Source organism: Phyllobates terribilis, unplaced genomic scaffold, assembly GCF_046119375.1.
Source record: "Phyllobates terribilis strain yellow unplaced genomic scaffold, ASM4611937v1 Scaffold_162__1_contigs__length_4246735, whole genome shotgun sequence".
Taxonomy (NCBI): Eukaryota; Metazoa; Chordata; class Amphibia; order Anura; family Dendrobatidae; genus Phyllobates; species Phyllobates terribilis.
The window spans coordinates 2,872,722-2,944,810 of NW_027362922.1; positions in this window are offsets into that span (position 1 = coordinate 2,872,722).

Below are 72,089 nucleotides of genomic sequence, written 5' to 3' on the forward strand. Positions count from 1 at the left end.
CGGGCCCGTCTTCCCACCGGACAACAGGTCATCGGATCGGGACCCATCTGCCCACCGGACAACAGGTCATCGGATCGGGGCCCGTCTGCCCACCGGACAATAGCCCATCGGATCCAGTCCCGTTTTCCCATCGGAAAACAGGTCATCGGATTGGGTCCCATCTGTCCACGGGACAACAGGTCATCGGATCCGGGCTCGTTTGCCCACCTGAAAATAGGTCATCGGATCGGGGCGCATATGCCCACTGGACAACAGGAACAGGTCATCGGATCCAGTCCCGTTTTCCCACCGGAAAACAGGTCATCGGATAGGGGACCATCTGTCCACCGGACAACAGGTCATCGGATCTGGGCCCATCTGCCCACTGGACAACAGGTCATCGGGTCGGGACCCATCGGCCCACCAGACAACAGGTCATTGGATCAGGGCCCATCTGCTCACCGGACAACAGGTCATCGGATCGGGGCCCGTCTGCCCACCGGACAATAGGTCATCGGATCCAGTCCCGTTTTCCCATCTGAAAACAGGTCATCGGATCGGGGCCCATCTGTCCACCGGACAACAGGTCATCGGATCTGGGCCCATCTGCCCACTGGACAACAGGTCATCGGGTCGGGACCCATCGGCCCACTGGACAATAGGTCATCGGATCGGGGCCCGTCTGCCCACCGGACAATAGGCCATCAGATCCAGTCCCGTTTTCCCATCGGAAAACAGGTCATCGGATCGGGGCCCATATGTCCACCGGACAACAGGTCATCGGATTTGGGCCCGTTTGCCCACCTGACAATAGGTCATCGGATCGGGGCTCATATGCCCACCGGACAACAGATCATCGGATCGGGGGCCCGTCTGCCCGCCAGACAATGGGCCATCGGATCCAGTCCCGTTTTCTCATCAGAAAACAGGTCATCGGATCGGGACCCATCTGCCCACTGGACAACATGTCATCGGATCGGGGCCCGTCTGCCCGCCAGACAATGGGCCATCGGATCCAGTCCCGTTTTCCCATCAGAAAACAGGTCATCGGATCGGGGTCCATCTGTCCACGGGCCAACAGGTCATCGGATCCGGGCCCGTTTACCCACCTGACAATAGGTCATCGGATCCAGTCCCGTTTTCCAACCGGACAACAGGTCATCGGATCGGGGCCCATCTGTCCACCGGACAACAGGATATCGGATCCGGGCCCGTCTGCCCACCGGACAACAGGTCATTGGATCAGGGCCCATCTGCTCACCTGACAATAGGTCATCGGATCGGGGCCAATCTGCCCACCGGACAACAGGTCATCGGATCGGGGCCCGTCTGCCCATCGGACAACAGGTCATCGGATCGGGGCCCATCTGCCCACCGGACAACAGGTCATCGGACCGGGGCCCTTCTGCCCACCGGACAATAGGCCATCGGATCCAGTCCCGTTTTCCCATAGGAAAACAGGTCATCGGATCGGGGCCCTTCTGTCCACGGGACAACAGGTCATCGGATCCGGGCCCGTTTGCCCACATGACAATAGGTCATCGGATCGGGGCGCATATGCCCACTGGACAACAGGTCATCGGATCCAGTCCCTTTTTCCCACCGGAAAACAGGTCATCGGATCGGGGCCCATCTGTCCACCGGACAACAGGTTGTCGGAGTGAAGCCGATCTGCCCACCGGACAATAGGTCATCGGATCCAGTCCCGTTTTCCAACCGGACAACAGGTCATCGGATCGGGGCCCATCTGTCCACCGGACAACAGGTTATCGGATCCGGGCCCGTCTGCACACCGGACAACAGGTCATTGGATCGGGGCCCATCTGCTCACCGGACAACAGGTCATCGGATCGGGGCCCGTCTGCACACCGGACAATAGGTCATCGGATCCAGTCCCGTTTTCCCACCTGAAAACAGGTCATCGGATCGGGGCCCATCTGTCAACTGGACAACAGGTCATCAGATCCGGGCCCGTCTGCCCACTGGACAACAGGTCATCGGATCAGGGCCCATCTGCCCACCGGACAACAGGTCATCGGATCGGGGCCCGTCTGTCCACCGGACAATAGGCCATCAAATCCAGTCCCGTTTTCCCACCGGAAAACAGTTCATCGGATCGGGGCCCATCTGTCCACCGGACATCAGGTCATCGGATCCAGGCCCGTTTGCCCACCTGAAAATAGGTCATCAGATCGGGGTGCATATGCCCACTGGACAACAGGTCATCGGATCCAGTCCCGTTTTCCCACTGGAAAACCGGTCATCAGATCGGGGCCCATCTGTCCACCGGACAATAGGTCATCGGATCCGGGCCCGTCTGCCCACCGGACAACAGGTCATCGGACCGGGGCCCGTCTGCTCACCGGACAATAGGCCATCGGATCCAGTCCCGTTTTCCCATAGGAAAACAGGTCATCGGATCGGGGTTCATCTGTCCACGGGACAACAGGTCATCGGATCCGGGCCCATTTGCCCACCTGACAATAGGTCATCGGATCGGGGCGCATATGCCCACTGGACAACAGGTCATCGGATCCAGTCCCGTTTTCCCAGCGGAAAACAGGTTATCGGATCGGAGCCCATCTGTCTACCGGACAACAGGTTGTCGGATTGAAGCCCATCCGCCCACCGGACAATAGGTCATCGGATCCAGTCCCGTTTTCCAACCGGACAACAGGTCATCAGATCGGGGCCCATCTGTCCACCAGACAACAGGTTATCGGATCCGGGCACGTCTGCCCACCGGACAACAGGTCATCGGATCAGGGCCCGTCTGCTCACCGGACAACGGGTCATCGGATCGGGGCCCGTCTGCCCACCGGAAAATAGGTCATCGGATCAAGTCCCGTTTTCCCACCTGAAAACAGGTCATCGGATCGGGGCCCATCTGTCCACCGGACAACAGGTCATCGGATCCAGTCCCGTCTGCCCACTGGACAACAGGGCATCGGATCGGGGCCCGTCTGCCCACCGGACAATATGCCATCGGATCCAGTCCCGTTTTCCCACCGGAAAACAGTTCATCGGATCGGGGCCCATCTGTCCACCGGACAACAGGTCATCGGATCCGGGCCCGTTTGCCCACCGGACAATAGGTCATCGCATCGGGGTGCATATGCCCACTGGACAACAGGTCATCGGATCCAGTCCCTTTCTCCCACCGGAAAACAGGTCATCGGATCGGGGCCCATCTGTCCACCGGACAACAGGTTGTCGGATCGGGGCCCATCTGCCCACCGGACAACAGGTCATCGGATCGGTGCCCGTCTGTCCACCAGACAACAGGTTGTCGGATCGGGACCCATCTGCCCACCGGACAACAGGTCATCGGATCGGGGCCTATCTGTCCACTGGACAACAGGTTGTCGGATTGGGACCCATCTGCCCACCGGAAAACAGGTCATCGGATTGGGGCCCATCTGCCCACCGGACAACAGGTCATCGGATCCGGGCCCTTCTGCCCACCGGACAACAGGTCATCGGATCGGGACCCATCTGCCCACGGACAACAGGTCATCGGATCGGGGCCCGTCTGCCCACCGGACAATAGGCAATCGGATCCAGTCCCGTTTTCCCATGGGAAAACAGGTCATCGAATTGGAACCCATCTGTCCACGGGACAACAGGTCATCGGATCCGGGCCCGTTTGCCCACCTGACAATAGGTTATCGGATCGGGGCGCATATGCCCACTGGACCACAGGTCATCGGATCCAGTCCCGTTTTCCAACCGGACAACAGGTCATCGGATCGGGGCCCATCTGTCCACCGGATTACAGGTTATCGGATCCGGGCCCCTCTGCCCACCGGACAACAGGTCATTGGATCAGGGCCCATCTGCTCACCGGACAACAGGTCATCGGATATGGGCCCGTCTGCCCACCGGACAATAGGTCATCGGATCCAGTCACGTTTTCCCATCTGAAAACAGGTCATCGGATCGGGGCCGATCTGTCCACCGGACAACAGGTCGTCAGATCCGGGCCCGTCTGCCCACTGGACAACAGGTCATCGGATCGGGACCCATCTACACACTGGACAACAGGTCATCGGATCGGGGCCCGTCTGCCCACCGGACAATAGGCCATCGGATCCAGTCCCGTTTTCCCACCGGAAAACAGGTCATCGGATCGGGGCCCATATGTCCACCGGACAACAGGTCATCGGAACCGGGCCCGTCTGCCCACCGAACAACAGGTCATCGGATCCAGTCCCGTTTTCCCACCGGAAAACAGGTCATCTGATCCGGGCCCAACTGTCCACCGGACAACAGGTTGTCGGATTGAAGCCCATCTGCCCACCAGACAATAGGTCATCGGATCCAGTCCCGTATTCCAACCGGACAACAAGCCATCGGATCGGGGCCCATATGTCCACCGGACAACAGGTCATCGAATCCAGGCCCGTTAGCCCAACTAACAATAGGTCATCGGATCGGGGCTCATACGCCCACTGGACAACAGGTCATCTGATCCAGTCCCGTTTTCCCACCTGAAAACAGCTCATCGGATCGGGGCCCATCTGTCCACCGGACAACAGGTCATCGAAACCGGGCCCGTCTGCCCACCGGACAACAGGTCATCGGATCGGGGCCCATCTGCCCATCGGACAACAGGTCATCGGATCGGGGCCCTTCTGCCCACCGGACAATAGGCCATCGGATCCAGTCCCGTTTTCCCACCTGAAAATAGGTCATCGGATCAGGGCCTATCTCTCCATCGGACAACAGGTCATCGGATTCAGTCCTGTTTTCCCACCGGACAACAGGTCATCGGATCGGGAACCATCTGCCCACCGGACAACAGGTCATCAGATCGGGGCCCGTCTGCCCGCAAGACAATAGGCCATCGGATCCAGTCCCTTTTTCCCATCGGAAAACAGGTAATCGGATTGGGGCCCATCTGTCCCCGGGACAACAGGTCATCGGATCCTGGCCCGTTTGCTCACTTGACATTAGGTCATCGGATCGGGGCGCATATGCCCACTGGACAACAGTTCATCGGATCCAGTCCCGTTTTCCCAATGGAAAACAGGTCATCGGATCGGGGCCCATCTGTCCACCGGACAACAGGTTATCGGATCAGGACCCGTCTGCCCACCGGACAACAGGTCATTGGATCAGGGCCCATCTGCTCACCGGACAACAGGTCATCGGATCGGGGCCCGTCTGCCCACCGAACAAAATAGGTCATCGGATCCAGTCCCGTTTTCCCATCTGAAAACAGGTCATCGGATCGGGGCTCATCTGTCCACCGGACAACAGGTCATCGGATCCGGGCCCGTTTGCCCACCTGACAATAGGTTATCGGATGGCGGCTCATATGCCCCCTGGACAACAGGTCTTCGGATCCAGTCCCGTTTTCCTATCTGAAAACAGGTCATCGGATCAGGGCCCATCTGTCCACCGGACAACAGGTCATCGGAACCGGGCCCTTCTGACCACCGGACAACAGGTCATTGGATTGGGGCCCATCTGCCCACCGGACAACAGGTTATCGGATCGGGGCCCGTCTGCCCGCCGGACAATAGGCCATCGGATCCAGTCCCGTTTACTCACCGGAAAACAGGTCATTGGATCGAGGCCCATTTGTCCACGTGACAACAGGTCATCGGATCCGGGCCCGTTTGCCCACCTGACAATAGGTCATCGGATCGGGGAGCATATGCCCACTGTACAACAGGTCATCGGATCCAGTCCCGTTTTCCCACCGGACAACAGGTCATCGAATCGGGACCCATCTGCCCACCGGACAACAGGTCATCGGATCGGGGCCCGTCTACCCGCCAGACAATAGGCCATCGGATCCAGACCCGTTTTCCCATCGGAAAACAGGTCATCGGATCGGGGCCCATCTGTCCATGGGACAATAGGTCATCGGATCCGGGCCCGTTTGCCCACCTGACAATAGGTCACTGGATCGGGGTGCATATGAACACTGGACAACAGGTCATCGGATCCAGTCCCGTTTTCCCACCTAAAAACAGGTAATCGGATCGGGGCCCATCTCTCCACCGGACAACAGGTCATCGGATCCGGGCCCGTCTGCCCACCGGACAACAGGTCTTCAGATCGGGACCCATCTGCCCACCGGACAACAGGTCATTGGATTCAGTCCCGTTTTCCCACCGGAAAACAGGTCATCAGATCGGGGCCCATCTGTCCACCGGACAGCAGGTCATCGGATCCGGGCCCGTCTGCCCACCGGACAACAGGTCATCGGATCGGGGCCCATCTACCCACCGGACAACAGGTCATCGGACCGGGGCCCGTCTGCCCACCGGACAATAGGCCATCGGATCCAGTCCCGTTTTCCCATAGGAAAACAGGTCATCGAATCGGGGCCCATCTGTCCACGGGACAACAGGTCATCGGATCCAGTCCCGTTTTCCCACAGGAAAACAGGTCATCGGATCGGGGCCCATCTGTCCACGGGATAACTGGTTGTCGGATTGAAGCCCATCTGCCCACCGGACAATAGGTCATCGGATCCAGTCCCGTTTTCCAACCGGACAACAGGTCATCGGATCGGGGCCCATCTGTCCACCAGACAACAGGTTATCTGATCCGGGCCCGTCTGCCCAACGGACAACAGGTCATCGGATCAGGGCCCATCTGCTCAGCGGACAACAGGTCATCGAATCGGGGCCCATCTGTCCACGGGACAACAGGTCATCGGATCCAGTCCCGTTTTCCCACCGGAAAACAGGTCATCGGATCGGGGCCCATCTGTCCACCGGACAACTGGTTGTCGGATTGAAGCCCATCTGCCCACCGGACAATAGGTCATCGGATCCAGTCCCGTTTTCCAACCGGACAACAGGTCATCGGATCGGGGCCCATCTGTCCACCAGACAACAGGTTATCGGATCCGGGCCCGTCTGCCCTCCGGACAACAGGTCATCGGATCGGGGCCCATCTGTCCACCAGACAACAGGTTATCGGATCCGGTCCCGTCTACCCACTGGAGAACAGGTCATCGGATCCGGGCCCGTCTGCCCACCGGACAAAAGGCCATCGGATCCAGTCCCGTTTTACCACCGGAAAACAGTTCATCGGATCGGGGCCCATCTGCCCACCGGACAACCGGTCATCGGAACCGGGCCCGTCTGCCCACCGGACAGCAGGTCATCGGATCCAGTCCCGTTTTCCATCCGAAAAACAGGTCATCAGATCGGGCCCATCTGTCCACCAGACAACAGGTCATCGGATCCGATGACCTATCTGCCCACCGGACAGCAGGTCATCGGATCCAGTCCCGTTTTCCCACCGAAAAACAGGTCATCAGATCGGGCCCATCTGCCAACCGGACAACAGGTCATCGGACCGGGGCCCGTCTGCCCATTGGACAATAGGCCATCGGATCCAGTCCCGTGTTCCCATAGGAAAACAGGTCATCGGATCGGGGCCCATCTGTCCACGGGACAACAGGTCATCGGATCCAGTCCCGTTTTCCCACCGGAAAACAGGTCATCGTCCCGTTTTCCCACCGGAAAACAGGTCATCAGATCGGGCCCATCTGTCCACCGGACAACAGGTCATCGGACCGGGGCCCATCTGTCCACCGGACAACAGGTCATCGGATCCAGTCCCGTTTTCCCACCGGAAAACAGGTCATCGGATCGGGGCCCATCTGTCCACCGGACAACAGGTTGTCGGATTGAAGCCCATCTGCCCACTGGACAATAGGTAATCGGATCCAGTCCCGTTTTCCAACCGGACAACAAGTCATCGGATCGGGGCCCATCTGTCCACCAGACAACAGGTTATCGGATCCGGGCCCGTCTGCCCACCGGACAACAGGTCATTGGATCAGGGCCCATGTGCTCACCGGACAACAGGTCATCGGATCGGGGCCCGTCTGCCCACCGGACAATAGGTCATCGGATCCAGTCCCGTTTTCCCACCGGAAAACAGGTCATCGGATCGGGGCCCATCTGTCCACCGGACAACAGGTCATCGGATCCGGTCCCGTCTACCCACTGGACAACAGGTCAACGGATCCGGTCCCGTCTGCCCACTGGACAACAGGGCATCGGATCGGGGCCAGTCTGTCCACCGGACAACAGGTCATCGGATCCAGTCCCGTTTTCCCACCGGAAAACAGGTCATCGGATCGGGGCCCATCTGTCCACCGGACAACAGGTTGTCGGATTGAAGCCCATCTGCCCACTGGACAATAGGTAATCGGATCCAGTCCCGTTTTCCAACCGGACAACAAGTCATCGGATCGGGGCCCATCTGTCCACCAGACAACAGGTTATCGGATCCGGGCCCGTCTGCCCACCGGACAACAGGTCATTGGATCAGGGCCCATGTGCTCACCGGACAACAGGTCATCGGATCGGGGCCCGTCTGCCCACCGGACAATAGGTCATCGGATCCAGTCCCGTTTTCCCACCGGAAAACAGGTCATCGGATCGGGGCCCATCTGTCCACCGGACAACAGGTCATCGGATCCGGTCCCGTCTACCCACTGGACAACAGGTCATCGGATCCGGTCCCGTCTGCCCACTGGACAACAGGGCATCGGATCGGGGCCAGTCTGCCCACCGGATAATAGGCCATCGGATCCAGTCCCGTTTTCCCACCGGAAAACAGTTCATCGGATCGGGGCCCATCTGTCCACCGGACAACAGGTCATCGGATCCGGGCCCGTTTGCCCACCTGACAATAGGTCATCGGATCATGGTGCATATGCCCACTGGACAACAGGTCTTCGGATCCAGTCCCGTTTTCCCACCAGAAAACAGGTCATCGGATCGGGGCCCATCTGTCCACCAGACAACAGGTCATCAGAACCGGGCCTGTCTGTCCACCGGACAACAGGTCATCGGATCGGGGCCCATCTGCCCACCGGACAATAGGCCATCGGATCCAGTCCCGTTTACCCACTGGAAAACAGGTCATCGGATCGGGGCCCATCTGTCCACGGTCCAACAGGTCATCGGATCTGGGCGCGTTTGTCCGCCTGACAATAGGTCATCAGATCGGGGCACATATGCCTACTGAACAACAGGTCATCGGATCCAGTCCCGCTTTTCCACCGGACAACAGGTCATCGGATTGGGGCCCATCTGCCCACCGGACAACAGGTCATCGGATCGGGGCCCGTCTGCCCACCGGACAATAGGCCATCGGATCCAGTCCCGTTTTCCCACCGGACAACAGGTCATCGGATCGGGACCCATCTGCCCACCGGACAACAGGTCATCGGATCGGGGCCCGTCTGCCCGCGAGACAATAGGCCATCGGTTCCAGTTCCGCTTTCCCATCGGAAAACAGGTAATCGGATTGGGGCCCATCTGTCCACGGGATAACAGGTCATCGGATCCGGGCCCGTTTGCCCACCTGACAATAGGTCATCGGATCGGGGTGCATATGCCCACTGGACAACAGTTCATCGGATCCAGTAACGTTTTCCCACCGGAAAATAGCTCATCGGATCTGGGCCCATCTGCCCACCGGACAATAGGTCATCGGATCCAGTCCCGTTTTACAACCGGGCAACAGGTCATCGGATCGGGGCACATCTGTTCACTGGACAACAGGTTAGCGGATCAGGGCCCGTCTGCCCACCGGACAACAGGTCATTGGATATTTGATCAGGGCCCATCTGTTCACCGGACAACAGGTCATTGGATCGGGGCCCGTCTGCCCACCGGACAATAGGTCATCGGATCCAGTCCCGTTTTCCCATCTGAAAACAGGTCATCGGATCGGGGCCCATATGTCCACCAGACAACAGGTCATCGGATCCGGGCCCGTCTGCCCACTGGACAACAGGCCATCGAGTCGGGACCCATCTGCCCACTGGACAACAGGTCATCGGATCGGGGCCCGTCTGCCCACCGGACAATAGGCCATCAGATCCAGTCCCGTTTTCCCATCGGAAAACAGGTCATCGGATCGGGGCCCATATGTCCACTGGACAACAGGTTGTCGGACTGAAGCCCATCTGCCCACCGGACAAGAGGTCATCGGATCCAGTCCCGTTTTCCAACCGGACAACAGGTCATCGGATAGGGGCCCATCTGTCCACCGGACAACAGGTTATCGGATCAGGGCCCGTCTGCCCACCGGACAACAGGTCATTGGATCAGGGCCCATCTGCTCACCGGACAACAGGTCATCGGATCGGGGCCCGTCTGCCCACCGGACAATAGGTCATCGGATCCAGTCCCGTTTTCCCATCTGAAAACAGGTCATCGGATCGGGGCCCATCTGTCCACTGGACAACAGGTCATCGGGTCGGGACCCAGCGGCCCACTGGACAACAGGTCATCGGGTCGGGACCCAGCGGCCCACTGGACAACAGGTCATCGGATCGGGGCCCGTCTGCCCACCGGACAATAGGCCATCAGATCCAGTCCCGTTTTCCCATCGGAAAACAGGTCATCGGATCGGGACCCATCTGCCCACTGGACAACATGTCATCGGATCGGGGCCCGTCTGCCCGCCAGACAATGGGCCATCGGATCCAGTCCCGTTTTCCCATCAGAAAACAGGTCATCGGATCGGGGTCCATCTGTCCACGGGCCAACAGGTCATCGGATCCGGGCCCGTTTGCCCACCTGACAATAGGTCATCGGATTGGGGCGCATATGCCCACTGGACAACAGGTCATCGGATCCAGTCCCGTTTTCCCACCTGAAAACAGGTCATCGGATCGGAGCCCATCTCTCCACCGGACAACAGGTCATCGGATCCGGGCCCGTCTTCCCACCGGACAACAGGTCATCGGATCGGGACCCATCTGCCCACCGGACAACAGGTCATCGGATCGGGGCCCGTCTGCCCACCGGACAATAGCCCATCGGATCCAGTCCCGTTTTCCCATCGGAAAACAGGTCATCGGATTGGGTCCCATCTGTCCACGGGACAACAGGTCATCGGATCCGGGCTCGTTTGCCCACCTGAAAATAGGTCATCGGATCGGGGCGCATATGCCCACTGGACAACAGGAACAGGTCATCGGATCCAGTCCCGTTTTCCCACCGGAAAACAGGTCATCGGATCGGGGACCATCTGTCCACCGGACAACAGGTCATCGGATCTGGGCCCATCTGCCCACTGGACAACAGGTCATCGGGTCGGGAACAATCGGCCCACTGGACAACAGGTCATCGGATCGGGGCCCGTCTGCCCACCAGACAACAGGTCATTGGATCAGGGCCCATCTGCTCACCGGACAACAGGTCATTGGATCGGGGCCCGTCTGCCCACCGGACAATAGGTCATCGGATCCAGTCCCGTTTTCCCATCTGAAAACAGGTCATCGGATCGGGGCCCATCTGTCCACCGGACAACAGGTCATCGGATCTGGGCCCATCTGCCCACTGGACAACAGGTCATCGGGTCGGGACCCATCGGCCCACTGGACAATAGGTCATCGGATTTGGGCCCGTTTGCCCACCTGACAATAGGTCATCGGATCGGGGCTCATATGCCCACCGGACAACAGATCATCGGATCGGGGGCCCGTCTGCCCGCCAGACAATGGGCCATCGGATCCAGTCCCGTTTTCCCATCGGAAAACAGGTCATCGGATCGGGACCCATCTGCCCACTGGACAACATGTCATCGGATCGGGGCCCGTCTGCCCGCCAGACAATGGGCCATCGGATCCAGTCCCGTTTTCCCATCAGAAAACAGGTCATCGGATCGGGGTCCATCTGTCCACGGGCCAACAGGTCATCGGATCCGGGCCCGTTTGCCCACCTGACAATAGGTCATCGGATCCAGTCCCGTTTTCCAACCGGACAACAGGTCATCGGATCGGGGCCCATCTGTCCACCGGACAACAGGATATCGGATCCGGGCCCGTCTGCCCACCGGACAACAGGTCATTGGATCAGGGCCCATCTGCTCACCTGACAATAGGTCATCGGATCGGGGCGCATATGCCCACTGGACAACAGGTCATCGGATCCAGTCCCGTTCTCCCACCTGAAAACAGGTCATCGGATCGGGGCCCATCTCTCCACCGGACAACAGGTCATCGGATCCGGGCCCGTCTTCCCACCGGACAACAGGTCATCGGATCGGGACCCATCTGCCCACCGGACAACAGGTCATCCGATCGGGGCCCGTCTGCCCACCGGACAATAGGCCATCGGATCCAGTCCTGTTTTCCCATCGGAAAACAGGTCATCGGATTGGGTCAAATCTGTCCACGGGACAACAGGTCATCGGATCCGGGCCCGTTTGCCCACCTGAAAATAGGTCATCGGATCGGGGTGCATATGCCCACTGGACAACAGGTCATCGGATCCAGTCTCGTTTTCCCACCAGAAAACAGGTCATCGGATCGGGGCCCATCTGTCCACCGGACAACAGGTTGTCGGATTGAAGCCCATCTGCCCACCGGACAATAGGTCATCGGATCCAGTCCCGTTTTCCAACTGGACAACAGGTCATCGGATCGGGGCCCATCTGTCCACCGGACAACAGGTCATCGTTCCGGGCCCGTTTGCCCACCTGACAATAGGTCATCGGATGGCGGCTCATATGCCCACTGGACAACAGGTCTTCGGATCCAGTCCCGTTTTCCTACCTGAAAACAGGTCATCGGATCAGGGCCCATCTGTCCACCGGACAACAGGTCATCGGAACCGGGCCCTTCTGAACACCGGACAACAGGTCATCGGATCGGGGGCCCATCTGCCCACCGGACAACAGGTTATCGGATCGGGGCCCGTCTGCCCACCGGACAATAGGCCATCGGATCCAGTCCCGTTTACTCACCGGCTAACAGGTCATCGGATCGGGGCCCATCTGTCCACGTGACAACAGGTCATCGGATCCGGGCCCGTTTGCCCACCTGACAATAGGTCATCGGATCGGGGAGCATATGCCCACTGTACAACAGGTCATCGGATCCAGTCCCGTTTTCCCACCGGACAACAGGTAATTGGATCGGGGCCCATCTCTCCACCGGACAACAGGTCATCGGATCCGGGCCCGTCTGCCCACCGGACAACAGGTCTTCGGATCGGGACCCATCTGCCCACCGGACAACAGGTCATTGGATCCAGTCCCGTTCTCCCACCGGAAAACAGGTCATCAGATCGGGGCCCATCTGTCCACCGGACAGCAGGTCATCGGATCCGGGCCCGTCTGCCCACCGGACAACAGGTCATCGGATCGGGGCCCATCTGCCCACCGGACAACAGGTCATCGGACCGGGGCCCGTCTGCCCACCGGACAATAGGCCATCGGATCCAGTCCCGTTTTCCCATAGGAAAACAGGTCATCGAATCGGGGCCCATCTGTCCACGGGACAACAGGTCATCGGATCCAGTCCCGTTTTCCCACAGGAAAACAGGTCATCGGATCGGGGCCCATCTGTCCACGGGATAACTGGTTGTCGGATTGAAGCCCATCTGCCCACCGGACAATAGGTCATCGGATCCAGTCCCGTTTTCCAACCGGACAACAGGTCATCGGATCGGGGCCCATCTGTCCACCAGACAACAGGTTATCGGATCCGGGCCCGTCTGCCCAACGGACAACAGGTCATCGGATCAGGGCCCATCTGCTCAGCGGACAACAGGTCATCGAATCGGGGCCCATCTGTCCACGGGACAACAGGTCATCGGATCCAGTCCCGTTTTCCCACCGGAAAACAGGTCATCGGATCGGGGCCCATCTGTCCACCGGACAACTGGTTGTCGGATTGAAGCCCATCTGCCCACCGGACAATAGGTCATCGGATCCAGTCCCGTTTTCCAACCGGACAACAGGTCATCGGATTGGGGCCCATCTCTCCACCAGACAACAGGTTATCGGATCCGGGCCCGTCTGCCCTCCGGACAACAGGTCATCGGATCGGGGCCCATCTGTCCACCGGACAACAGGTCATTGGATCCAGTCCCGTTTTCCCACCGGAAAACAGGTCATCGGATCGGGGCCCATCTGTCCACGGGACAACAGGTCATCGGATCCAGTCCCGTTTTCCCACAGGAAAACAGGTCATCGGATCGGGGCCCATCTGTCCACGGGATAACTGGTTGTCGGATTGAAGCCCATCTGCCCACCGGACAATAGGTCATCGGATCCAGTCCCGTTTTCCAACCGGACAACAGGTCATCGGATCGGGGCCCATCTGTCCACCAGACAACAGGTTATCGGATCCGGGCCCGTCTGCCCAACGGACAACAGGTCATCGGATCAGGGCGCATCTGCTCAGCGGACAACAGGTCATCGAATCGGGGCCCATCTGTCCACGAGACAACAGGTCATCGGATCCAGTCCCGTTTTCCCACCGGAAAACAGGTCATCGGATCGGGGCCCATCTGTCCACCGGACAACTGGTTGTCGGATTGAAGCCCATCTGCCCACCGGACAATAGGTCATCGGATCCAGTCCCGTTTTCCAACCGGACAACAGGTCATCGGATCGGGGCCCATCTGTCCACCAGACAACAGGTTATCGGATCCGGGCCCATCTGTCCACCGGACAACAGGTCATCGTTCCGGGCCCGTTTGCCCACCTGACAATAGGTCATCGGATGGCGGCTCATATGCCCACTGGACAACAGGTCTTCGGATCCAGTCCCGTTTTCCTACCTGAAAACAGGTCATCGGATCAGGGCCCATCTGTCCACCGGACAACAGGTCATCGGAACCGGGCCCTTCTGACCACCGGACAACAGGTCATCGGATCGGGGCTCATCTGCCCACCGGACAACAGGTTATCGGATCGGGGCCCGTCTGCCCACCGGACAATAGGCCATCGGATCCAGTCCCGTTTTCCAACCGGACAACAGGTCATCGGATCGGGGCCCATCTGTCCACCGGACAACTGGTTGTCGGATTGAAGCCCATCTGCCCACCGGACAATAGGTCATCGGATCCAGTCCCGTTTTCCAACCGGACAACAGGTCATCGGATCGGGGCCCATCTGTCCACCAGACAACAGGTTATCGGATCCGGGCCCGTCTGCCCTCCGGACAACAGGTCATCGGATCGGGGCCCATCTGTCCACCGGACAACAGTTAATCGGATCCGGTCCCGTCTACCCACTGGAGAACAGGTCATCGGATCGGGGAACGTGTGCCCACCGGACAAAAGGCCATGGGATCCAGTCCCGTTTTACCACCGGAAAACAGTTCATCGGATTGGGGCCCATCTGCCCACCGGACAACCGGTCATCGGAACCGGGCCCGTCTGATCACCGGACAGCAGGTCATCGGATCCAGTCCCGTTTTCCCACCGGAAAACAGGTCATCAGATCGGGCCCATCTGCCCACCGGACAACAGGTCATCGACCGGGGCCCGTCTGCCCACCGGACAATAGGCCATCGGATCCAGTCCCGTGTTCCCATAGGAAAACAGGTCATCGGATCGGGGCCCATCTGTCCACGGGACAACAGGTCATCGGATCCAGTCCCGTTTTCCCACCGGAAAAACAGGTCATCGTCCCGTTTTCCCACCGGAAAACAGGTCCTCAGATCGGGCCCATCTGTCCACTGGACAACAGAACATCGGACCGGGGCCCATCTGTCCACGGGACAACAGGTCATCGGATCCAGTCCCGTTTTCCCACCGGAAAACAGGTCATCGGATCGGGGCCCATCTGTCCACCGGACAACAGGTTGTCGGATTGAAGCCCATCTGCCCACTGGACAATAGGTAATCGGATCCAGTCCCGTTTTCCAACCGGACAACAAGTCATCGGATCGGGGCCCATCTGTCCACCAGACAACAGGTTATCGGATCCGGGCCCGTCTGCAAACCGGACAACAGGTCATCGGATCAGGGCCCATGTGCTCACCGGACAACAGGTCATCGGATCGGGGCCCGTCTGCCCACCGGACAATAGGTCATCGGATCCAGTCCCGTTTTCCCACCGGAAAACAGGTCATCGGATCGGGGCCGATCTGTCCACCGGACAACAGGTCATCGGATCCGGTCCCGTCTGCCCACTGGACAACAGGGTATCGGATCGGGGCCAGTCTGCCCACCGGACCATAGGCCATCGGATCCAGTCCCGTTTTCCCACCGGAAAACAGTTCATCGGATCGGGGCCCATCTGTCCACCGGACAACAGGTCATCGGATCCGGGCCCGTTTGCCCACCTGACAATAGGTCATCGGATTGGGGTGCATATGCCCACTGGACAACAGGTCTTCGGATCCAGTCCCGTTTTCCCACCAGAAAACAGGTCATCGGATCGGGGCCCATCTGTCCACCGGACAACAGGTCATCAGAACCGGGCCTGTCTGTCCACCGGACAACAGGTCATCGGATCGGGGCCCATCTGCCCACTGTACAATAGGCCATCGGATCCAGTCCCGTTTACCCACTGGAAAACAGGTCATCGGATTGGGGCCCATCTGTCCACGGTCCAACAGGTCATCGGATCTGGGCCCGTTTGTCCGCCTGACAATAGGTCATCAGATCAGGGCACATATGCCTACTGAACAACAGGTCATCGGATCCAGTCCCGCTTTTCCACCGGAAAACAGGTCATCGGATTGGGGCCCATCTGCCCATCGGACAACAGGTCATCGGATCGGGGCCCGTCTGCCCACCGGACAATAGGCCATCGGATCCAGTCCCGTTTTCCCACCGGACAACAGGTCATCGGATCGGGACCCATCTGCCCACCGGACAACAGGTCATCGGATCGGGGCCCGTCTGCCCGCGAGACAATAGGCCATCGGTTCCAGTTCCGCTTTCCCATGGGAAAACAGGTCATCGGATTGGGGCCCATCTGTCCACGGGATAACAGGTCATCGGATCCGGGCCCGTTTGCCCACCTGACAATAGGTCATCGGATCGGGGTGCATATGCCCACTGGACAACAGTTCATCGGATCCAGTAACGTTTTCCCACCGGAAAATAGCTCATCGGATCTGGGCCCATCTGTCCACCGGACAACAGGTTGTCGGATTGAAGCCCATCTGCCCACCGGACAATAGGTCATCGGATCCAGTCCCGTTTTACAACCGGGCAACAGGTCATCGGATCGGGGCACATCTGTCCACCGGACAACAGGTTAGCGGATCAGGGCCCGTCTGCCAACCGGACAACAGGTCACTGGATATTTGATCAGGGCCCATCTGCTCACCGGACAACAGGTCATTGGATCGGGGCCCGTCTGCCCACCGGACAATAGGTCATCGGATCCAGTCCCGTTTTCCCATCTGAAAACAGGTCATCGGATCGGGGCCCATTTGTCCACCAGACAACAGGTCATCGGATCCGGGCCCGTCTGCCCACTGGATAACAGGTCATCGAGTCAGGACCCATCTGCCCACTGGACAACAGGTCATCGGATCGGGGCCCGTCTGCCCACCGGACAATGGGCCATCAGATCCAGTCCCGTTTTCCCATCGGAAAACAGGTCATCGGATCGGGGCCCATATGTCCACTGGACAACAGGTTGTCGGACTGAAGCCCATCTGCCCACCGGACAAGAGGTCATCGGATCCAGTCCCGTTTTCGCTTCTGAAAACAGGTCATCGGATCGGGGCCCATATGTCCACCAGACAACAGGTCATCGGATCAGGGCCCGTCTGCCCACCGGACAACAGGTCATTGGATCAGGGCCCATCTGCTCACCGGACAACAGGTCATCAGATCGGGGCCCGTCTGCCCACCGGACAATAGGTCATCGGATCCAGTCCCGTTTTCCCATCTGAAAACAGGTCATCGGATCGGGGCCCATCTGTCCACTGGACAACATGTCATCGGATCTGGGCCCATCTGCCCACTGGACAACAGGTCATCGGGTCGGGACCCAGCGGCCCACTGGACAACAGGTCATCGGATCGGGGCCCGTCTGCCCACCGGACAATAGGCCATCAGATCCAGTCCCGTTTTCCCATCGGAAAACAGGTCATCGGATCGGGACCCATCTGCCCACTGGACAACATGTCATCGGATCGGGGCCCGTCTGCTCGCCAGACAATGGGCCATCGGATCCAGTCCCGTTTTCCCATCAGAAAACAGGTCATCGGATCGGGGTCCATCTGTCCACGGGCCAACAGGTCATCGGATCCGGGCCCGTTTGCCCACCTGACAATAGGTCATCGGATCCAGTCCCGTTTTCCAACCGGACAACAGGTCATCGGATCGGGGCCCATCTGTCCACCGGACAACAGGATATCGGATCCGGGCCCGTCTGCCCACCGGACAACAGGTCATTGGATCAGGGCCCATCTGCTCACCTGACAATAGGTCATCGGATCGGGGCGCATATGCCCACTGGACAACAGGTCATCGGATCCAGTCCCGTTTTCCCAATGGACAACAGGTCATCGGATCGGGACCCATCTGCCCACCGGACAACAGGTCATCGGATCGGGGCCCGTTTACCCACCTGACAATAGGTCATCGGATCGGGGCGCATATGCCCACTGGACAACAGGTCATCGGATCCAGTCTCGTTTTCCCACTGGAAATCAGGTCATCGGATCGGGGCCCATCTGCCCACTGGACAACATGTCATCGGATCGGGGCCCGTCTGCCCGCCAGACAATGGGCCATCGGATCCAGTCCCGTTTTCCCATCAGAAAACAGGTCATCGGATCGGGGTCCATCTGTCTACGGGCCAACAGGTCATCGGATCCGGGCCCGTTTGCCCACCTGACAATAGGTCATCGGATCGGGGCGCATATGCCCACTGGACAACAGGTCATCGGATCCAGTCCCGTTTTCCCACCTGAAAACAGGTCATCGGATCGAAGCCCATCTCTCCACCGGACAACAGGTCATCAGATCCGGGCCCGTCTTCCCACCGGACAACAGGTCATCGGATCGGGACCCATCTGCCCATCGGACAACAGGTCATCGGACCGGGGCCCGTCTGCCCACCGGACAATAGCCCATCGGATCCAGTCCCGTTTTCCCATCGGAAAACAGGTCATCGGATTGGGTCCCATCTGTCCACGGGACAACAGGTCATCGGATCCGGGGCTCGTTTGCTCACCTGAAAATAGGTCATCGGATCGGGGCGCATATGCCCACTGGACAACAGGAACAGGTCATCGGATCCAGTCCCGTTTTCCCACCGGAAAACAGGTCATTGGATCGGGGAAAATCTGTCCACCGGACAACAGGTCATCGGATCTGGGCCCATCTGCCCACTGGACAACAGGTCATCGGGTCGGGACCCATCGGCCCACTGGACAACAGGTCATCGGATCGGGGCCCATCTGCCCACCGGACAACAGGTCATTGGATCAGGGCCCATCTGCTCACCGGACAACAGGTCATCGGATCGGGGCTCGTCTGCCCACCGGACAATAGGTCATCGGATCCAGTCCCGTTTTCCCATCTGAAAACAGGTCATCGGATCTGGGCCCATCTGCCCACTGGACAACAGGTCATCGGGTCGGGACCCATCGGCCCACTGGACAATAGGTCATCGCATCTGGGCCCGTCTGCCCACCGGACAATAGGCCATCAGATCCAGTCCCGTTTTCCCATCGGAAAACAGGTCATCGGATCGGGGCCCATATGTCCACCGGACAACAGGTCATCGGATTTGGGCCCGTTTGCCCACCTGACAATAGGTCATCGGATCGGGGCTCATATGCCCACCGGACAACAGATCATCGGATCGGGGGCCCGTCTGCCCGCCAGACAATGGGCCATCGGATCCAGTCCCGTTTTCCCATCGGAAAACAGGTCATCGGATCGGGACCCATCTGCACACTGGACAACATGTCATCGGATCGGGGCCCGTCTGCCCGCCAGACAATGGGCCATCGGATCCAGTCCCGTTTTCCCATCAGAAAACAGGTCATCGGATCGGGGTCCATCTGTCCACGGGCCAACAGGTCATCGGATCCGGGCCCGTTTGCCCACCTGACAATAGGTCATCGGATCCAGTCCCGTTTTCCAACCGGACAACAGGTCATCGGATCGGGGCCCATCTGTCCACCGGACAACAGGATATCGGATCCGGGCCCGTCTGCCCACCGGACAACAGGTCATTGGATCAGGGCCCATCTGCTCACCTGACAATAGGTCATCGGATCGGGGCGCATATGCCCACTGGACAACAGGTCATCGGATCCAGTCCCGTTTTCCCACTGGACAACAGGTCATCGGATCGGGACCCATCTGCCCACCGGACAACAGGTCATCGGATCGGGGCCCGTTTACCCACCTGACAATAGGTCATCGGATCGGGGCGCATATGCCCACTGGACAACAGGTCATCGGTTCCAGTCCCGTTTTCCCACCGGAAATCAGGTCATCGGATCGGGGCCCATCTGTCCACTGGACAACAGGTTGTCGGATTGAAGCCCATCTGCCCACCGGACAATAGGTCATCGGATCCAGTCCCGTTTTCCAACCGGACAACAGGTCATCGGATCGGGACCCATCTGCCCACCGGACAACAGGTCATCGGATCGGGGCCCGTCTGCCCGCCAGACAATAGGCCATCGGATCCAGTCCCGTTTTCCCATCGGAAAATAGGTCATCGGATCAGGGCCCATCTGTCCACGGGACAACAGGTCATCGGATCTGGGCCCGTTTACCCACCTGACAATAGGTCATCGGATCGGGGCGCATATGCCCACTGGACAACAGGTCATCGGATCCAGTCCCGTTTTCCCACTGGACAACAGGTCATCGGATCGGGACCCATCTGCCCACCGGACAACAGGTCATCGGATCGGGGCCCGTTTACCCACCTGACAATAGGTCATCGGATCGGGGCGCATATGCCCATTGGACAACAGGTCATCGGATCCAGTCCCGTTTTCCCACCGGAAATCAGGTCATCGGATCGGGGCCCATCTGTCCACCGGACAACAGGTTGTCGGATTGAAGCCCATCTGCCCACCGGACAATAGGTCATCGGATCCAGTCCCGTTTTCCAGCCGGACAACAGGTCATCGGATCGGGACCCATCTGCCCACCGGACAACAGGTCATCGGATAGGGGCCCGTCTGCCCGCCAGACAATAGGCCATCGGATCCAGTCCCGTTTTCCCATCGGAAAATAGGTCATCGGATCAGGGCCCATCTGTCCACGGGACAACAGGTCATCGGATCTGGGCCCGTTTACCCACCTGACAATAGGTCATCGGATCGGGGCGCATATGCCCACTGGACAACAGGTCATCGGATCCAGTCCCGTTTTCCCACCGGAAAACAGCTCATGGGATCGGGGCCCATCTGTCCACCGGACAACAGGTTGTCGGATTGAAGCCCATCTGCCCACCGGACAATAGGTCATCGGATCCAGTCCCGTTTTCCAACCGGACAACAGGTCATCGGATCCAGTCCCGTCTGCCCACCGGACAAAAGAACATCGGATCAGGGCCCATCTGCTCACCGGACAACAGGTCATCGGATCGGGGCCCGTCTGCCCACCGGACAATAGGTCATCGGATCCAGTCCCGTTTTCTCATCTGAAAACAGGTCATCGGATCGGGGCCCATTTGTCCACCGGACAAGAGGTCATCGGATCCGGGCCCATCAGCTCACTGGACAACAGGTCATCGGATCGGGGCCCATCTGCCCACCGGACAACAGGTCATCGGATCCAGTCCCGTTTTCCCACCGGAAAACAGGTCATCAGATCGGGGCCCATCTGTCCACCGGACAACAGGTCATCGAATCTGGGCCCGTCTGCCCACCGGACAACAGGTCATCGGATTGGGCCCATCTGCCCACCGGACAACAGGTCATCGGACCGGGGCCCGTCTGCCCACCGGACAATAGGCCATCGGATCCAGTCCCGTTTTCCCATAGGAAAACAGGTCATCGGATCGGGGCCCATCTGTCCACGGGACAACAGGTCATCGGATCCAGTCCCGTTTTCCAATCGGGAAAACAGGTCATCGGATTGGGGCCCATCTGTCCACCGGATAACAGGTTGTCGGATTGAAGCCCATCTGCCCACCGGACAATGGGTAATCGGATCCAGTACCGTTTTCCAACCGGACAACAGGTCATCGGATCGGGGCCCATCTGTACACCAGACAACAGGTTATCGGATCGGGGCCCGTCTGCCCACCGGACAACAGGTCATCGGATCATGGCCCATCTGCTCACCGGACAAAAGGTCATCGGATCGGGGCCAGGTCCACGGTCATCGGATCCAGTCCCGTTTTCCCACCTGAAAACAGGTCATCGCATCGGGGCCCATCTGCCCACCGGACAATAGGCCATCGGATCCAGTCCCTTTTTCCAACCGGAAAACAGTTCATCGGATCGGCGCCCATCTGCCCACCGGACAACAGGTCATCGGAACCGGGCCCGTCTGCCCACCGGACAACAGGTCATCGGATCCAGTCCCGTTTTCCCACCGGAAAACAGGTCATCAGATCGGGGCCCATCTGTCCACCGGACAACAGGTCATCGGATCCGGGCCCGTCTGCCCATCGGACAACAGGTCATTGGATCGGGGCTCATCTGCCCACCGGACAGCAGGTCATCGGATCGGGGCCCATCTGTCCACCGGACAACTGGTTGTCGGATTGAAGCCCATCTGCCCACCGGACAAAAGGTCATCGGATCCAGTCCCGTTTTCCAACCGGACAACAGGTCATCGGATCGGGGCCCATCTGTCCACCAGACAACAGGTTATCGGATCCGGGCCCGTCTGCCCTCAGGACAACAGGTCATCGGATCGGGGCCCATCTGTCCACCGGACAACAGTTAATCGGATCCGGTCCCGTCTACCCACTGGAGAACAGGTCATCGGATCGGGGCCCGTCTGCCCACCGGACAAAAGGCCATCGGATCCAGTCCCGTTTTACCACCGGGAAACAGTTCATCGGATCGGGGCCCATCTGCCCACCGGACAACCGGTCATCGGAACCGGGCCCGTCTGCTCACCGGACAGCAGGTCATCGGATCCAGTCCCGTTTTCCCACCGGAAAACAGGTCATCAGATCGGGCCCATCTGTCCACCGGACAACAGGTCATCGGATCCGATGACCTATCTGCCCACCGGACAACAGGTCATCGACCGGGGCCCGTCTGCCCACCGGACAATAGGCCATCGGATCCAGTCCCGTGTTCCCATAGGAAAACAGGTCATCGGATCGGGGCCCATCTGTCCACGGGACAACAGGTCATCGGATCCAGTCCCGTTTTCCCACCGGAAAACAGGTCATCGTCCCGTTTTCCCACCGGAAAACAGGTCATCAGATCGGGCCCATCTGTCCACCGGACAACAGATCATCGGACCGGGGCCCATCTGTCCACGGGACAACAGGTCATCGGATCCAGTCCCGTTTTCCCACCGGAAAACAGGTCATCGGATCGGGGCCCATCTGTCCACCGGACAACAGGTTGTCGGATTGAAGCCCATCTGCCCACTGGACAATAGGTAATCAGATCCAGTCCCGTTTTCCAACCGGACAACAAGTCATCGGATCGGGGCCCATCTGTCCACCAGACAACAGGTTATCGGATCCGGGCCCGTCTGCCCACCGGACAACAGGTCATCGGATCAGGGCCCATGTGCTCACCGGACAACAGGTCATCGGATCGGGGCCCGTCTGCCCACCGGACAATAGGTCATCGGATCCAGTCCCGTTTTCCCACCGGAAAACAGGTCATCGGATCGGGGCCCATCTGTCCACCGGACAACAGGTCATCGGATCCGGTCCCGTCTGCCCACTGGACAACAGGGCATCGGATCGGGGCCAGTCTGCCCACCGGACAATAGGCCATCGGATCCAGTCCCGTTTTCCCACCGGAAAACAGTTCATCGGATCGGGGCCCATCTGTCCACCGGACAACAGGTCATCGGATCCGGGCCCGTTTGCCCACCTGACAATAGGTCATCGGATCGGGGTGCATATGCCCACTGGACAACAGGTCTTCGGATCCAGTCCCGTTTTCCCACCAGAAAACAGGTCATCGGATCGGGGCCCATCTGTTCACCGGACAACAGGTCATCAGAACCGGGCCTGTCTGTCCACCGGACAACAGGTCATCGGATCGGGGCCATCTGCCCACCGGACAATAGGCCATCGGATCCAGTCCCGTTTACCCACTGGAAAACAGGTCATCGGATTGGGGCCCATCTGTCCACGGTCCAACAGGTCATCGGATCTGGGCCCGTTTGTCCGCCTGACAATAGGTCATCAGATCAGGGCACATATGCCTACTGAACAACAGGTCATCGGATCCAGTCCCGCTTTTCCACCGGAAAACAGGTCATCGGATCGGGGCCCGTCTGCCCACCGGACAATAGGCCATCGGATCCAGTCCCGTTTTCCCACCGGAAAACAGGTCATCAGATCGGGGCCCATCTGTCCACCGGACAACAGGTCATCGGATCCGGGCCCGTCTGCCCATCGGACAACAGGTCATTGGATCGGGGCTCATCTGCCCACCGGACAGCAGGTCATCGGATCGGGGCCCGTCTGCCCGCGAGACAATAGGCCATCGGTTCCAGTTCCGCTTTCCCATGGGAAAACAGGACATCAGATTGGGGCCCATCTGTCCACGGGATAACAGGTCATCGGATCCGGGCCCGTTTGCCCACCTGACAATAGGTCATTGGATCGGGGTGCATATGCCCACTGGACAACAGTTCATCGGATCCAGTAACGTTTTCCCACCGGAAAATAGCTCATCGGATCTGGGCCCATCTGTCCACCGGACAACAGGTTGTCGGATTGAAGCCCATCTGCCCACCGGACAATAGGTCATCGGATCCAGTCCCGTTTTACAACCGGGCAACAGGTCATCGGATCGGGGCACATCTGTCCACCGGACAACAGGTTAGCGGATCAGGGCCCGTCTGCCCACCGGACAACAGGTCATTGGATATTTGATCAGGGCCCATCTGCTCACCGGACAACAGGTCATTGGATCGGGGCCGGTCTGCCCACCGGACAATAGGTCATCGGATCCAGTCCCGTTTTCCCATCTGAAAACAGGTCATCGGATCGGGGCCCATATGTCCACCAGACAACAGGTCATCGGATCCGGGCCCGTCTGCCCACTGGATAACAGGTCATCGAGTCAGGACCCATCTGCCCACTGGACAACAGGTCATCGGATCGGGGCCCGTCTGCCCACCGGACAATAGGCCATCAGATCCAGTCCCGTTTTCCCATCGGAAAACAGGTCATCGGATCGGGGCCCATATGTCCACTGGACAAAAGGTTGTCGGACTGAAGCCCATCTGCCCACCGGACAAGAGGTCATCGGATCCAGTCCCGTTTTCCCATCTGAAAACAGGTCATCGGATCGGGGCCCATATGTCCACCAGACAACAGGTCATCGGATCAGGGTCCGTCTGCCCACCGGACAACAGGTCATTGGATCAGGGCCCATCTGCTCACCGGACAACAGGTCATCAGATCGGGGCCCGTCTGCCCACCGGACAATAGGCCATCAGATCCAGTCCCGTTTTCCCATCGGAAAACAGGTCATCGGATCGGGACCCATCTGCCCACTGGACAACATGTCATCGGATCGGGGCCCGTCTGCCCGCCAGACAATGGGCCATCGGATCCAGTCCCGTTTTCCCATCAGAAAACAGGTCATCGGATCGGGGTCCATCTGTCCACGGGCCAACAGGTCATCGGATCCGGGCCCGTTTGCCCACCTGACAATAGGTCATCGGATCGGGGCGCATATGCCCACTGGACAACAGGTCATCGGATCCAGTCCCGTTTTCCCACCTGAAAACAGGTCATCGGATCGGAGCCCATCTCTCCACCGGACAACAGGTCATCGGATCCGGGCCCGTCTTCCCACCGGACAACAGGTCATCGGATCGGGACCCATCTGCCCACCGGACAACAGGTCATCGGATCGGGACCCGTCTGACCACCGGACAATAGCCCATCGGATCCAGTCCCGTTTTCCCATCGGATAACAGGTCATCGGATTGGGTCCCATCTGTCCACGGGACAACAGGTCATCGGATCCGGGCTCGTTTGCCCACCTGAAAATAGGTCATCGGATCGGGGCGCATATGCCCACTGGACAACAGGAACAGGTCATCGGATCCAGTCCCGTTTTCCCACCGGAAAACAGGTCATCGGATCAGGGAAAATCTGTCCACCGGACAACAGGTCATCGGATCTGGGCCCATCTGCCCACTGGACAACAGGTCATCGGGTCGGGACCCATCGGCCCACTGGACAACAGGTCATCAGATCGGGGCCCATCTGCCCACCGGACAACAGGTCATTGGATCAGGGGCCATCTGCTCACCGGACAACAGGTCATCGGATCGGGGCTCGTCTGCCCACCGGACAATAGGTCATCGGATCCAGTCCCGTTTTCCCATCTGAAAACAGGTCATCGGATGGGGGCCCATCTGTCCACCGGACAACAGGTCATCGGATCTGGGCCCATCTGCCCACTGGACAACAGGTCATCGGGTCGGGACCCATCGGCCCACTGGACAATAGGTCATCGGATCGGGGCCCATTTGCCCACCGGACAATAGGCCATCAGATCCAGTCCCGTTTTCCCATCGGAAAACAGGTCATCGGATCGGGGCCCATATGTCCACCGGACAACAGGTCATCGGATTTGGGCCCGTTTGCCTACCTGACAATAGGTCATCGGATCGGGGCTCATATGCCCACCGGACAACAGATCATCGGATCGGGGCCCGTCTGCCCGCCAGACAATGGGCCATCGGATCCAGTCCCGTTTTCCCATCAGAAAACAGGTCATCGGATCGGGGTCCATCTGTCCACGGGCCAACAGGTCATCGGATCCGGGCCCGTTTGCCCACCTGACAATAGGTCATCGGATCCAGTCCCGTTTTCCAACCGGACAACAGGTCATCGGATCGGGGCCCATCTGTCCACCGGACAACAGAATATCGGATCCGGGCCCGTCTGCCCACCGGACAACAGGTCATTGGATCAGGGCCCATCTGCTCACCTGACAATAGGTCATCGGATCGGGGCGCATATGCCCACTGGACAACAGATCATCGGACCAGTCCCGTTTTCCCACTGGACAACAGGTCATCGGATCGGGACCCATCTGCCCACCGGACAACAGGTCATCGGATCGGGGCCCGTTTACCCACCTGACAATAGGTCATCGGATCGGGGCGCATATGCCCACTGGACAACAGGTCATCGGATCCAGTCCCGTTTTCCCACCGGAAATCAGGTCATCGGATCGGGGCCCATCTGCCCACTGGACAACATGTCATCGGATCGGGGCCCGTCTGCCCGCCAGACAATGGGCCATCGGATCCAGTCCCGGTTTCCCATCAGAAAACAGGTCATCGGATCGGGGTCCATCTGTCCACGGGCCAACAGGTCATCGGATCCGGGCCCGTTTGCCCACCTGACAATAGGTCATCGGATCGGGGCGCATATGCCCACTGGACAACAGGTCATCGGATCCAGTCCCGTTTTCCCACCTGAAAACAGGTCATCGGATCGGAGCCCATCTCTCCACCGGACAACAGGTCATCAGATCCGGGCCCGTCTTCCCACCGGACAACAGGTCATCGGATCGGGACCCATCTGCCCACCGGACAACAGGTCATCGGATCCGGGCCCGTCTGCCCACCGGACAATAGCCCATCGGATCCAGTCCCGTTTTCCCATCGGAAAACCTGTCATCGGATTGGGTCCCATCTGTCCACGGGACAACAGGTCATCGGATCCGGGCTCGTTTGCCCACCTGAAAATAGGTCATCGGATCGGGGCGCATATGCCCACTGGACAACAGGAACAGGTCATCGGATCCATTCCCGTTTTCCCACCGGAAAACAGGTCATCGGATCGGGGAAAATCTGTCCACCGGACAACAGGTCATCGGATCTGGGCCCATCTGCCCACTGGACAACAGGTCATCGGGTCGGGACCCATCGGCCCACTGGACAACAGGTCATCGGATCGGGGCCCATCTGCCCACCGGACAACAGGTCATTGGATCAGGGCCCATCTGGTCACCGGACAACAGGTCATCGGATCGGGGCTCATCTGCCCACCGGACAATAGGTCATCGGATCCAGTCCCGTTTTCCCATCTGAAAACAGGTCATCGGATCGGGGCCCATCTGTCCACCGGACAACAGGTCATCGGATCTGGGCCCATCTGCCCACTGGACAACAGGTCATCGGGTCGGGACCCATCGGCCCACTGGACAATAGGTCATCGCATCTGGGCCCGTCTGCCCACCGGACAATAGGCCATCAGATCCAGTCCCGTTTTCCCATCGGAAAACAGGTCATCGGATCGGGGCCCATATGTCCACCGGACAACAGGTCATCGGATTTGGGCCCGTTTGCCCACCTGACAATAGGTCATCGGATCGGGGCTCATATGCCCACCGGACAACAGATCATCGGATCGGGGGCCCGTCTGCCCGCCAGACAATGGGCCATCGGATCCAGTCCCGTTTTCCCATCGGAAAACAGGTCATCGGATCGGGACCCATCTGCCCACTGGACAACATGTCATCGGATCGGGGCCCGTCTGCCCGCCAGACAATGGGCCATCGGATCCAGTCCCGTTTTCCCATCAGAAAACAGGTCATCGGATCGGGGTCCATCTGTCCACGGGCCAACAGGTCATCAGATCCGGGCACGTTTGCCCACCTGACAATAGGTCATCGGATCCAGTCCCGTTTTCCAACCGGACAACAGGTCATCGGATCGGGGCCCATCTGTCCACCGGACAACAGGATATCGGATCCGGGCCCGTCTCCCCACCGGACAACAGGTCATTGGATCAGGGCCCATCTGCTCACCTGACAATAGGTCATCGGATCGGGGCGCATATGCCCACTGGACAACAGGTCATCGGATCCAGTCCCGTTTTCCCACTGGACAACAGGTCATCGGATCGGGACCCATCTGCCCACCGGACAACAGGTCATCGGATCGGGGCCCGTTTACCCACCTGACAATAGGTCATCGGATCGGGGCGCATATGCCCACTGGACAACAGGTCATCGGATCCAGTCCCGTTTTCCCACCGGAAATCAGGTCATCGGATCGGGGCCCATCTGTCCACCGGACAACAGGTTGTCGGATTGAAGCCCATCTGCCCACCGGACAATAGGTCATCGGATCCAGTCCCGTTTTCCAACCGGACAACAGGTCATCGGATCGGGACCCATCTGCCCACCGGACAACAGGTCATCGGATCGGGGCCCGTCTGCCCGCCAGACAATAGGCCATCGGATCCAGTCCCGTTTTCCCATCGGAAAATAGGTCATCGGATCGGGGCCCATCTGTCCACGGGACAACAGGTCATCGGATCTGGGCCCGTTTACCCACCTGACAATAGGTCATCGGATCGGGGCGCATATGCCCACTGGACAACAGGTCATCGGATCCAGTCCCGTTTTCCCACCGGAAAACAGCTCATCGGATCGGGGCCCATCTGTCCACCGGACAACAGGTTGTCGGATTGAAGCCCATCTGCCCACCGGACAATAGGTCATCGGATCCAGTCCCGTTTTCCAACCGGACAACAGGTCATCGGATCCAGTCCCGTCTGCCCACCGGACAAAAGAACATCGGATCAGGGCCCATCTGCTCACCGGACAACAGGTCATCGGATCGGAGCCCGTCTGCCCACCGGACAATAGGTCATCGGATCCAGTCCCGTTTTCTCATCTGAAAACAGGTCATCGGATCGGGGCCCATCTGTCCACCGGACAAGAGGTCATCGGATCCGGGCCCATCTGCTCACTGGACAACAGGTCATCCGATCGGGGCCCATCTGCCCACCGGACAACAGGTCATCGGATCCAATCCCGTTTTCCAACCGGACAACAAGTCATCGGATCGGGGCCCATCTGTCCACCAGACAACAGGTTATCGGATCTGGGCCCGTCTGCCCACCGGACAACAGGTCATCGGATCAGGGCCCATGTGCTCACCGGACAACAGGTCATCGGATCGGGGCCCGTCTGCCCACCGGACAATAGGTCATCGGATCCAGTCCCGTTTTCCCACCGGAAAACAGGTCATCGGATCGGGGCCCATCTGTCCACCGGACAACAGGTCATCGGATCCGGTCCCGTCTGCCCACTGGACAACAGGGCATCGGATCGGGGCCAGTCTGCCCACCGGACAATAGGCCATCGGATCCAGTCCCGTTTTCCCACCGGAAAACAGTTCATCGGATCGGGGCCCATCTGTCCACCGGACAACAGGTCATCGGATCCGGGCCCGTTTGCCCACCTGACAATAGGTCATCGGATCGGGGTGCATATGCCCACTGGACAACAGGTCTTCGGATCCAGTCCCGTTTTCCCACCAGAAAACAGGTCATCGGACCGGGCCCATCTGTTCACCGGACAACAGGTCATCAGAACCGGGCCTGTCTGTCCACCGGACAACAGGTCATCGGATCGGGGCCCATCTGCCCACCGGACAATAGGCCATCGGATCCAGTCCCGTTTACCCACTGGAAAACAGGTCATCGGATTGGGGCCCATCTGTCCATGGTCCAACAGGTCATCGGATCTGGGCCCGTTTGTCCGCCTGACAATAGGTCATCAGATCAGGGCACATATGCCTACTGAACAACAGGTCATCGGATCCAGTCCCGCTTTTCCACCGGAAAACAGGTCATCGGATCGGGGCCCGTCTGCCCACCGGACAATAGGCCATCGGATCCAGTCCCGTTTTCCCACCGGACAACAGGTCATCGGATCGGGACCCATCTGCCCACCGGACAACAGGTCATCGGATCGGGGCCCGTCTGCCCGCGAGACAATAGGCCATCGGTTCCAGTTCCGCTTTCCCATGGGAAAACAGGTCATCAGATTGGGGCCCATCTGTCCACGGGATAACAGGTCATCGGATCCGGGCCCGTTTGCCCACCTGACAATAGGTCATCGGATCGGGGTGCATATGCCCACTGGACAACAGTTCATCGGATCCAGTAACGTTTTCCCACCGGAAAATAGCTCATCGGATCTGGGCCCATCTGTCCACCGGACAAGAGGTTGTCGGATTGAAGCCCATCTGCCCACCGGACAATAGGTCATCGGATCCAGTCCCGTTTTACAACCGGGCAACAGGTCATCGGATCGGGGCACATCTGTCCACCGGACAACAGGTTAGCGGATCAGGGCCCGTCTGCCCACCGGACAACAGGTCATTGGATATTTGATCAGGGCCCATCTGCTCACCGGACAACAGGTCATTGGATCGGGGCCCGTCTGCCCACCGGACAATAGGTCATCGGATCCAGTCCCGTTTTCCCATCTGAAAACAGGTCATCGGATCGGGGCCCATATGTCCACCAGACAACAGGTCATCGGATCCGGGCCCGTCTGCCCACTGGATAACAGGTCATCGAGTCAGGACCCATCTGCCCACTGGACAACAGGTCATCGGATCGGGGCCCGTCTGCCCACCGGACAATAGGCCATCAGATCCAGTCCCGTTTTCCCATCGGAAAACAGGTCATCGGATCGGGGCCCATATGTCCACTGGACAACAGGTTGTCGGACTGAAGCCCATCTGCCCACCGGACAAGAGGTCATCGGATCCAGTCCCGTTTTCCCATCTGAAAACAGGTCATCGGATCGGGGCCCATATGTCCACCAGACAACAGGTCATCGGATCAGGGTCCGTCTGCCCACCGGACAACAGGTCATTGAATCAGGGCCCATCTGCTCACCGGACAACAGGTCATCAGATCGGGGCCCGTCTGCCCACCGGACAATAGGCCATCAGATCCAGTCCCGTTTTCCCATCGGAAAACAGGTCATCGGATCGGGACCCATCTGCCCACTGGACAACATGTCATCGGATCGGGGCCCGTCTGCCCGCCAGACAATGGGCCATCGGATCCAGTCCCGTTTTCCCATCAGAAAACAGGTCATCGGATCGGGGTCCATCTGTCCACGGGCCAACAGGTCATCGGATCCGGGCCCGTTTGCCCACCTGACAATAGGTCATCGGATCGGGGCGCATATGCCCACTGGACAACAGGTCATTGGATCCAGTCCCGTTTTCCCACCTGAAAACAGGTCATCGGATCGGAGCCCATCTCTCCACCGGACAACAGGTCATCGGATCCGGGCCCGTCTTCCCACCGAACAACAGGTCATCGGATCGGGACCCATCTGCCCACCGGACAACAGGTCATCGGATCGGGGCCCGTCTGCCCACCGGACAATAGGCCATCAGATCCAGTCCCGTTTTCCCATCGGAAAACAGGTCATCGGATCGGGACCCATCTGCCCACTGGACAACATGTCATCGGATCGGGGCCCGTCTGCCCGCCAGACAATGGGCCATCGGATCCAGTCCCGTTTTCCCATCAGAAAACAGGTCATCGGATCGGCGTCCATCTGTCCACGGGCCAACAGGTCATCGGATCCGGGCCCGTTTGCCCACCTGACAATAGGTCATCGGATCGGGGCGCATATGCCCACTGGACAACAGGTCATCGGATCCAGTCCCGTTTTCCCACCTGAAAACAGGTCATCGGATCGGAGCCCATCTCTCCACCGGACAACAGGTCATCGGATCCGGGCCCGTCTTCCCACCGGACAACAGGTCATCGGATCGGGACCCATCTGCCCACCGGACAACAGGTCATCGGATCGGGACGCGTCTGCCCACCGGACAATAGCCCATCGGATCCAGTCCCGTTTTCCCATCAGAAAACAGGTCATCGGATTGGGTCCCATCTGTCCACGGGACAACAGGTCATCGGATCCGGGCTCGTTTGCCCACCTGAAAATAGGTCATCGGATCGGGGCGCATATGCCCACTGGACAACAGGAACAGGTCATCGGATCCAGTCCCGTTTTCCCACCGGAAAACAGGTCATCGGATCGGGGAAAATCTGTCCACCGGACAACAGGTCATCGGATCTGGGCCCATCTGCCCACTGGACAACAGGTCATCGGGTCGGGACCCATCGGCCCACTGGACAACAGGTCATCAGATCAGGGCCCATCTGCCCACCGGACAACAGGTCATTGGATCAGGGCCCATCTGCTCACCGGACAACAGGTCATCGGATCGGGGCTCGTCTGCCCACCGGACAATAGGTCATCGGATCCAGTCCCGTTTTCCCATCTGAAAACAGGTCATTGGATCGGGGCCCATCTGTCCACCGGACAACAGGTCATCGGATCTGGGCCCATCTGCCCACTGGACAACAGGTCATCGGGTCGGGACCCATCGGCCCACTGGACAATAGGTCATCGGATCGGGGCCCGTCTGCCCACCGGACAATAGGCCATCAGATCCAGTCCCGTTTTCCCATCGGAAAACAGGTCATCGGATCGGGGCCCATATGTCCACCGGACAACAGGTCATCGGATTTGGGCCCGTTTGCCCACCTGACAATAGGTCATCGGATCGGGGTTCATATGCCCACCGGACAACAGATCATCGGATCGGGGCCCGTCTGCCCGCCAGACAATGGGCCATCGGATCCAGTCCCGTTTTCCCATCAGAAAACAGGTCATCGGATCGGGGTCCATCTGTCCACGGGCCAACAGGTCATCGGATCCGGGCCCGTTTGCCCACCTGACAATAGGTCATCGGATCCAGTCCCGTTTTCCAACCGGACAACAGGTCATCGGATCGGGGCCCATCTGTCCACCGGACAACAGAATATCGGATCCGGGCCCGTCTGCCCACCGGACAACAGGTCATTGGATCAGGGCCCATCTGCTCACCTGACAATAGGTCATCGGATCGGGGCGCATATGCCCACTGGACAACAGGTCATCGGATCCAGTCCCGTTTTCCCACTGGACAACAGGTCATCGGATCGGGACCCATCTGCCCACCGGACAACAGGTCATCGGATCGGGGCCCGTTTACCGACCTGACAATAGGTCATCGGATCGGGGCGCATATGCCCACTGGACAACAGGTCATCGGATCCAGTCCCGTTTGCCCACCGGAAATCAGGTCATCGGATCGGGGCCCATCTGCCCACTGGACAACATGTCATCGGATCGGGGCCCGTCTGCCCGCCAGACAATGGGCCATCGGATCCAGTCCCGTTTTCCCATCAGAAAACAGGTCATCGGATCGGGGTCCATCTGTCCACGGGCCAACAGGTCATCGGATCCGGGCCCGTTTTCCCATCAGAAAACAGGTCATCGGATCGGGGTCCATCTGTCCACGGGCCAATAGGTCATCGGATCCAGTCCCGTTTTCCAACCGGACAACAGGTCATCGGATCGGGGCCCATCTGTCCACCGGACAACAGAATATCGGATCCGGGCCCGTCTGCCCACCGGACAACAGGTCATTGGATCAGGGCCCATCTGCTCACCTGACAATAGGTCATCGGATCGGGGCGCATATGCCCACTGGACAACAGGTCATCGGATCCAGTCCCGTTTTCCCACTGGACAACAGGTCATCGGATCGGGACCCATCTGCCCACCGGACAACAGGTCATCGGATCGGGGCCCGTTTACCCACCTGACAATAGGTCATCGGATCGGGGCGCATATGCCCACTGGACAACAGGTCATCGGATCCAGTCCCGTTTTCCCACCGGAAATCAGGTCATCGGATCGGGGCCCATCTGCCCACTGGACAACATGTCATCGGATCGGGGCCCGTCTGCCCGCCAGACAATGGGCCATCGGATCCAGTCCCGTTTTCCCATCAGAAAACAGGTCATCGGATCGGGGTCCATCTGTCCACGGGCCAACAGGTCATCGGATCCGGGCCCGTTTGCCCACCTGACAATAGGTCATCGGATCGGGGCGCATATGCCCACTGGACAACAGGTCATCGGATCCAGTCCCGTTTTCCCACCTGAAAACAGGTCATCGGATCGGAGCCCATCTCTCCACCGGACAACAGGTCATCAGATCCGGGCCCGTCTTCCCACCGGACAACAGGTCATCGGATCGGGACCCATCTGCCCACCGGACAACAGGTCATCGGATCCGGGCCCGTCTGCCCACCGGACAATAGCCCATCGGATCCAGTCCCGTTTTCCCATCGGAAAACAGGTCATCGGATTGGGTCCCATCTGTCCACGGGACAACAGGTAATCGGATCCCGGCTCGTTTGCCCACCTGAAAATAGGTCATCGGATCGGGGCGCATATGCCCACTGGACAACAGGAACAGGTCATCGGATCCAGTCCCGTTTTCCCACCGGAAAACAGGTCATCGGATCGGGGAAAATCTGTCCACCGGACAACAGGTCATCGGATCTGGGCCCATCTGCCCACTGGACAACAGGTCATCGGGTCGGGGCCCATCTGCCCACCGGACAACAGGTCATTGGATCAGGGCCCATCTGCTCACCGGACAACAGGTCATCGGATCTGGACCCATCGGCCCACTGGACAACAGGTCATCGGATCGGGGCCCATCTGCCCACCGGACAACAGGTCATTGGATCAGGGCCCATCTGCTCACCGGACAACAGGTCATCGGATCGGGGCTCATCTGCCCACCGGACAATAGGTCATCGGATCCAGTCCCGTTTTCCCATCTGAAAACAGGTCATCGGATCGGCGCCCATCTGTCCACCGGACAACAGGTCATCGGATCTGGGCCCATCTGCCCACTGGACAACAGGTCATCGGGTCGGGACCCATCGGCCCACTGGACAATAGGTCATCGCATCTGGGCCCGTCTGCCCACCGGACAATAGGCCATCAGATCCAGTCCTGTTTTCCCATCGGAAAACAGGTCATCGGATCGGGGCCCATATGTCCACCGGACAACAGGTCATCGGATTTGGGCCCGTTTGCCCACCTGACAATAGGTCATCGGATCGGGGCTCATATGCCCACCGGACAACAGATCATCGGATCGGGGGCCCGTCTGCCCGCCAGACAATGGGCCATCGGATCCAGTCCCGTTTTCCCATCGGAAAACAGGTCATCGGATCGGGACCCATCTGCCCACTGGACAACATGTCATCGGATCGGGGCCCGTCTGCCCGCCAGACAATGGGCCATCGGATCCAGTCCCGTTTTCCCATCAGAAAACAGGTCATCGGATCGGGGTCCATCTGTCCACGGGCCAACAGGTCATCGGATCCGGGCCCGTTTGCCCACCTGACAATAGGTCATCGGATCCAGTCCCGTTTTCCAACCGGACAACAGGTCATCGGATCGGGGCCCATCTGTCCACCGGACAACAGGATATCGGATCCGGGCCCGTCTCCCCACCGGACAACAGGTCATTGGATCAGGGCCCATCTGCTCACCTGACAATAGGTCATCGGATCGGGGCGCATATGCCCACTGGACAACAGGTCATCGGATCCAGTCCCGTTTTCCCACTGGACAACAGGTCATCGGATCGGGACCCATCTGCCCACCGGACAACAGGTCATCGGATCGGGGCCCGTTTACCCACCTGACAATAGGTCATCGGATCGGGGCGCATATGCCCACTGGACAACAGGTCATCGGATCCAGTCCCGTTTTCCCACCGGAAATCAGGTCATCGGATCGGGGCCCATCTGTCCACCGGACAACAGGTTGTCGGATTGAAGCCCATCTGCCCACCGGACAATAGGTCATCGGATCCAGTCCCGTTTTCCAACCGGACAACAGGTCATCGGATCGGGACCCATCTGCCCACCGGACAACAGGTCATCGGATCGGGGCCCGTCTGCCCGCCAGACAATAGGCCATCGGATCCAGTCCCGTTTTCCCATCGGAAAATAGGTCATCGGATCGGGGCCCATCTGTCCACGGGACAACAGGTCATCGGATCTGGGCCCGTTTACCCACCTGACAATAGGTCATCGGATCGGGGCGCATATGCCCACTGGACAACAGGTCATCGGATCCAGTCCCGTTTTCCCACCGGAAAACAGCTCATCGGATCGGGGCCCATCTGTCCACCGGACAACAGGTTGTCGGATTGAAGCCCATCTGCCCACCGGACAATAGGTCATCGGATCCAGTCCCGTTTTCCAACCGGACAACAGGTCATCGGATCCAGTACCGTCTGCCCACCGGACAAAAGAACATCGGATCAGGGCCCATCTGCTCACCGGACAACAGGTCATCGGATCGGGGCCCGTCTGCCCACCGGACAATAGGTCATCGGATCCAGTCCCGTTTTCTCATCTGAAAACAGGTCATCGGATCGGGGCCCATCTGTCCACCGGACAAGAGGTCATCGGATCCGGGCCCATCTGCTCACTGGACAACAGGTCATCGGATCGGGGCCCATCTGCCCACCGGACAACAGGTCATCGGATCCGATCCCGTTTTCCCACCGGAAAACAGGTCATCAGATCGGGGCCCATCTGTCCACCGGACAACAGGTCATCGAATCTGGGCCCGTCTGCCCACCGGACAACAGGTCATCGGATCGGGCCCATCTGCCCACCGGACAACAGGTCATCGGACCGGGGCCCGTCTGCCCACCGGACAATAGGCCATCGGATCCAGTCCCGTTTTCCCATAGGAAAACAGGTCATCGGATCGGGGCCCATCTGTCCACGGGACAACAGGTCATCGGATCCAGTCCCGTTTTCCAATCGGGAAAACAGGTCATCGGATTGGGGCCCATCTGTCCACCGGACAACAGGTTGTCGGATTGAAGCCCATCTGCCCACCGGACAATAGGTCATCGGATCCAGTCCCGTTTTCCAACCGGACAACAGGTCATCGGATCCAGTACCGTCTGCCCACCGGACAAAAGAACATCGGATCAGGGCCCATCTGCTCACCGGACAACAGGTCATCGGATCGGGGCCCGTCTGCCCACCGGACAATAGGTCATCGGATCCAGTCCCGTTTTCTCATCTGAAAACAGGTCATCGGATCGGGGCCCATCTGTCCACCGGACAAGAGGTCATCGGATCCGGGCCCATCTGCTCACTGGACAACAGGTCATCGGATCGGGGCCCATCTGCCCACCGGACAACAGGTCATCGGATCCGATCCCGTTTTCCCACCGGAAAACAGGTCATCAGATCGGGGCCCATCTGTCCACCGGACAACAGGTCATCGAATCTGGGCCCGTCTGCCCACCGGACAACAGGTCATCGGATCGGGCCCATCTGCCCACCGGACAACAGGTCATCGGACCGGGGCCCGTCTGCCCACCGGACAATAGGCCATCGGATCCAGTCCCGTTTTCCCATAGGAAAACAGGTCATCGGATCGGGGCCCATCTGTCCACGGGACAACAGGTCATCGGATCCAGTCCCGTTTTCCAATCGGGAAAACAGGTCATCGGATCGGGGCCCATCTGTCCACCGGATAACAGGTTGTCGGATTGAAGCCCATCTGCCCACCGGACAATAGGTAATCGGATCCAGTACCGTTTTCCAACCGGACAACAGGTCATCGGATCGGGGCCCATCTGTCCACCAGACAACAGGTTATTGGATCCGGGCCCGTCTGCCCACCGGACAACAGGTCATCGGATCATGGCCCATCTGCTCACCGGACAAAAGGTCATCGGATCGGGGCCCGTCTATGGTCATCGGATCGGGGCCCGTCTACGGTCATCGGATCCAGTCCCGTTTTCCCACCTGAAAACAGGTCATCGCATCGGGGCCCGTCTGCCCACCGGACAATAGGCCATCGGATCCAGTCAGTTTTTCCAACCGGAAAACAGTTAATCGGATCGGCGCCCATCTGCCCACCGGACAACAGGTCATCGGAACCGGGCCCGTCTGCCCACCGGACAACAGGTCATCGGATCCAGTCCCGTTTTCCCACCGGAAACAGGTCATCAGATCGGGGCCCTTCTGTCCACCGGACAACAGGTCATCGGATCCGGGCCCGTCTGCCCATCGGACAACAGGTCATTGGATCGGGGCCCATCTGCCCACCGGACAGCAGGTCATCGGACCGGGGCCCATCTGCCCACCGGACAATAGTCCATCGGATCCAGTCCCGTTTTCCCATAGGAAAACAGGTCATTGGATCGGGGCCCATTTGTCCACGGGACAACAGGTCATCGGATTCAGTCCCTTTTTCCCACCGGAAAACAGGTCATCGGATCGGGGCCCATCTGTCCACCGGACAACAGTTCATCGGATCCGGTCCCGTCTGCCCACTGGAGAATAGGTCATCGGATCGGGGCCCGTCTGCCCACTGGACAAAAGGCCATCGGATCCAGGCCCGTTAGCCCACTCGACAGCAGGTCATCTGATCCAGGCCCGTTTGCCCACCGGACAATAGGTCATCAGATCGGGGCCCATCTGCCCACCGGACAATAGGTCATTGGATTGGGGCCCATTTGCCCACCGGACAACAGGTCATCGCGATGATCGGCGCCTGTCTGCCCACCGGACAACAGATCATCCGATCCGGGCCCGTTTGCCCACCGGACAACAGGTCATCGGATCGGGGTCCGTCTTCCCACAGGACAACAGGTCATCGGATCCAGGCCCGTTAGCCCACTCGACAGCAGGTCATCTGATCCAGGCCCGTTTGCCCACCGGACAATAGGTCATCAGATCGGGGCCCATCTGCCCACCGGACAACAGGTCATCGGATCCAGTCCCGTTTTCCCACCGGAAACAGGTCATCAGATCGGGGCCCTTCTGTCCACCGGACAACAGGTCATCGGATCCGGGCCCGTCTGCCCATCGGACAACAGGTCATTGGATCGGGGCCCATCTGCCCACCGGACAGCAGGTCATCGGACCGGGGCCCATCTGCCCACCGGACAATAGTCCATCGGATCCAGTCCCGTTTTCCCATAGGAAAACAGGTCATTGGATCGGGGCCCATTTGTCCACGGGACAACAGGTCATCGGATTCAGTCCCTTTTTCCCACCGGAAAACAGGTCATCAGATCGGGGCCCATCTGTCCACCGGACAACAGTTCATCGGATCCGGTCCCGTCTGCCCACTGGAGAATAGGTCATCGGATCGGGGCCCGTCTGCCCACTGGACAAAAGGCCATCGGATCCAGTCCCGTTTTCCCACCGGAAAACAGTTCATCGGATCGGGGCCCATCTGCCCACCGGACAACCGGTCATCGGAACCGGGCCCGTCTGCCCACCGGACAGCAGGTCATCGGATCCAGTCCCGTTTTCCCACCGGAAAACAGGTCATCAGATCGGGCCCATCTGTCCACCGGACAACAGGTCATCGGACCGGGGCCCGTCTGCCCACCGGACAATAGGCCATCGGATCCAGTCCTGTGTTCCCATAGGAAAACAGGTCATCGGATCGGGGCCCATCTGTCCACGGGACAACAGGTCATCGGATCCAGTCCCGTTTTCCCACCGGAAAACAGGTCATCGGATCGGGGCCCATCTGTCCACCGGACAGCAGGTTGTCGGATTGAAGCCCATCTGCCCACTGGACAATAGGAAATCGGATCCAGTCCCGTTTTCCAACCGGACAACAAGTCATCGGATCGGGGCCCATCTGTCCACCGGACAACAGGTCATCGGATCAGGGCCCATGTGCTCACCGGACAACAGGTCATCGGATCGGGGCCCGTCTGCCCACCGGACAATAGGTCATCGGATCCAGTCCCGTTTTCCCACCGGAAAACAGGTCATCGGATCGGGGCCCATCTGTCCACCGGACAACAGGTCATCGGATCCGGTCCCGTCTACCCACTGGACAACAGGTCATCGGATCCGGTCCCGTCTGCCCACTGGACAACAGGGCATCGGATCGGGGCCAGTCTGCCCACCGGACAATAGGCCATCGGATCCAGTCCCGTTTTCCCACCGGAAAACAGTTCATCGGATCGGGGCCCATCTGTCCACTGGACAACAGGTCATCGGATCCGGGCCCGTTTGCCCACCTGACAATAGGTCATCGGATCGGGGCGCATATGCCCACTGGACAACAGGTCTTCGGATCCAGTCCCGTTTTCCCACCAGAAAACAGATCATCGGATCGGGGCCCATCTGTCCACCGGACAACAGGTCATCAGAACCGGGCCTGTCCGTCCACCGGACAACAGGTCATCGGATCGGGGCCCATCTGCCCACCGGACAACAAGTCATCGGATCGGGGCCCTTCTGCCCACCGGACAATAGGCCATCGGATCCAGTCCCGTTTTCCCACCGGAAAACAGGTCATCGGATCGGGGCCCATCTGTCCACCGGACAACAGGTCATCGGATCCGGGCCCGTTTGCCCACCTGACAATAGGTCATCGGATCGGGATGCATATGCCCACTGGACAACAGGTCTTCGGATCCAGTCCCGTTTTCCCACCAGAAAACAGATCATCGGATTGGGGACCATCTGCCCACCGGACAACAGGTCATCGGATCGGGGCCCGTTTGCCCAGCTGACAATAGGTCATCGGATCGGGGTGCATATGCCCACTGGACAACAGTTCATCGGATCCAGTAACGTTTTCCCACCGGAAAACAGCTCATCGGATCTGGGCCCATCTGTCCACCGGACAACAGGTTGTCGGATTGAAGCCCATCTGCCCACCGGACAACAGGTCATCGGATCCAGTCCCGTTTTACAACCGGGCAACAGGTCATTGGATCGGGGCACATCTGTCCACCGGACAACAGGTTAGCGGATCAGGGCCCGTCTGCCCAACGGACAACAGGTCATTGGATATTTGATCAGGGCCCATCTGCTCACCGGACAACAGGTCATTGGATCGGGGCCCGTCTGCCCACCGGACAATAGGTCATCGGATCCAGTCCCGTTTTCCCATCTGAAAACAGGTCATCGGATCGGGGCCCATATGTCCACCGGACAACAGGTCATCGGATCCGGGCCCGTCTGCCCACTGGACAACAGGTCATCGAGTCGGGACCCATCTGCCCACTGGACAACAGGTCATCGGATCGGGGCCCGTCTGCCCACCGGACAATAGGCCATCAGATCCAGTCCCGTTTTCCCGTCGGAAAACAGGTCATCGGATCGGGGCCCATATGTCCACTGGACAACAGGTTGTCGGATTGAAGCCCATCTGCCCACCGGACAATAGGTCATCGGATCCAGTCCCGTTTTCCAACCGGACAACAGGTCATCGGATAGGGGCCCATCTGTCCACCGGACAACAGGTTATCGGATAAGGGCCCGTCTGCCCACCGGACAACAGGTCATTGGATCAGGGCCCATCTGCTCACCGGACAACAGGTCATCGGATCGGGGCCCGTCTGCCCACCGGACAATAGGTCATCGGATCCAGTCCCGTTTTCCCATCTGAAAACAGGTCATCGGATCGGGGCCCATCTGCCCACTGGACAACAGGTCATTGGATCTGGGCCCATCTGCCCACTGGACAACAGGTCATCGGGTCGGGACCCATCGGCCCACTGGACAACAGGTCATCGGATCGGGGCCCGTCTGCCCACCGGACAATTGGCCATCAGATCCAGTCCGTTTTCCCATCGGAAAACAGGTCATCGGATCGGGGCCCATATGTCCACCGGACAACAGGTCATCGGATTTGGGCCCGTTTGCCCACCTGACAATAGGTCATCAGATCGGGGCTCATATGCCCACCGGACAACAGGTCATCGGATCGGGGGCCCGTCTGCCCGCCAGACCATGGACCATCGGATCCAGTCCCGTTTTCCCATCGGAAAACAGGTCATCGGATCGGGACCCATCTGCCCACTGGACAACATGTCATCGGATCGGGGCCCGTCTGCCCGCCACACAATGGGCCATCGGATCCAGTCCCGTTTTCCCATCAGAAAACAGGTCATCGGATCGGGGTCCATCTGTCCACGGGCCAACAGGTCATCGGATCCAGTCCCGTTTTCCCACCTGAAAACAGGTCATCGGATCGGAGCCCATCTCTCCACCGGACAACAGGTCATCGGATCCGGGCCCGTCTTCCCACCGGACAACAGGTCATCGGATCGGGACTCATCTGCTCACCGGACAACAGGTCATCGGATCGGGGCCCGTCTGCCCACCGGACAATAGCCCATCAGATCCAGTCCCGTTTTACCATCGGAAAACAGGTCATCGGATTGGGTCCCATCTGTCCACGGGACAACAGGTCATCGGATCCGGGCCCGTTTGCCCACCTGAAAATAGGTCATCGGATTGGGGCGCATATGCCCACTGGACAACAGGAACAGGTCATCGGATCCAGTCCAGTTTTCCCACCGGAAAACAGGTCATCGGATCGGGGACCATCTGTCCACCGGACAACAGGTTATCGGATTGAAGCCCATCTGCCCACCGGAAAATAGGTCATCGGATCCAGTCCCGTTTTCCAACCGGACAACAGGTCATCGGATCGGGGCCCATCTGTCCACCGGACAACAGGATATCGGATCAGGGCCCATCTGCTCACCTGACAATAGGTCATCGGATCGGGGCGTATATGCCCACTGGACAACAGGTCATCGGATCCAGTCCCGTTTTCCCACCTGAAAACAGGTCATCGGATCGTGGCCCATCTCTCCACCGGACAACAGCTCATCGGATCCGGGCCCGTCTTCACACCGGACAACAGGTCATCGGATCGCGACCCATCTGCCCACCGGACAACAGGTCATCCGATCGGGGCCCGTCTGCCCACCGGACAATAGACCATCAGATCCAGTCCTGTTTTCCCATCGGAAAACAGGTCATCGGATTGGGTCTCATCTGTCCACGGGACAAAAGGTCATCGGATCCGGGCCCGTTTGCCCACCTGAAAATAGGTCATCGGATCGGGGTGCATATGCCCACTGGACAACAGGTCATCAGATCCAGTCCCGTTTTCCCACCGGAAAACAGGTCATCGGATCGCGACCCATCTGCCCACCGGACAACAGGTCATCCAATCGGGGCCCGTCTGCCCACCGGACAATAGACCATCAGATCCAGTCCTGTTTTCCCATCGGAAAACAGGTCATCGGATTGGGTCTCATCTGTCCACGGGACAAAAGGTCATCGGATCCGGGCCCGTTTGCCCACCTGAAAATAGGTCATCGGATCGGGGTGCATATGCCCACTGGACAACAGGTCATCAGATCCAGTCCCGTTTTCCCACCGGAAAACAGGTCATCGGATCGGGGCCCATCTCTCCACCGGACAACAGGTCATCGGATCCGGGCCCGTCTTCACACCGGACAACAGGTCATCGGATCGCGACCCATCTGCCCACCGGACAACAGGTCATCCGATCGGGGCCCGTCTGCCCACCGGACAATAGACCATCAGATCCAGTCCTGTTTTCCCACCTGAAAGCAGGTCATCGGATCGGGGCCCATCTGTCCACGTGACAACAGGTCATCGGATGCGGGACCGTTTGCCCACCTGACAATAGGTCATCGGATCGGGGCGCATATGCCCACTGGACAACAGGTCATCGGATCCAGTCCCGTTTTCCCACTGGACAACAGGTCATCGGATCGGGACCCATCTGCCCACCGGACAACAGGTCATCGGATCGGGGCCCGTCTGCCCGCCAGACAATAGACCATCGGATCCAGTCCCGTTTTCCCATCGGAAAACAGGTCATCGGATCGGGGCCCATCTGTCCACCGGACAACAGGTTGTCGGATTGAAGCCCATCTGCCCACCGGACAATAGGTCATCGGATCCAGTCCCGTTTTCCAACCGGACAACAGGTCATCGGATCGGGGCCCATCTGTCCACCAGACAACAGGTTATCGGATCCGGGCCCGTCTGCCCACCGGACAACAGGTCATCGGATCAGGGCCCATCTGCTCACCAGACAAAAGGTCATCGGATCGGGGCCCGTCTACGGTCATCGGATCCAGTCCCGTTTTCCCACCTGAAAACAGGTCATCGCATCGGGGCCCGTCTGCCCACCGGACAATAGGCCATCGGATCCAGTCCCTTTTTCCAACCGGAAAACAGTTCATCGGATCGGCGCCCATCTGCCCACCGGACAACAGGTCATCGGAACCGGGCCCGTCTGCCCACCGGACAACAGGTCATCGGATCCAGTCCCGTTTTCCCACCGGAAAACAGGTCATCAGATCGGGGCCCATCTGTCCACCAGACAACAGGTCATCGGATCCGGGCCCGTCTGCCCACCGGACAACAGGTCATCGGATCGGGGCCCATCTGCTCACCGGACAGCAGGTCATCGGATAGGGGCCCATCTGCCCACCGGACAATAGGCCATCGGATCCAGTCCCATTTTCCCATAGGAAAACAGGTCATCGGATCGGGGCCCATTTGTCCACGGGACAACAGGTCATCGGATCCAGTCCTTTTTACCCACCGGAAAACAGGTCATCGGATCGGGGCCCATCTGTCCACCGGACAACAGGTTGTCGGATTGAAGCCCATCTGCCCACCGGACAATAGGTTGTGGGATTGAAGCCCCTAAGCCCACCGGACAATAGGTCATCGGATCCAGTCCCTTTTTCCAACCTGAAAACAGGTCATCGGATCGGGGCCCATCAGTCCACCGGACAACAGGTCATCGGATCCGGGCCTGTGTGCCCACTGGACAACAGGTCATTGGATCGGGGCCCATCTGCCCACCGGACAACAGGTCATCGGATCGGGGCCCGTCTGCTCACCGGACAATAGGCCATCAGATCCAGTCCCGTTTTCCCACCGGAAAACAGGTCATCGGATCGGGGCCATCTGTCCACCGGACAACAGGTCATCGGATCCGGGCCCGTTTGCCCACTGGACAACAGGTCATCGGATGGGGGCCCGTCTGCCCACCGGACAATAGGCCATCGGATCCAGTCCCGTTTTCCCACCTGAAAACAGGTCATCGGATTGGGGTCCATCTGTCCACCGGACGAGCCCCGATTCGATGACCTGTTGTCCGGTGGGCAGATGGCCCCGATCCGATGACCTGTTGTCCGGTGAGAAGACTGGCCCCGATCCGATGACCTGTTGTCCGGTGGGCACATCAGCACCTGTTGTCCGGTGGGCATAGGGGCCCCGATCCGATGAGCTATTGTCCGGTGGGTATAAGGGCCTCGATCCGATGAGCTATTGTCCGGTGGGCAAACGGGCCTGGATCCGATGATCTGTTGTCCGGTGGGCAGATGGGCCCCGATCCGATGACCTGTTGTCTGGTGGGTAGTCCGGCCCCGATCCGATGACCTGTTGTCCTGTGGGCATAAGGGCCCCGATCCGATGAGCTATTGTCCGGTGGGTATAAGGGCCTCGGTCCGATGAGCTGTTGTCCGGTGGGCAAACGGGCCTGGATCCGATGATCTGTTTTCCGGTGGGCAGATAGGCCCCGATTCGATGATCTGTTGTCCAGTGGGCAGGCGGGCCCCGATCCCATGACCTTTTGTCCGGTGGGCAGACGGGCCCCGATCCCATGACCTGTTGTCCGGTGGGCAGACGGGCCCCGATCCGATGACCTGTTGTCCGGTGAGCAGACCGGCCAGAATCCTATGACCTGTTGTCCTGTGAGCAAACGGGCCTCAATCCGATGACCTTTTGTCCGGTGGGCAGATGGGCCCCGATCCGATGACCTGTTGCTCGGTGGGCAAACAGACCTGGCCAGATCTGATGACTTGTTGTCCGGTGGGCAAACGAGCCTGGATCCGATGACCTGTTGTTCGGTAGGCAAATGGGCCCCGATCCACAGACCTGTTCTCTGGTGGGCAAACGTGCCTGGATCCGATGACCTGATGTCCGGTGGCAGATGCGTCCTGATCCGATGACCTGTTTTCCGGTGTGCAAACGAGCCTGGATCCGATGACCTGTTGTCTGATGGGCAGATGGGCCCCGATCCGATGACCTGTTGACCGGTGGGCAAATGGGCCCGGATCCGATGACCTTTTGTCCGGTGGTCAAACGGGCCTGGATCCGATGACCTGTTGTCCGGTGGACAGATGGGCCCCGATCCGATGACCTGTTGTCCGGTGGACAAACAAGCCTGGATCTGATGACCTGTGTTCCGGTGGGCAGATGGGCCCCGATCCAATGACCTGTTGATCCGATGACCTGTTGTCCGGTGGGCAAACGAGCATGGATCCGATGACCTGTTGTTCTGTGGGCAGATGGGCCCGGATCCGATGACCTGTTGTCCGGTGGGCAAACATGCCTGGATCCACCTGTTGTCCGGTGTGCAGATGGGCCCCGGATCCAATGACCTGTTATCCGGTGGGCAAACGGGCCTGGATCCGATTACCTGTTGTTAGGTGAAATGGGCCCCGATCCAAAGACCTGTTCTCCGGTGGGCAAACGTGCCTGGATTCGATGACCTGTGTCCGGTGGGCAGATGGGCCCCAATCCGATGACCTGTTTTCCGGTGGGCAAATGAGCCTGGATCCAATGACCAACTGTTGTCTGGTGGGCAGATGGGCCCCGGGATCCGATGACCTGTTGTCCGGTGGGCAAATGGGCCCGGATCACATCTTTTATCCGGTGGGCAAACGGGCCTGGATCCGATGACCTGATATCCGGTGGGCAATTGGGCCCAGATCCAATGACCTGTTTGTTGTCCGGTGGGCCAAAATACCTGGATCCGATGACCTGTTGTCCGGTGGGCAGATGGGCCCCGATCCGATGACCTGTTTGTTGTCCGGTGGGCAAACGGGCCTGGATCCGATGACCTGTTGTTCGTTCGGTGGGCAAATGGGCCCCGTTCCACAGACCTGTTCTCCAGTGGGCAAACGTGCCTGGATCCGATGACCTGATGTCCGGTGGGCAGATGCGCCCTGATCCCATGACCTGTTTTTCGGTGTGCAAACGAGCCTGGTTCCGATGACCTGTTTGTTGTCTGATGGGCAGATGGGCCCCGATCCGATGACCTTTTGTCTGATGGTCAAACGGGCCTGGATCCGATGACCTTTTGTCCGGTGGTCAAACGGGCCTGGATCTGATGACCTGTTGTCCGGTGGACAGATGGGCCCCGATTCGATGACCTGTTGTCCGGTGGAAACACTGGACTGGATCTGATGACCTATTGTCTGTTGGGGCAGACGGGCCCCGATCCGATGACCTGTTGTCCGGTGGGCAGACGGGCTCAGATCCGATGACCTTTTGTCCGGTGGGCAGACCGGCCCCGATCCCATGACCTGTTGTTCGGTTGACAGACGGGCCCGGATCCGATGACTTGTTGTCAGGTGGGCATAAGGTCCTGGATCCGATGACCTGTTGTCCGGTGGGCAGATGGCCCGATCCGGTGACCTTTTGTCCGATGGGCAAACGAGCCTGGATCTGATGACCTCTTGTCCGGTGGGCAGAAAGGCCCCGATCAGATCAGATGACCTGTTTCCAGGGAGCAGACGGGCCCCGGACGGTGGGCAGACGAGCCCCGATTCGATGGCCTGTTGTCCGGTGGGCAGACGGGCCCCGATCCAATGACCTGTTGTCCGGTGAGCAGACGGGCCCCGATCCAATGACCTGTTGTCCGGTGGGCAGATGGCCCCGATCCAATGACCTGTTTTCCGGTGAGTAGACGGGCCCGGATTCGATGACCTGTTGTCCGGTGGGCAGACGGGCCCCGATCCAATGACCTGTTGTCCGGTGGGCAGATGGCCCCGATCCGATGACCTGTTTTCCGGTGAGCAGATGGCCCCGATCCAATGACCTGTTGTCCGGTGAGGAGACGGGCCCGGATTCGATGACCTGTTGTCTGGTGGGCAGACGGGCCCCGATCCAATGACCTGTTGTCCGGTGAGCAGACGGGCCCCGATCCAATGACCTGTTGTCCGGTGGGCAGATGGCCCCGATCCGATGACCTGTTGTCCGGTGAGCAGACGGCCCCGATCCGATGACCTGTTGTCCGGTGAGGAGACGGGCCCGGATCCGATGACCTGTTGTCCGGTGGGCACATCGGCACCTGTTGTCTGGTGGGCATAGGGGCCCCGATCCGATGAGCTATCGTCCGGTGGGTATAAGGGCCTCGATCCGATGAGCTATTGTCAGGTGGGCAGATGGGCCCCGATCCGATGACCTGTTGTCTGGTGGGCAGTCCGGCCCCGATCCGATGACCTGTTGTCCTGTGGGCATAAGGGCCCCGATCCGATGAGCTGTTGTTCGGTGGGCAGATGGGCCCCGATCCGATTGTCAGGTGGGCAAACAAGCCTGGATTCGATGATCTGTTGTCCGGTGGGCAAATGGGCACAGATCAAATGACCTGTTGTCCTGTGGGCAAACAAGCCTGGATTCGATGACCTGTTCTCCGGTGGGCAGATGGGCCCTGTCCAATGACCTGTTTTCCGGTGAGCAAACTGCCCCGTTCCGATGTCCTGTTGTCCGGTGGTCAGACAATGACCTGTTGTCCGGTGGGCAAATGAGCCTGGATCTGATGACCTGTTGTCCTTTGGGCAGATGGGCCCCTATTCGATGACCTGTTGTCCGGTGGGCAAAAATGCCTGGATCTGATGACCTGTTGTCCGGTGGGCAGATGGGCCCCGATCCTATGATCTGTTGTCCGGTGGGAAAACGAGCCTGGATCCGATGACCTGTGTCGGAGTGGGCAGATGGGCCCCGATCTGATGACCTGTTGATCCAATGACCTGTTGTCCGGTGGGCAGACAGGCCCCAATCCGATGGATGACCTGTTGTCCGGTGGGCAAACGAGCCTGGATCCGAGATCAGTGATGTTCAGCTCCTCCACACTGTTTACATCTGACCTCTGCCGAAGCTGCAAACAGCTGATTAGTGGAGGTGCCGTGTGCTGGACCCCCACAAATCTGATATTAATGACCTAACCAGGGGATAGGCCATCAATATGTTTGTCCTGGAAAATCCCTTTAAGGCCCACCTGCCCATACTATGTATATAATATATTATGATGGGCCCCGATTCGATGACCTGTTGTCCGGTGGGCAAATGGGCCCGGATCCGATGACCTGTTGTCCGGTGGGCAAACATGCCTGGATCCAGCTGATGTCCGGTGGGCAGATGGGCCCCGGATCCAATGACCTGTTTGTTATCCGGTGGGCAAAAGGGCCTGGATCCGATGACCTGTTGTTCGGTGAAATGGGCCCCGATCCAAAGACCTGTTCTCCGGTGGGCAAACGTGCCTGGATTCGATGACCTGTGTCCAGTGGGCAGATGGGCCCCGATCCGTTGACCTGTTTTCCGGTGGGCAAACGAGCCTGGATCCAATGACCTGTTGTCTGGTGGGCAGATGGGCCCTGGGATTCGATGACCTGTTGTCCGGTGGGCAAATGGGCCCGGCCGGATCACATCTTTTATCCGGTGGGCAAACGGGCCTGGATCCGATGACCTGTTATCCGGTGGGCAAATGGGCCCAGATTCAATGACCTGTTGTCCGGTGGGCAAACGAGCCTGGATCCGATGACCTGTTGTCCGGTGGGCAGATGGGCCCGGCCGGATCCAATGACCTGTTTTCCGGTGGGCAAACGGGCCTGGATCCGATGACCAACATGTTGTCCGGTGGGCAGACGGGCCCCGATCCGATGACCTGTTGTCCGGTGGGCAAATGAGCCTGGATCTGATGACCTGTTGTCCGGTGGGCAGATGGGCCCCGATTCAATGACCTGTTTTCCGGTGGGCAAATGGGCCCGGATCCGATGACCTGGTGGGCAAACATGCCTGGAGATCCGATGACCTGTTGTCCGGTGGGCAGATGGGCCCCGATCCGATGACCTGTTGTCCGGTGTGCAAAAGGGCCTGGATCCGATGACCTGTTTGTTGTTCGGTGGGCAAATGGGCCCTGATCCAAAGAACTGTTCTCAGGTGGGCAAACGTGCCTGGATCCGATGACCTGATGTCCGGTGGGCAGATGGGCCCCGATCCGATGACCTGTTTTCCGGTGGGCAAACGAGCATGGATCCGATGATCTGTTGTCTGGTGGGCAGATGGGCCCCGATCCGATGACCTTGTTGTCCGGTGGGCAAATGGGCCCGGATCCGATGACCGTTTGTCCGGTGGGCAGACGGGCTTGAATCCGATGGCCTGTTGTCCGGTGGGCAGATGGGCCCCGATCCAATGACCTGTTGTCCTGTAGGCAAACGAGCCTGGATCCCATGACCTGTGTGACATCACTGTGCTCATTCCTCCTGTACTGACATCGCTGTGTTCATTACTCCTGTACTGTGACATCACTGTGCTCATTACTCCTGTACTGTGACATCACTGTGCGTGCTCATTACTCCTGTACTGACATCATTGTGCTCATTACTCCTCCTGTACCACATGTGACATCACTGTGCTCATTACTCCTGTACTGTGACATCACTGTGCTCATTCCTCCTGTACTGACATCATTGTGCTCATTACTCCTGTACTGTGACATCACTGTGCTCATCTGTGACATCACGGTGCTCATTATGTTGTCTGGTAGGCAGATGGGCCCCGGGATCTGATGACCTGTTTTCCAGTGGGCAAACGGGCCTGGATCCGATGACCTATTGTCCGGTGGGCAGAAGACGGGTTTTAATCAGATGGCCTGTTGTAAGGTGGGCTGACGGGCCCAGATCCGATGACCTTTTGTCCGGACGGTGGGCAAACGGGTCTGGATCGGATGACCTGTCCTCCAGAGAGAGACTCTTTTTATAGCTCCCCATTGATGATGGGACCTGAATGGGGAGACCCCTCTATTAACTCAGAATTGCCAAAGAGGGTATTTGAAAACATTTTTTCCAAACCAGACAAGAAATTGTACTAGAGGAACTTGGGGTAAAAATCTGTCACTTTGGTATTTGTAGATCATGTATGAGACCAAATGATTTATTTTCACTGGAAAATATAATCTTCAGGGTCATGTTCTAAAGATGACCTCCTAATTGTACTTTTGTACTTTTTTTCATATGTTGTTGTAGCTATCCATGTAATGAATGACATGAAAGGACTGCACTGGCTTTACGAGCCATTGTATAAAATCCCCCTGCCCATGTTACAGCAGCCCCCTCATAAGTATTGACAGCCCCAGCTTTACAACCTGCACTAGGGATTGTCAGTGTGAAATTATCACTTTTACACAGTATGTGTGGGCCGTCTTTAGCTGTTTTGTGGTCAAGGGTGGGCAAACGGGCCTGAATCAGATGCACTGCTGTTGAGTGGGCTAACGAACGGGCCTATCCGATGACCAAATGTTGTCCGGTGGGCAAACGAGTCTGGATCCGATGACCTGTTGTCCGGTGGGCAGATGGGCCCGGATCCGATGAACTGTTGTCCGGTGGGCAGATGGGCCTGGATCTGATGACCTGTTGTCTGGTGGGCAGATGGGCCCCGATCCGATGACCTGTTGTCCGGTGGGCAGATGGGCCCCGATCCGATGACCTGTTGTCCGGTGGGCAAACATGCCTGGATCCAATGACCTGTTGTCCGGTGGGTAGACGGGCCCCGATCTCATGACGTGTTGTCCAGTGGGCAAACGGGTCTGGATCCGGACAACAGGTCATCGGATCCAGGCATGTTTGCCAACCGGACAACAGGTCATCAGATCCAGGCCCGTTTGCCCACCGGACAACGCGCCATCGGATCCAGGCCCATTTTCCCACTAGACAACAGATCATCGGATCCAGGCCCGTCTGTCCACCGGACAACAGATCATCGGATCGAGGCCTCTATACACACCGGACAATAGCTCATCGGATCGGGGCCCTTATGCCCACCGGACAATAACTGCTCATCGGATCAGGGACCATCTGCCCACCGGACAACAGGCCATCGGATCGTGGTCGGTCTGTCCACCGGACAACAGGTCATCGGATCAGGGCCCGTCTGCCCACCGAACAACAGGTCATCGGACCCGCCTGTCTTCCCACTGGACAACAGGTCATCGGATCAGGGCCCGTTTGCCCACTGGACAACAGGTCATCGGATCGGGGCCCGTCAGCCCACCGGACAACAGGTCATCAGATCGGGGCCCATCTGCCCACCGGACTACAGGTCATCGGATCCAGGCCCGTTTGCCCACCGGATAACAGGTCATCGGATCGGGACCCATCTGCCCACCGGACAACAGGTCATCGGATCCAGGCCCCTTTGACCTGTTGTGCGGTGGGCAGATGGGCCCATTGTCCAGTGGGCAAACAGGCCTGCATCCGATGGCCTGTTGTCTGGTGGACAGATGGACCCCAATCCGATGACCTGTTGTCCGGTAGGAAAACTGGTTTGGATCCGATAACCTATTGTCTGTTGGGGCAGACAGGCCCCGATCGGATGATCTGTTGTCCGGTGGGCAGACAGACCCCGATCCGATGACCTGCTGTCCGATGGGCAGACGGGCCCCGATCCGATGACCTGTTGTCCTGTGGGCAGACGGGCCCCGATCCAATGACCTGTTGTCTGGTGGGCAGACCGGCCCCGATCCGACGACCTGTTGTCCGGTGGGCATAAGGGCCCCGATCCGATGAGCTGTTGTCCGGTGGCCAGATGGGCCCCGAATCCGATCAGCTGTTGTCCGGAGGGCATAAGGGCCCGGATCCGATGACCTGTTGTCTGGTGGGCGGCATAAGGGCCCCAATCCGATGAGCTATTGTCCGGTGGGTATCAGCATGACTATTCCGGTGATTTACATGCTGGAGCACATGTTAAACAGAATTCGGAGTCAGGTGGTGGCACAAGAGGAGGTGGAGGAAGTAGAGGAGGAGGAGTTGTATGCGGAAGGGTTAACATCTGCAAGGTCCAGACGATCGGCAGCACCAAGGCGGCAGGCATGTGAGGGTGGGGGAGATGGTTTTACCAGGGCGCATGGTAGCAGCCAAACTGTTGAGGAAGGTGCAGGAGCCCAGGAAGAAGTGGATACAAGGGCCTTGATCCGATGAGCATGTTGTCCGGTGGGCAAATGGGCCTGGATCTGATTACCTCTTATCCAGTGGGCAAATGGGCCTGGATCCAAAGACCTGTTCTCCGGGGGACAGACGGGCCCCGATCCGATGACCTGTTGTCCGTGGGCTGGCGGGCCCCGATCCTTTGACCTGTTTTCCGGTTGGCAAATGGGCCTGTATCCGAAGACCTGTTGTCCGGGGGACAGACGGGCCCCGATCCGATGACATGTTGTCCGGTGGGCAAATGGGCCTGGATCTAATGACCTGTTGTCTGGTGCGCAGACGGGCCCTGATCCGATCGATGACCTGTTGTCCTTTGGGCAGATGGGCCCCGATCCGATGACCTGCTGTCCGGTGGGCATAAGGGCCCTGATCTGATGACCTGTTGTCCGGTGGGCATAAGGGCCCCGATCCGATGAGCTATTGTCTGGTAGGTATAAGGGACTCGATCCGATAACCTGTTGTCCAGTGGGCAAACGGGCCTGGATCCGATGGCCTTTTGCCCCGATGGACAGATGGGCCCTGATCCGATGACCTGTTGTCCGGTGAGCAAAAGGACCTGGATCCGATGACCTATTGGGTCTGGTGGGCAGATGGGCCCCGATACGATGACCAACTGTTGTCCGGTGGGCAAACGGGCCTGGATCCGATGACCTGTTGTCTAAGGGGCAGATGGGCCCCGATCCAAAGACCTGTTCTCCGGTGGGCAAACGGGCCTGGATCCGATGACCTATTGTCCAGTAGGCAGGCAGATGGGGCCCCATCCGATGACCTGTTGTCCGGTTTGCAAACAGGCCTGGATCCGATGACCTGTTGTCCGGTGGGAAGATGGGCCCCGATCCAATGACCTCTTCTCTGGTGGGTAAACAGACCTGGTTCCGATGGCCAACATGTTGTCCAGTGGGCAGATGGGACCCGATCAGATGACCTGTTGTCCGGTGGGCAAACGGGCCTGAATCAGATGACCTGCTGTCGAGTGGGCTAACTAACGGGCCTCGATCTGATGACCTGTTGTCCGGTGGGAAGACGGACCCCGATCCGATGACCTGTTGTCTTGTGGGCAGACGGGCCTGGATCCGATGACCTGTTGTCCAGTGGGCAGATGGGCCCCGATCCGATGACCTGTTGTCCGGTGGGCAAACGGGCCTGGATCAGATGGCCTGCTGTCGAGTGGGGTAACGGGCCTGGATCCGATGACCTGTTGTCCGGTGGGAAGACGGACCCTGATCCGATGACCTGTTGTCTGGTGGGCAGACGGGCCTGGATCCGATGACCTGTTGTCCGGTGGGCAGACGGGCCCGGATTTAATGATCTGTTGTTCGGTGGGCAGACAGGCGCCGATCATCGCGATGACCTGTTGTCCGGTGGCCAAATGGGCCCCAATCCCACCTGTTGTCTGGTGGGCAGACGGGCCCCGATCCGATGACCTGTTGTCTGTTGGGCAGACGGGCCCCGATCCGATGACCTGTTGTCTGTTGTCTGTTGGGCAGACGGACCCTGATCCGATGACCTGTTGTCCGGAGGGCAGACGGGCCCAGATTCGATGACCTGTTGTCCGGAGGGCAGACGGGCCCCGATCCGATGACCTGTTGTCCGGAGGGCAGACGGGCCCCGATCCGATGACCTGTTGTCCGGTGAGCAGACCGGCCACGATCCGATGACCTGTTGTCCGGTGGGCAGACAGGCCCCGATCCGATGACCTGTTTGTTGTCCATTGGGCGGGCATAAGGACCCCGATCCGATGAGCTATTGTACGGTGGGTATAAGGGCCTCGATCCGATGACCGGCTGTTCGGTTGGCAAACGGGCCTGAATCCGATGACCTTTTGTCCGGTGGGCAGATGGGCCCCGATCCGATGACCTGTTGTCCGGTGGGCAAACGGACCTGGATCCGATGACCTGTTGTCCGGTGTACAGATGGGCCCCGATCCAATGACCAACTGTGGTCCGGTGGGCAAACTGGCCTGGATCCGATGACCTGTTGTCCGGTGGGCAGATGGGCCCCGATCCCTTAAAGACCTGTTCTCCGGTGGACAATCGGGCCTGGATCCGATGACCAACATATTGTCCGGTGGGCAGATGGGCCCCGATCCGATGACCTTTTGTCACATGTGTGGGCTTGTCCTTAGCTGTTTTGTGGACTGATACAATCCATGGTGATTAACCCAATCTGGGGCTCCCAAGCTAATGTTGTAAAACTGCCAGTGACAATGTGACCAGACCAACAGTCACTGAGTAGATAGATAATCTGCACTATGAATTCAGCATTATCCTGTACTGTGACATCACTGTGTGTATTATCCCTGTGGTAGTGTGACATCACTGTGGGCCTGGCCCGTGTCCATACTGTGGGTGCCGCCCTCCTCGGCCCTGGCACCGTATCCGGACTGTGGGGGCCTGGCCCCTTGTCCGGACTGAGGGGGCCGCCCGACTTAGGCCTGGCCCCGTGTCCGGACTGTGGAGGCCGCCAACCTCGTGCCTGGGCCCTTGTCCGGACTGTAGGGGCCGCCATCCTCGGGCTTGGCTCCAGGTGTCTGAACTCTTGGGGCCGCCCGCCTCTATTGTCAGGTAGGCAGATGGGCCCCGATCTGATGACCTGTTTTCCAGTGGGCAAATGGGCCTGGATCCGATGACCGTTTGTCCGGTGGGCAGACGGGCTTGAATCCGATGGCCTGTTGTCCGGTGGACAGATGGGCCCCGATCCGATGACCTGTTGTCCGGTGGGAAAACGGGACTGGATCCGATTATTGTCCAGTGGGCAGATGGGCCCCGATCCAATGACCTGTTGTCCGGTGAGCAAACGGACCTGGATCCGATGACCTGTTGTCCGGTGGACAGACGGGCCCCGATCCCATGACCTGTTGTCCGGTGGGCAAACGGGCCTAGATCCGATGACCTGTTGTCCGGCGGGCAGGCAAGCCCTGCCTGATCTGATGACCAACTGTTGTCCAGTGGGCGGGCATAAGGGCCCCGATCCGATGAGCTATTGTCCGGAGGGATCCAATGACATCTGCACCTGCCCACTGAAAGCAGGGAGACTAGAGATTGTATTTATTGTCAGGTGGGCAAACGGGCCTGGATCCGAGATGACCTGTTGTCTGGTTGGCAAACTGGCCTGGATCCGATGGCCTGTTGTCCGGTGGACAGATGGGCCCCGAGCCGATGACCTGTTGTCCGATGGGAAAACGGGACTGGATCCGATGACCTATTGTCCGGTGAGCAGACGGGCCCCGATCCGATGACCTGTTGTCCGATGGGAAAACGGGACTGGATCCGATCTATTGTCCGGTGAGCAGACGGGCCCTGATCCGATGACCTGTTGTCCGGTGGGCAGATGGGCCACGATGCGATGACTTGTTGTCCGGTGGGCAGAGGGGACCGGATCTGATGACATGCTGTCCGGTGGATAGATGGGCCCCGATCTGATGACCTGTTGTCCGGTGGGTAAACGGGACTGGATCCGATGACCTTTTGTTTGGTGGGTAGATGGGCCCCGATCCGATGACCTGTTGTCTGGTGGGCAGATGGCCCCGATCCGATGACCTGTTGTCGGGTGGGCAAACGGGCCTGGATCCGATGTCCTCCTGTTGTCCAGTGGACAGATGGGCCCCGATCCGATGGCCTGTTGTCCGGGGGGCAGATGGGCCCCGATACGATGACCTGTGTTGTCCGGAGGGAGGGCAGACAGGCCCGGATCCGATTGTTTGTTGTCTGTCCGGTGCACAGATGGGCCCCGGGATCCGATGACCTGTTGTTTGGTGGGCAGACGGGCCCCAATCCGCAGACCTGTTGTCCGGTGGGCAGACGGGCCCCGATCCGATTACCTGTTGTCCGGTGGGTAGACGGGCCCCGATCCGATGACGTGTTGTCCGGTGGGTAGACGGGCCCCGATCCGATGACGTGTTTTCCGGTGGACAGACCGGCCTCACTGTATGTAGTGCTCATCAGTCACTGTTGCTCATCTGGTATATAGTGCTCTGCACTCACTGTATATAGTTAGTGCTCATCCACTGTATATAGTGCTCAGCAGTCACTAGCTCATCAGTCACTATGTACAGCACGATCCGATGACCGACTAGTCGTCCGGTGGACAGACCGGCCATGATCCGAACAACAGGTCATCGGATCGGGGCCCATCTGCCCACCGGACAACAGGTCATCGGATCCAGGCCAGTTTGCCCACCGGACAACAGTTGGTCATTGGATCGGGGCCCATCTGTACACCGGCCAACTGGTCATCGGATCCAGGTCCGTTTGCCCACCGGAAAACAGGTCATCGGATGGGGGCCCATCTGCCGACCGGACAAAAGGTCATCGGATTCAGGCCCGTTTGCCAACCGAACGGCAGGTCATCGGATCGAGGTCCTTATACCCACCGGACAATAGCTCATCGGATCGGGGTCCTCATGCCCACTGGACAACAAACAGGTCATCGGATCAGGGCCTGTCTGACCTCCGGACAACAGGTCATCGGATCGGGGCCCGTCTGCTCACCGGACAACAGGTCATCGGATCCGGGCCCGTCTGACCTCCGGACAACAGGTCATGGGATCGGGGCCCATCTGCCCACCAGACAACAGGTCATTGGATTGGGGCCCATCTGCCCACCAGACAATAGGTCATTGGATTGGGGCCCATTTGCCCACCGGACAACAGGTCATCGCGATGATCGGCGCCTGTCTGCCCACCGGACAACAGATCATCCGATCCGGGCCCGTTTGCCCACCGGACAACAGGTCATCGGATCGGGGTCCGTCTTCCCACAGGACAACAGGTCATCGGATCCAGGCCCGTTAGCCCACTCGACAGCAGGTCATCTGATCCAGGCCCGTTTGCCCACCGGACAATAGGTCATCAGATCGGGGCCCATCTGCCCTCTGGACAACAGGTCATCGGATCCAGGCCCGTCTGCCCAACAGACAACAGGTCATCGGATCAGGGCCCATCTGTCCACCGGGCAAAAGGTCATCGGATCCAGGCCCGTTTGACCACCGGACAACAGGTCAAAGGATCGGGGCCCATCAGCCCACGGACAACAGGTCATCCAATCCAGGCCTATTTGCCCACTTGACAAGTCATCGGATCAGGGCCTATCTGCCCACCGGACAACAGGTCATTGGATCCAGGCCCATTTGCCCACCGGAGAAGAGGTCATCAGATCCAGGCCCATTTGCCCACCGGACAACATGCTCATCGTATCAAGGCCCTTATATCCACCGGACAATAGCTCATCGGATTGGGGCCCTTATGCACACCAGACAACAGGTCATCGGATCTGAGCCCTTATGCCCTCCGGACAACAGCTCATCGGATCGGGGCCCATATGGCCACCGGACAACAGCTCATCGGATCGGGGCCCTTATGCCCACCAGACAACAGGTTGTCGGATCGGGGCCGGTCTGCCCACCAGACAACAGGTCATCGGATCGGGGCCCGTCTGCCCACCGGACAACAGGTCATCGGATCGGGGTCTGTCTGCCCACCGGACAACAGATCATCCGATCGGGGCCCGTCTGCCCCAACAGACAATAGGTCATCGGATCCAAACCAGTTTTCCTACCGGACAACAGGTCATCGGATCGGGGTCCATCTGTCCACCGGACAACAGTCCATCGGATGCAGGCCTGTTTGCCCACTGGACAACAGGTCAACGGATCGGGGCCCATCTGCCCACCGGACAACAGGTCAAAGGGGCCTGGATCCGATGACCTGTTATCCGGTGGGCAATCGGACTTGGATTCGATGACCTGTTGTTCAGTGGACAGATGAGCCCCGATCCGATGACCTGTTGTCCGGTGGACAAATGGGTTTGGATCCGATGACCTGTTATCCGGTGGGCAGATGGGCCCCGATCCAAAGACCTGTTCTCCGGTGGGCAAACGGGCCTGGATCCGATGACCTGTTGTCCGGTGGGCAGATGGGCCGGATCTGATGACCTGTTGTCCGGTGGGCAGATGGGCCCCGATCCGATGACCTGTTGTCCAGTGTGCAGACGGGCGGGTACCGATGACCTGTTGTCCGGTGGGCAGACGGGCCCTTATCCGATGACCTGTTGGCCGGTGGACAGACCGACCATGATCCGATGGCCTGTCGTCCGGTGGGCAGACGGTCCCTGATCCGATGAGCTATTGTCCGGTGGGCATAAGGGCCCCGATCCGATGAGCTATTGTCCGGTGTGTATAGAGGCCTCGATCCGATGATCTGTTGTCCGGTGGACAGACGGGCCTGGATTCGATGACCTGTTCTCCAGTGGGAAAATGAGCCTGGATCCAATGACATGTTGTCCGGTTGACAAACATGCCTGGATCCGATGACCTGTTGTCCGGATCTAAGCCCGTTTTCCCACCAGACAACAGGTCATTGGATCGGGGCCCATCTGCCCACCGGACAACAGGTCATCGGATCGAGGCCCTTATACCCACCGGACAAAAACCTAACTGTTTGTCAATGACATACATGTGGATAAGGGCTGAGAGACTGAACCACTAATAGACACAGAAACATGGGAAGCAAGATGAAATAGACTTTCCAGCTCAGGCAAAAGGTGGCCACACCCTTATATGCACTTGTGCACATTAGACTGAAAAAAGCTGAAGGACTGAACTGGAATGTAAATTGGTGTGCATGCTACAAGTAAGAGCATGTTCACACATGGTCACTAAACGGAAAAAAAACAAATATAGAAACACAATACACAAATACCCTGCCTGGTCGGACGACTGCTTTCTGGTAGCGTATATGGCTTCAGGGGAGGGAACGATTACAGAGCAAAAGAAACAGGACTATTACATTTTATATTTAATCCAAAAGAGAGGCAGTGCTTATGAAAAATATACAAAAGGTTTTATAAAAGGGGACATTTACAGTACGGAATATACTGTGTCACTGGTGTTATATATGAGGGGACGTATGTGTCACTTAGGTTGCTAGCCTGTGTGAACGGAAATCTACATACTTTCTGCCAGCATGCTGGGGGCTAACTCACTAAAGGGTGTGTTTTTTTGTGAATGGCAAAGAGGGTGGGACGCCATTCACACTACCTCGCCTCAGGGTGTGGCTGAGCAAGCTTAAATACACAGTCACTGTTTTTTTTTCTGTTGTTGTGTTTGGAGAGGCAAGGTCTCCAGACTGAGAAGCCATAGCTCAGGAAGGAGCTGAAGGCTGTGCTACAACCTGTGTGGACAAACCACACACTCCTATGGACTGTGCTGTCGTTTATCTTTTGCTTTGTCATTTTGCCAGTAAGGTCGTGTTTATTTTTAATGGAGCTGCGGGGCTTTATGCCATATAATAAAGCCTGCAGAGAAAACCCGGTTCCTGAGTCTACTTCCGAAAGCGGACAAGTGAGTCGTCTTACCACAACAGTTACACAAAATAAACAAGATTACAGAAGACTTACTATAAAGATCGCTGAGATGATTCGGTATAGGTGGAGGGGAGGTGCCCCAATTATTGATTTGACCGTTCTCGAACAGGATCCATTGCTTATAGAACCTATACCCCCCGGCAATGAATACTGACCCCCCTTTGACTGTGTCTTTTATGCCGAAGGTGGAGACCTGCCCACACACCCCACGTGATGACCTCACGTATGCTGGGCTCCAGCCTTCATATTTTTATTAGAATCTCTAATTTCTGGCATAACTTATCGCTGGTTGATCGCAGAAGCCCCAAAGTGATACCATATTTTCCATTATGAATTTAACTCTCTTTAGAGACCACAGATGACTGACTTAGTTGCGGTCTGTTATTTTGTTACTTTTCCATCACAGCTTCCCGGAGGGGCTTACAGCTATGGAAAAATATCCATATTACTCCTTAGCTGACCCTGCAACTAAAAATATGGGTCCCATTATTATCAGAAGTATAGCACTTCAGTTATTCCATATTTTTTGTCGGTGACAAAAATCCTGCAGTTTGCAGCTGGGAATTGTCCTGGTTATTGTGAGTGTGTTTGAAATGGGAGAAAGATACCCCGAACCAACCGTTCAGGGTGATCGGAAGGCTGTATCCCCAGTCGGTCAGGGTGGTGGGCTAGCTGGGTCCATATCTCGTCAGACCACTAGGAAAAGGTGGTTATCCCCCAGGGAAAGGGCAGGAATAACCAACCGCAGATATGTCATGTCTACTCTCTAAAGAAAGTTAAATTGATAATAAAAAATATGGTATCACTTGCGAACTTATGCGATCACATGGCCCCACTCACGCCTCAAAAGTCACATGTGTACCATCGTAAATGCCATCTGTATCGCTCCTGGTTTCAGTTACAGCTGCGAGACGTGCAGTCCTGCCTCATCTGCGCACAGCACAACCCAGGTAAGACAGTAAAAGTCCCTTAGAAAGCGACACCAAGGCCTCTCTACCCACTTCAGAGACTGCAGAGAAAAACAAACACACTCTAATACATCACTATTATTTTGTTGCACCACCTCTGTCTTTAATAACAGCTTGCAGTCTCTGAGGCATGGACTTAATGAGTGACAAACAGTACTCTTCATCAATCTGGCTCCAACTTTCTCTGATTGCTGTTGCCAGATCAGCTTTGCAGGTTGGAGCCTTGTCATGGACCATTTTCTTCAACTTCCACCAAAGATTTTCAGTTGGATTGAGATACGGACTATTTGCAGGCCATGACATTGACCTTATGTGTCTTCTTTCAAGGAATGTTTTCACAGTTTTTGCTCTATGGCAGGATGCATTACCATCTTGAAAAATGATGTCATCATCCCCAAACATCCATTCAATTGATGGGATAAGAAAACTGTCCAAAATATCAATGTAAACTTGGGCATTTATTGAAGATTTAATGACAGCCATCTCCCCAGTGCCTTTACCTGACATGCAGCCCCATATCATCAATGACTGTAGAAATTTGCATGTTCTCTTCATGCAGTCATCTTTATAAATCTCATTGGAACGGCACCAAACAAAAGTTCCAGCATCATCACCTTGCCCAGTGCAGATTTGCGATTCATCACTGAATATGACTTTCATCCAGACATCCACAGTCCACGATTGATTTCCTTAGCCCATGGTAACCTTTTTTTTTTCTGTTTAGGTGTTAATGATGGCTTATGTTTAGCTTTTCTGTATGTAAATCCCATTTCCTTTAGGCGGTTTCTTACAGCTCGGTCACAGGCATTGACTCCAGCTTCCTCCCATTCATTCCTCATTTGTTTTGTTGTGCATTTCCTGTTTTGGAGACATTTTGCTTTAAGTTTCCGGTCTTGACGCTTTGATGTCTTCATTGGTCTACCAATATGTTTGCCTTTAACAACCTTCCTGTTACGCTCGCGCCCGGACTGACTAGCGTGAGCGTGATTAGTGATCCCACTGTACCATGAACCGAGGAGTGCCTGGAGGGGCGTAACTAAGTATCAACCCGATCCAACCAAGATTGCATGGCGGCTAGTCGACTCCGTGGACCAAGGAGGAACCGAGCAGAGGGACCAGGTGCGACTCCAGGTCAGACCCCGGTCACAGTTGTTGACCCACACCGGGGAATGCAGGAACAGGCAGGTTAGATTGGCATACAGACAGGTGGGTATTGGCAAGTACGGCTGGTATGCAGACAGTTGGGTACTGGCAAGTACGGCTGGTATGCAGACAGGTGGGCACTGGCAAGCACGGCTGGTATGCAGACAGGTGGGTATTGGCAAGTACGGCTGGTATGCAGACAGGTGGGTACGGGGAAGCACGGCTGATATGCAGACAGATGGGCACTGGCAAGCACGGCTGGTATGCAGACAGGTGGGCACTGGCAAGCACGGCTGGTATGCAGATAGGGAGATACTGGCAAGCACGGCTGGAGTGCAGACCGGGAGGTACTAGCAGGTTGGAGCGCAGGCTGGATAGGGTCCAGTACAGACTGGGAGACAGACAGCTACAGAGCCGCAGATGCGGTAGAAAAGCAGAGTAAAGCGAAACCGCCAGAGCGGAGGACAAGGCAGAGCAGAGAGGAACTGCTGGTGCGGTGAGCAAGGCAGAGCAGAGAGAAGCCGCCGGAGCGGTGAGCAAGGCAGAGCAGAGAGAAGCCGCCGGAGCGGTGGCCAAGTCAGAGCAGAGAGAAACCGCCGGAACGGTGGGTAAGGCAGAGCAGAGGGAAAACGCCGGAGCGGTGGGCAAGTCAGAGCAGAGAGAAACCACCGGAGCGGTGGGTAAGTAAGAACAAAGAGAAACCGCTGGTGCGGTGGGCAAGGCAGAGCAGAGAGAACCCGCCGGAGCGGTGGGCAAGTCAGAGCAGAGAGAAGCCGCTGGAGCGGTGGGTAAGGCAGAGCAGAGGGAAGCCGCCGGAGTGGTGGGCAAGTCAGAGCAGAGAGAAACCACCGGAGCGGTGGGTAAGGCAGAGCAGAGGGAAACTGCCGGAGCGGTGGGCAAGTCAGAGCAGAGAGAAACCGCCGGAGCGGTGGGCAAGACAGAGCAGAGCGAAACCGCAGGTGCGGTGGACAAGGCAGAGAGGACAGGGCTCTGTTCACATGGAACAGACTGGAAAATACAGGAAGATACGGAGGAAGGGAAAAGGGACAAGCAGAACCAGATACACACAAGGTACTTCCTATGACAGATAACAGGTCTGGGTATGCAACCAGCCCCCAGAGATGGCGGGAACAGACAAGAAGCAGAACTGGACCTGGCAACTTCAGAGTCAAGGAGCACACTGAATGTTAGTGTTGCTCAGGCACCTCTTACTGGGTGGAGGGGGTTTAAATATCCAGTGACTCACAGCAATAGGCTGGAGACGCATTAGGCGTGCGCCCACAGCAGCTATAAGAATCAGGAAGTAACCGGGCCGCCGCCCTAAGCAGTCAGTCAAGAGACATGCACACAGCATGAACTGGAGCAAGATTTGCAGGCTGGACAGACTGGTAAGATTGCGGTCTTGCATAGTGGGAGGTGGTTCACTATGCAAGCACGCCGCCAGGGATGTTACACTTCCCATGTTGTTTGTATTTGGTCCAGAGTTTAGACGCAGCTGACTTTGAACAACCAACATATTTTGCAAAATTGCGTGATGATTTACCTTCTGTTAAGAGTTTGATAATCCTCTCCTTTGTTTCAATTGACATCTCTCGTGTTGGAGCCATGATTCATGTCAGTCCACTTGGTGCAACAGCTCTCCAAGGTGTGATCACTCCTTTTTAGATGCAGACTAATGAGCAGATCTAATTTGATGCAGGTGTTAGTTTTGGAAATGAAAATTTACAGGGTGATTCCATATTTTTTTCCTCAGAATTGAGTGATTCCATAATTTTTTCCCTCTGCTTGGTCTGAAAAAAATTATCCTTACTGAGTACCATATTTTTTATCTTGATTTCTTTTAGTGTTTCTTAAAGCCCTAAAGTTGCCATTTGAAATGACTTTAGTTTTGTGCCATGTCTGTGATCTGCTTTTTTTCAACAACATTAAACAACTGAATGAACATCCTCCAAGCCCGGTGATTCCATAATTTTTGCCAGGGGTTGTATGGACTAGGACAACAAATTTATTCAACATCATGGTTTTCTTATAAAAGATATGGAAGGAGAAAAGCCGAAGGACTGTTGGATTTGCACACACAGCCCAGTATCTGCAAAGACTATGCCGTACTTAGCCTTACCTCTGGAGCCAGGGGAGGTATTAACACCACACTGCAAACACAATGAGAAAAACCTACAAGATGCAAAATGAACATAAACCCTGCTGTAAATAAATAAAAAGCAAGTGCATTTAAATAAAATAGGGTTCTTAGTAACACTGTTTTTGATCAAAAATAGTATAAAAGATTTCCCACTGCGACAAGGTGAACCCGTTCGGGAAAGTCATACACTGTCTAATATAAATTGACTTTCCAGAACAGCAGGGTTTATGTGGGTGAAAGGCACGTAGGGGCGCAAGGACACACAGCTCATATTCACCGTTCACTATAAGTATATGTCACTACCTATTAGGATGATATCTTATACATGAATATATTAAGTCAGTGGTGAGGTGCGCAATTTTTGCTTACATTTATCTCTAGGGTCATCCTATTTAGGATTCAGGCATATCTATTGGTATGTATGACCATATACATTCCCCATTTAGCCCTTTTAGGTGTATTACTATTAGGACTAATTAAATCATTTTGATCCAGTTTTGCACAAAGCACATGTCACTTTATAAAGGTATTGGGGATATTTAATTGTGGTTTGATAAAAACTTATTTACTTGATTTGTAACTGTAAAAAATATTCAAGATGATCCCTTGTCAATCATTGTGCCCTGTTGGCGAGCTTATAGAGCTCTTCTAATGTACAGTGTAATCCAACACTTCTGCAAGGGAGGGGGCCGAGAGGCAGGGAGTAACAAATGTCTAACAGCAGCTCTCAGCCCAGAAGCTGCCATAGAAAGACCTCCTGTGGACCCCAGCCATGCGGACTTTTATGTCTGACTATTATAATTCAACACCGAGTTATGGGAATACAATACATCCCAGTGATACACCAAATAGATTTTTGGAAACACACAAATTGGATGAATCTCACCCTTCCTTTCAGCACAGTCCAGCGTGTAGGGAAAGGGAGATACACGACACAGCCTTGCGAGAGCCCCTAGGGCCCCGGTGCTTGGTTTCCACGCATAGCAGGAGCCCGGCCGGATCCGATGACACCAGAACCGGCTCCCTAGGTCCGTCCATTAAGGAAGTATAGCTGTTTTAGTTTTAGAGTTTTTAGCTGAGAGAGGCCAGGGGTGGAGATTCAGGTCCAGCCAGGGGGCAGAAGGGGGAGTGACCAAGAGGGGTTAAGAGCTCCAGCAGCCCTAGATCCATTGTCTTTTTCCCTGGGAGGTCGTGATGACACATCATGTGTGGGAGAAGTCCTGCAACAAAGGGGACCACAAGCCTAACATGTGGCAGCCCCTCACTCACAAGCCAGCTCTTCCAATTGACTGGTGACTGATTCTTAATAACTGCTTTATATCTTTTGTACTCCTACTATTGTGTTTGTTTCTCTGATCATTATGTAAATGTAACCCTTATGTATATAGTGTAATGTCTAGTGTGCCCTTACGGCCATTAAATATATGATTTAACCTTGGGCTGCTCTGTTATCTTGAGCCATGAACTCATATGTCCGTTGTTTGGCTTAATCCTCATGCTACCGAGGCAGGTTTCTGGCCCCATATAATTCCCGTTAACGGACCGGCGATTTATATCTAATAGAAACCGGTGGCAGCTCTACCAGGCCAACAAGGTTCTGCTTCACTGGGGCTAGTGAATGGGCCTCTCAGCCTGTCAGGGGTGGGAGCGAGTGTGATGCCATGTCAGTGACTGAGTGGGCCACCTCTTCTCACTCCCGGTGCCTTCTTGTACCCGTGTGGACAGGGGGTGTCTGTGTAGAACTATACCAATCTGAACTTACACATCCTCGAGGGGGTTCAGAACGTAACGTTGGTGCAAGGGGCAGATCCTTATCACGTGATCTGTCGGACGTAATTGTGACGTCAGGTGGGTGACGAGGTGTGGATCTATCACAAGTGGCGGCAGTGGTGGGATTCTGCGGGGTCCCTCTGGTGCCATTTCTTCACATTGGTGGCAGCGGTGGGATTCTGCGCGGTCATTTAGTGCCATTCATCACAAGTGGTGGCAGCGGTGGGATTCTGCAGTGTCCCTCTGCTGCTGTTTCTTCACAGTACCCTATTAGCACCTTATAAGGACAAAAGGAGTTATGAAATGATCTGTGTCTCCTCTGTGTAGCACTGTGTTATTTTAAATTTGTTAGATGTGTTTAATAAAGATATTTTTTGGTTTAAAAAGAACTCTGGTCATCTGGGCTTTCTTTTTTAGGCCCACTCTTCATGTTAATTATGTGTTGTTTTGGAGTTTAAAAAACATGACATTGTTACCTTATGAGTATAATGTTGAAGATGCATACAAGCAGCACACAAGCTGCACATCGAAAACATACAAGCTGCATACAAGCCACATACAAACTCCATAAAAGCAGCATACAAGCTGTATACAAGATGCATTCAAGCTGCACACAATCTGTATCCAAGATGCATAAAAGCCGCATACAAGTTGAATATAAGCTGCATACAAGCAGCAAACAAAGCCGCATACAAGATGTACACAAGCTGCATACAAGCAGCATACAAGATGCACACAAGGCACATACAATCTGCACACAAGCAGCATACAGGATGCATACAAGCTGCACACAAGGCACATACAATCTGCACACAAGCAGCATACAGGATGCATACAAGCAGCATATAAATTGCATACAGGTAGCACACAAGTTGCATACAAGCTCCATAAAAGACACACACAATCTGCATACAAGCATCATTCAAGCTGCATTCAAGGCACATACAATCCACATACAAGCTGCACACAAGGCACATACAATCTGCATACAAGCCGCATACCATCTGCACACAAGCAACATACATGATGCATATAAGCTGCACACAAGCAGCATACAAGGCACATACAATCTGCATAGAAGCAGCATACAATCTGCATACAAGCAGCATACAATGGTACATACAAGATGCATTCAAGCCACATATAAGATGTATACAGGATACATAAAAGTTGCATACAAGGCACCTACAAACTGTATACAGGATACATACAACCTGCATATAAACCGCACATATAAGACACATACAAGCAGCTGTATAAAGGATACATCCATGTTGCATGCAGGATACATAAAAGGCACATACAAGCTGCATACAAGCCGCATATACGTTGCATACAGGATACAAACACGGCACATACAAGCTGTATACAGGATAAATACATGGCACATACAAGCTGTATACAGCGTAGGGATTTGTACTCACTGAGCCACGTTGTAGGTAGGCACAGGTTCACATAGTGATGCAGTCCGCGGGTTCAAACAAACTGGTGGTTTATTTAGTGCCCATACACCAGTGAGGAAACAAAAGTAACAGCCTTTTCCTGGCACAAAAAAGGAATAACAGAACAAAGCTCAAAATAACAAGTCCATACAGCACGGCCTCAGCCGTTTAAACAAAGTGCCTTCCTCTGCCTCCTGCAGAGTCTAAGCAGCACATGCAAGGTCTGCTCACCTTATCCAACACAGACAGACTGTGAGACAGGCGCAGCTGTCTTAAATCAGCCTTCCAAGACCTGGACTGGAGGTACTGTAAGTGAGCAGCTGTTCCCCCCTCAGCTCTTTCAGCTGCTCGTAAAACCCGGCTCTGTAATCTGGGCCCATTAAACTCCTCTCAGCACTATGTGTGCTGGAGCCTGCTTCTCCGGGTCCTACATCACCGAAGCTTGGCACTTCAGGGACACATACCTCCCGTCCACGACCTGTCCAGCAGCCACCTTATATACTCCCGCCTCTGCCCAAAGCCGGGGGGGCTTGGCACCTTCTGTCACCATACAATAAACCCTTGACAAGGCATCAGCATACCCATGTTGTTTCCCAGGCCTATGTTCTACCCGGAAACAAAAATCTTGTAGAGCCAGGAACCACCTAGTCACTCTGGCATTGTTCCCCTTCTTTTCACGCATCCACCTCAGTGGGACATGGGCTGACACTAGCCTGAACCTTCTACCTAACAGGTAATACCTCAGACTGTCTAACGCCCACTTAATGGCCAAACATTCTTTTTCTACAATGGAGTAGTTCTTCTCACAAGTGGAGAGCTTCTGACTGAGGTATATTACAGGGTGTTCTTCTCCGTTAATCTCCTGGGACAAGACTGCTCCCAGCCCAACATGCGATGCATCCGTCTGGACCACAAACTCCTTGGAGAAGTTGGGCGCCACCAAGACTGGCTGTTTACAGAGGACCAGTTTCAATTCCTGGAAGGCCGCTTCTGCTTCCGGGGACCACTTGGCCATAGCCGACTTCGTCCCTTTCAGAAGATCCGTCAGCGGGGCTGCTATCAGGGCAAAGTTAGGGACAAATCTTCGATAGTAGCCCACAATGCCTAGAAACGCCCTGACCTAATTCTTCGAGAGGGGCTGTGGCAAGTTCAAGATCGCCTCGACCTTATTTATTTGTGATTTTATTTCCCCTCTACCAACCACGTACCCTAGGTACTTGGCTTCCTCCATCTCCATGGCACATTTCTTTGGGTTGATAGTAAAGCCCGCCTTCCTTAGGGCATCAAGTATGGCTTGAACTTTGTCCAGATGACTTTCCCAGTCCTGGGTGAATATGACGATGTCATCTAGGTAGGCCGCTGCATACTTTTTGTGGGGTGCTAAGATCCGGTCCATGGCTCCCTGGAAGGTGGCCGGAGCTCCCTGCAACCCAAACGGCATCCTGACGTATTGATAACATCCGTCTGGCATCGAGAAGGCTCTCTTCTCCTTGGCCTCTTTGGACAAGGTAATTTGCCAATATCCTTTGGTGAGGTCCAGAGTGGTGATGTACCTTGCAAGTCCTAGCCTTTCGATTATCTCATCTACTCTAGGCATTGGGTATTTGTCGAACTTCGAGATCTTATTCAGCTTCCTATAGTCATTGCAAAAACACCATTCCCCATCTGCTTTCGGCACTAAGACTATAGGACTGGATCATCCACTTTTGGACTCTTCAATGACTCCCAGGTTAAGCATCCGCCTCACTTCTTTTGAGATCACCTCTCTGCAGGCCTCGGGGATCTGGTATGGTTTTAGATTGACGCGAACATGAGGCTCTGTGAGAACCTCATGCTCTATGACCTGAGTGAGTCCTGGCAACTCCGAAAACAGGTCTTTATTTCGCTGTAGCAACTCTTTGCACTGTTACTTTTGGGCACGTGACAGTGACTCTGCCACCTTGACCTCTTTCACATCGGCCTCAGCCACTAAACAGGGAGCTTCCATTGGCTCTCTATCTTGCCATGGCTTAATCAAGTTAACATGGTAAATTTGGTAGGGCTTCCTCTTCCCCGGTTGGTGGATTTTATAGTTGACTTCCCCCACTTTCTCTACCACCTCATAGGGGCCCTGCCACTTGGCCATGAACTTGCTCTCCACTGTCGGCACTAGCACAAGCACTCGATCTCCTGGGTTGAACGATCTCACCCTGGCTGACCTATTGTACACCCTGGACTGTGTCTCTTATGCCTTGAGGAGGTGCTCCCTCACGATGGGCATCACGTGGGCAATCCTCTCTTGCATCTGGGCAACGTGCTCCACCATGCTCCTATAGGGCATGGTTTCAGCTCCCCAGGACTCTTTCGCCACATCCAGGAGTCCTCGAGGGTGTCGTCCATAGAGTAGTTCAAACGGGGAGAAACCTGTAGAAGCTTGGGGAACTTCCCTGATGGCGAACAACAGATAGGGAAGCAGACAGTCCCAGTCTCGGCCATCCTTTTCCACTGCTTTCCTCAACATTGCTTTCAAGGTTTTGTTAAACCTCTCGACCAGTCCGTCCGTCTGGGGATGGTACACGGAGGTTCTCAGTTGTGCTATCTGCAATGTCTTGCACAATTCCCTCATGACCTTCGACATAAATGGAGTTCCTTGGTCTGTTAGGATCTCCTTAGGCAACCCCATTCTTGAAAACATGAGGACTAACTCCCGGGCGATACACCTGGCGGAGGAGTTTCGTAGTGGTACGGCCTCCGGATACCGTGTAGCATAATCTAATACCATCAGGATATACTGATGCCCTCAGGCGGACTTGACCAGAGGCCCCACTAGATCCATTGTTATGCATTCGAATGGAACCTCGATGATGGGTAGGGGCACTAGGGGACTGCGGAAGTGGGCCACTGGGGAGGTTATCTGGCATATGGGGCAGGAACGACAATAACTCTTTATTTCTCTATAGCAACCTGGCCAGTAGAATTTCTGGAGGATCCGTTCCTGAGTCTTGTCTGCACCCAGGTGACCACTCAACACATGAGAATGAGCCATGTCTAACACCCTGAGTCAATAGGGCTCTGGCACCAGCAACTGTTCTATTACCTCACCCCTGGGCTTGGTTACTCTGTACAGCAAATCCGCATTCACAGCAAAATGAGGGAACCGAGTGTCAGCCCCCGGTTCCTGAGGCACCCCATTTAACACAGTAACATTTTCAAAGGCCTCTTTCAGAGTTAAATCCCTGAGTTGGGCAGTTCCAAAGTTTCCCTCGGACACCTCCAGCTCAGGGATATTGGCCTCAGGGGATGTTGCCTCATCCTCATCGCCCACACACATGGGAAACTCATCTACCATGTTCTGCGGGTAAATTTCCTTAGGGGCGATCTGGCTGTTGACCGAGCAACCAGGTGTCCCCGCTTTCCCCCACATTTCCCAGAATAATATAAAGTCACGTCCAATTATTATGGGATGCAATAGGTCCTTAACGACCGCCACTTCATGAGATGTGCCACAGTCTGTGTTTACATCCACCTGGGCCACAGGATAGTTTTAGCATCCCCATGGATACACCAGACACCCACCACCTTCCCAGGAACCAGTCGATGAGGGAGTGTGGCCCTTATCAGGGTCACCAAACTTCCTGAGTCCAATAGTCCAGAGACTTGTACCCCGTTTACTGACACTGAGCATGCCTGAGGGCCCTCGCCATGTTGAGGAACCGTGCTGCAGGCGGGGTAAGCAAAATAGGAGCAACGCCGGCCCATGTTGCAGTCCATTGGCTCAGAGTTTATGGGACACCGGGCGGCAATATGGCCAGAGGTATGACATCTCCAACACACTATATTATGGGGTGTGA